Source organism: Eucalyptus grandis, chromosome 5 (genome assembly GCF_016545825.1).
Source record: "Eucalyptus grandis isolate ANBG69807.140 chromosome 5, ASM1654582v1, whole genome shotgun sequence".
Taxonomy (NCBI): Eukaryota; Viridiplantae; Streptophyta; class Magnoliopsida; order Myrtales; family Myrtaceae; genus Eucalyptus; species Eucalyptus grandis.
In genome coordinates this window covers 42,897,681-42,969,769 of record NC_052616.1, presented here as the reverse complement: position 1 = coordinate 42,969,769, position 72,089 = coordinate 42,897,681, and the positions used below count along the sequence as shown (strand labels likewise).

The window sequence follows — 72,089 nt, the reverse complement described above, 5'->3', positions numbered from 1 at the left end:
TATGGCGAATTGGCGATCTTTAGACTTTGACTAAAGAGTCTGCAAGTCTTCAGACTAGACTGATGGAAACATTTTGTCATCTTCAAAACACACAAGGAAGTTTTCTCCAACAATCTCCCCCTTTTGTATGATGACAAAACTTTCCTACAGATTTGGATATTTTTGACATGCAAAATAGAACTCAAGCAAACATGGATATCTCACAAAGATAATTGACTTAGTAAAGACGGCATTGAATCTACATCCACAGGAAAAAAGTTAGTCTTGTAAATAAACAATTATCTTTGCCATGAAATACCAATAGTGCTTAAAATAACCAAACGATCAAACAAACCAAACCAAATCTAGTCATAGCCAAACAGCCAAACAAAAGTCATTCAAAAAGTCAAATAGCCAAACCAAAACCAAATCAATAATCAAGTTTCAAATCTGCACCATCTCTCCCCTTTTTTGTCAGCATTAAAAAAGATAGAGATAAAAAGATAATGGAATCATGGTTGCCTAGGAACACGAATGAGCTGGAAATCTCCCATTGACTGGACAATCCCTTCCAGCTTCCTCAAATCTTCCTTCAGTTGAGTCACATCTTCACCCTTGGCATTTGCTTAAACTTGAAAAGCAAGGGCGTTAACCTGATCATGCAAGGAAACTGAAGAGGCTTGACCTACATTCTGCAAGTTCTGAACTTCGCATCCTAGGGCATAAATCTGTCCTCGCATCTCCATAAGAACATCAAGAATTCTGCAAAGGTCTCCTGAATTTTTAGTCTGAGTACTGGCTTCTGCATGATCAGTAGGAGTATTTGCAGATGATGACAAGCCAGCATGATCACTCAGATTTGGCGATGAAACCTCATGACCTTCCTCTAGAAATTGAGAAGTATAGATGTCTTCTGGATCTGCAGGTGATCGACTAACACCTTCATTAGTAACAACAGTTGAAGATGTACCTCTTTTCTCAGCAACTCCCCCTGTTTCAATGCCCTCAAGAGGTGAGAAGTACGCTTTGTGCTCTGTTTCTGCCTGTTCACCTCTGCCTTCTTCTTCATTTGCAATTATTTCTTCTTCTGCTTCTTTTTGCATTGATTCTCTCTCTCTCTCTCCATGCTTTTCATCTTCTTCATCTCTGTCTTGATCTCTCTCTCTCTCTCTCTCTCTCTCTCTCTCTCTCTCCTCAGTCTCTAGAACAACACTTTGAAGATTTTTCAGTGAAATAGCAGAAATGGTAACATCGTCCTCATCCTCTTCATCCTCTAGAACGAGTGCTCTTCTTTTCTTGGATGAAGCTGTCATGGGCTCCTTCCATTTCCGCTTTGCCACTGAAGAACCTTGGTGTGATTTGATAGGGGTTTTCTCTTTCAATCACTCCAAAGCTTTGTCCAGCTCTTTCAAACGCATTTTGGAAACCATTTTCAGTCCCACTACCATTTGATCATATGATCGAACACATAAAATCCTGGGAGGCTGAATGTTGAAACGTCTGAATAACTTTGTAACAAGCCCTGAGTAAGGAAGTTGCCCTCTGTCTTTCGCCATCGTTCTGTACATGTGAAACATGATTGTGTGAGGTAGGGAGAATTTCTTTCTAGCGTTGATGGCATACATCAACTTTACTTCTAAGTTGGAGATGTCTGTCTTGAAGATTGACATGGGTCTGAGGCAATTAATCAAAATGTTAGAGGCATTTATCCTCGAGTACGAAATTCTTCCTTCAGCCATTCCATCCCGAACAAGCTCGGCTGTCGCACGACCAACAAACACACGAATTGATTGGAAAGCCCCTCGCTCCACTCCAATCACATCCACCAGTGTGTCCATGTCAACAACATAGTCCCGGTCTCAAATACTAAATGAAAATTTATTCGCATCCAAGAAAATGAGATTAGAATAGAAGTAAGCAGTAAGTTCTGGATATGCCTCAATAGTCTCAGAATAAAATTGCTCAAGCTGAAGTTTAGTGAATTTCTCTCTTAGCTTCACATTCACAGGATCAAGAAAATCAAAGTCTACACTCCTCGGATTGATCACCCATCTTTTAGCAACTTAGAGTAAACTCGCATGTGTTCATCCGAGCGAAACATTTATGTCCTTTTGCTTCGAACATTACTGCAACACCCATTCTAGGCTTGAATTGAGTGTACATTTTATCATCATCATTCCCATCGAGCTAACTAAAACCTCCAACACGTGGATCACTAGGAATATTCGCAAATGCTCGATTTGCCAACCCCGCAGGAGCAATCTTCAATCATTCCATTGTCCGCAAAAAGCAGGTTTCATTTTGATACCCTTTATCTTTCAAAAATTCATCGATATAATTCAAGGAAGTCCCTCCCCTTTTTCAAGCAGAGTAAAGCTTATACATAAAAGCGGGCTTTTGAGTTCTTACGGGTTCTGCGTCTTCCATGATTTCTTCCTCGATCTACGAATACTACCTTGAGGTCTAGCTTGAGGAGATTGACGCTGTTGAGAATGTTGTGGGCTCTGCTCTTGTCTCGAAGATTCTTCTTCTTCGGTGAGGTCAAAATATGTAGGACCCTCACGCATTTGCTGGGGTCCCCTATTCGCAATCCTTGAAGACTTTCTCTGGGATGCCATTCTCACAGTTTTTTAGAGATTCCAAACTTGATTCGCGAAAAAGGTGAGAACTTAGAATATTAAACTAGAGAGTAAAAGTAAAAAAACGAAGATCTGTGCTTTTAGGGTTTTGAGGAAGAAGAACAGTATATAAAGCAGTTGAAAAGAGGCATATGGAATGACGTAAAAAGGAAAAAATAGAAAATGCCTTTTAAAAAATGACTACCTTTTTGAAAAATGGATAACTGCTTTTTCGAAAAATAACCCATTTTTTTTCGAAAAGGAATGATTGCAATAATCACGAAAACTGGAGAGATAATCGTACCTTTTCGAGATTTTATCCGAGAGATAAATTTCTAAAAACAAAAATAACTTACAGTCATTGATCTTCATCTTCTGAGTCTGAATGTCATTAGACTTTTATTCCTGAGTCTGAACTTCTTCAGACTTTAAGATATTGAGTCTAAAATGAATAAGCTTAAATTGACTTTTCTCCAAAGGCTTTGTGAAGATGTCTACTAGTTGATTCTTTGAGTCAATAAACTGAATCGAGACTTCTCCATTTTGAACATGACCTCTAATGAAATGATGTCGAATCTCTATATGCTTTGCTTTTGAGTGAAGAATTGGATTCATAGTGAGATTGATTGCGCTGGTGTTGTCACATTTGATGTTAGTGCACGAATCTTCAATTCCAAAGTCTCTTAGTTGTTGCTTTATCCACAGAATTTGTGAACAACAACTTCCAAGAGCCACATATTCTGCTTCTGCTATAGATAGAGCTGTAGTACATTGCTTCCTCGAAAACCAAGATACTGTCTTGTTCCCAAGCAATTGACGAGTGCCCAAGGTGCTCTTCCTATCAACTCTGCATCATGCTAGATCTGCGTCTGAATATCCAAGAAGAGTAAAGTCTCCTTCTTTAGGATACCAGAGACCAAGATTAGAAGTAAATGCAACGTATTTGATGATGCGTTTTGCAACATTTAAGTGAGATTCTTTGGGATCTGATTGAAATCTGGCACACATACAAACACTAAACAGAATGTCAGGTCTAGAAGCAGTAAGATAAAGAAGTGAACCAATGAAACTATGTATAGCTTCTGTCAATTTTCTTTCCTCCTTCATCTTTGTCCAGCTTCGAGGAACTTGACATTGGTATGTCAATCTTTTTGCAATTCTCCAAGCCAAACTTGTTCACAAGATCTTTAGCATATTTTTCTTGGTGAATGAAAATTCCCTCTTTCAATAGTTTTACTTAAAGTCCGAGAAAGAAGGATCGTTCACCCATCATGCTCATTTCAAACTCATCTTGCATAGACTTAGAGAACTTTTTACACAAATTTTCATTAGGAGATCCAAAAATAATATCATCAACATAAATTTGAACAAGCAAGAAGTTTTTGTTTTCTCTTTTGATAAATAGTGTAGTATTTACTTTACCTTTAACAAAGCCATTTTGGATCAAAAACTTATGTAGTCTGTCATACCAAGCTCGAGGTGCTTGTGCTTGCTTTAGACCATATAGTGCCTTTTTTAGTCTGAATATAGAGTCTGGTTTCCTTGGGTCTTCAAAACTGGGAGGTTGTTCCATATAAACTTCCTCTTGGATAAATCCATTTAGGAAAGCACTTTTGACGTCCATTTGGAATAACCTGAAATTCTTATAACAAGCAAAAGCGAGTAATAATCTAATTGCTTCTAACCTTGCTACTGGTGCATAGGTCTCATCATATTCTATCCCTTCTTCTTGCGTATATCCTTTGGCCACGAGTCTTGCTTTGTTCCTTACGACTTTTTCTTTCTCATTCATCTTGTTCCTGAAAACCCATTTAGCTCCAATGATAGATTTACCTTTCGGTTTAGGAGTCAATTCCCAGACATCATTGATACTGAATTGTCTGAGTTCTTCTTGCATAGCTTCAATCCAGCTTTCATCAGTTAAAGCTTCTTCTATGCTCTTGGGTTCTATTTCAGAAATAAGAGCCATAGCACTAGACTCTTCACGTCTTTTGGATCTTGTACGAATTCCCTCATTAATGTCACCAATAATGAGTTCTTTAGGATGACTAGACTTGTGCTTCCAGTTGCTGGTTGATTTGTTAGACTAATGATCATTTTCTTCATTTGATTCTTCAACGATCATTTGTTGCTTGTCTTCTGAAGTCTGAGCTGCTTCTGTAGATTTAGACTTTGTAGAGTCTGGAGCAAGTTCAGGTTCTTCAGGTTGAGTCTGAATAGATTAATTTTGCATAAAGTCTTAAAATTTAACATTCATTGATTCCTCCACAGATTGAGTCTTTTTGTTGTATACTCTGTAGGCTTTGCTGGTGATTGAACATCCAAGGAAGATGCCTTCGTCTGATTTTTCTTCAAACTTACCAATTCGATCATTTGTGTTTTTCAATATAAAACATTTGCATCCAAACACATGAAAATAGGAAACAATTGGCTTCTTTCCTTTAAACAACTCATAGGGAGTTTTCTCCAGAATAGGCCTTAAGAAGACTCTATTAATAATATAGCATGCTGTAGAAACTGCTTCAGCCCAAAATCGAGAAGAAATGTTACTTTCAATTAGAAGAGTTCTAGCCATTTCTTGCAAAGATCTATTCTTCCTTTCCACAATTCCATTCTGATCTGGAGTATAAGGAGAAGAGAATACATGCTAAAAACCAGATTCATCACAGAATTTAGTAAAGTCTTGATTTTCAAACTCACCTCCATGGTTTGTTCGTATACTAGAAATAACATACCCTTTCTCATTTTGAACTTTCTTAGCAAATTTTATAAAATAAGAAAATGTTTCAAACTTACTTGCCAGGAAATATACCCAAGTAAATCGTGAATAATCATCCAAAATTACTAGGTAGTATTTCTTACCTCCAATGCTCTGAGTTCTAGTTGGTCCAAAGAGATCCATGTGTAATAGCTGCAGTACACGATTAGTGGACACTTGATTTATTGGTTTGAATGAATTTCTTACCTGTTTTCCCAATACGCATGGTGTACATAGGTCAGACTTTTGGTATGTCAAATTAGGTAATCCACGAACAAGCTTCTTTGTAGAGATCTTGGCAATTTGCTTCATGTTGATGTGCCCAAGCTTTCTGTGCCATAGATTTGCTTCCTCTTGAATTGAGATTAGAGATTAGGATTTTTCTGGTTTAATATCCAAGAGATAGATATTCCCATGTCTTCGCCCTGTGAAGGTTTGAGAGGAGTCTTTACTTGTTCCTGAACATATTCCTTCTTGAAAGTTGATTTTGAAACTAGTGTCGCACAGCTGGCTAATACTCAGCAAGTTGTAGTTGAGTCCTTCTACTAAGGAAACGTTTTTGATCGTGAGACTTCCAATCTTTACAGTTCCGTATCCCACAATTCTTCCTTTGCTATTTCCTTCAGAAGAAACTTTTCCACCATTAACTTGCACAAGCTTTATAAAGTAGTTTGAGTCTCCTGGACCCAAGAAAATATGGGTACCAAAGAAAGCTTGAGTTTTCAACTCCAAGTACCATTTAACCTTTTTCTTGATAGTGACCTGCATATAAAAAAGAAACTCAAGCTTTCTTTGGTACCCATATTTTCTTGGGTCCAGTGGAGTTAGTGTGATATACAGTTTTTGCCCAAACCTTCTTCACAGATTTCCAAACCATAGGACATTCTTTCTCAAAGTGTTCTAAGCTGTTACACTTAGAACATTTAAGAGCATTACGACCTACAGGTTTTACAAAAACTTTTTGAAAATGTTTTCTGTAAAAATCTTTTGTTGGTCTTTGTTTAATTCTTTCCTTTACCTTAGGAAAATCAATTAGAGGAGTGGTTCTAGCAGTCATTCCCAAACCCGATTTGTTGAAGTAAGGTCTTTGTGCTGAAATAATCTTTTCTAATTTCTCATATCCTATAGAAAATATTTTAAAAAAACTTGAGATATCGTTTTTCAAAAATGCATTTTCTTTTGAAAGGTTGTCTGCATTTTCTTTCAAAGTAATAACATTTTTATCTAAACTTTCGACCTTTTCTTTCCAAATAATCTCCCGTTGCTTTAGTGCAGAATTTTCCCTTTTAAGTTCGGAAATCCTCTTGAGAGAGGTTTTGAGACTAAGACACAATTCATCAATATATTTAGAGACTTTAGCGGGAATTTTTAAATTACTTACCTCTATTTCACTGTCTGAGTCTGAGTTTGTCTCAGAGTCTGATTCTGATTTTGAGTGTGTCATTAGACAAAAATTGGCATAATCATCATCACTTTCTTCACACTCAGTATCACTCCGAGTTTCTACTTTAAGTGTTTTTCGATATTTCTCAGTTTTTCCTTTCTTTCTCTTCAGCAGAGGATAGTTGGGTCTAATGTGTCCATTTTTCTTGCATTCAAAGCAGACTACATCCTTATTGGATTCATCATCCTCAGCTGATTTATTTTGTAGCTTTTGAGAACTTTGTTTCTTCGGATTGAATCTTCTTCCTTTTCTATTTAGCTTTCTGAATCTTCTTATCATCAGAGCAAGCTCTTCATCATCCATATCGTCTTCAGAATCTGTGACATCATAATCATCATTAGATTTTAATACAATTGATTTCTTACCTTTGGGATCTTCATTTTCGTTGATTTGTTCCACTTCATAAGACTGAAGGGTGCCAACCGATTCGTCAACAGATAGTGGCATGATCTTTTGTGTCTCCCTTATTGAAGTCTTTACGTGGTTCCTAATCTTTGGAAAGCCCACGCAGTAACTTGTTGACCTTCATGGGTCTAGAGATTGGTTGACCTTGATACTTAAGACCATTCACGATTTCTGTAAAACGACTAAACATGTCAGTAAATAGATTCTCCTGGTTTCATCTTGAATGCTTCATATTGACCGAGCAAAATATTGATTATGGTTTCTTTCACTCGATCGGTTCCTTCATAGGTGATGTGCAATCTATCCCAGACTTCTTTAGTTGTTTCATAAGAAGATATTCTGTTATATTCAATAGGAGATAATGCACAATATAAGGAATAAATTGCTTTTGTATCAAGAGCTTGTCTCTTGGTTATCTCTTGAGTCATTTCACTGGACTCAACAACTTCTTTTCCTCTTTCTAAGACTGTTGCAGCTTTAGGGATGATTCGTTTGTCTACCACGTCTCATTCTAGAGGATCTTTTGATCTTAGGAATGCCTTCATCTTGTTTTTCCATATGTTGTATTCTTTTCCATCAAAATAAGGCAGTCTAGTATTACTCTGCCCTTCAACCAGACCTGGAGCCAACATACTAGCCATGGATCATTAACTCTGAAATAAAAACACTTCAATTTAAGTGAGTACACAAGCTCTTATACCAATTGTGAAAGCTAGTACGAGCACCTAGAGGGGGTGAATAGGTGTGAAAACAAATTTTGCAGAGTAAAGAGAATAATTTTACTTTTAACCGACTCTGGTTAGCAATAGATTATGAAAAGAAAATCAGTCTCTAATAATCAAATTGTGGCATCCCAAAATTCATGGCAATCTTTAGAAGCATTAAAGTCTATGAATAGGTGATGGAAGTACCATCAAGTTATATTGTAACTATTTGATTCATAATTTGCAATGAGATTTATGGCCAAGCTTTTAGTGGATAATTAGTTTGATAGGAACGAAAATTCTATCATTGGCCATGTGTGTTAAAAATTGGAATTTATGGATTTATGACTTCAAGTATTATGGCCATATTATTTTTGTAAGTTAGGAATTTATTTGAGTGGAAGATATTAGTAGATTAAATTAGAGAAGAGTGGGCCAAGACCAGCCCAAGATCACCTACCATTCAGCCACATGAGCTTGGCCCGCGAAGCCCAAAGGGAGAGGAGGAGCTGCCGTCGACCAAGCTAGCCCAAGCCCAGCCAGATTCAAGCCCATCATGCATGGAAATTACCAAGTGGCGCCGGCATGCAAAGATCATGATTGTTAATCATGAGGGGGAAGAAATTAGAGAGTGAGGGGGCGGATTAAGCAAGAGAAAGAGGAGAGGAAGAGGGAGAGTTGTCCGAGAGAGAGAGAGAGAGAGAGAGGAGAGGAGAGAAAGAGAGAAAGGAAAGGAAGAAAAGAAGAGAGAAAGGAGAGGCCGTGTGTGTGAGAGGAAGGAGGGAGGTCTGTCCGCCGATCGTCCGCCTATCTCGCCACCGTTCGTTCGCCGCTTTGCCCGCCGTTTGTCGCTGTTTTGAGTTTAAATTTGAGGCAAGTAGAGTCCTAAAACCTACCCTTTACTTGCTGTATTTTGTGTGTAGAAGATGGTAAATTTTGGTTGTGGTAGATGTGATGAAAGGTCGAAGCTATGGGAAGAAATTCGTTGGCCTAGCATGCTGTTTTCTGGAAAAACCAGTCCGACCCTTCACGAGTTTGTGAGCTACATGTAAAATCTTGCTTTGATCTCTTCATGAAAGTTGTATAGAACATCTTGAGGAATAACATAATAAAATTTCAGACAAAACGGACAAGGATTTCCTGGTGAAATGATTTTCCTTTTGGAGAGATTAGATCTGGAATTTGTTGTGCTGACCTTCAGTGATTTCGTGGATTGTAAAGTAGCTTTCTTGCGACAATATCACTTTGAGTTCTTAATGAAAGTTGTATTATACTTCTTGAGGTAAAACATATCAAAAATTTAGAGGAAACGAACAAAAATAGGTTGGTGAAATCGTTGTCCTTTGAAGAAACTGGATCTGGGAAAATGCTACCTCGACCTAGTATGATTCTGTGATTTTTTATAAAATTATACAATTAAAATTTGATCATGTGTCCTTAATTAAGGTTGTAGGTAATATTTTTAGGTATAACATACTGAAAATTTAGAAGAAACGGACATATGTAGATCGGTGAAACGAGTTTCCTTGGAAAGAAGATAATCTGGAAAAAAAAAATGAGACCGAGAACAGGGGGAATTAATCGTCTATATCCGTTAATATAGAATGATTTGGGGTTTTATTTCTTCACAAGATATTTACCTTTAGGACTTTTCTATAACATATCAAAATTTCATAATTTTCTGAGTTCAATTCGATATTTAATTTAAATTACTTCCAAAACTGTGCAAGCTGAAGTGTTAAAATTTTGAAGACTGTGATGCATGGACCATACTGTTTTGTGTGAGATTCTTTTGGTATGGTGTTCTTCATGAGATATCTGCCTTTAGGTCTCGTCTATAATGTGTCAAGTTTTCAGAATTTATTTATACAATTTACTAATTTTCCTAGAGTTTTAACCAAAGGAGTATTCTATTTTATCAAAAAAATTGATGTGTTATCAAAAATAAATGAATTTTTCCATGTGATGCAATGCTTTGAGTGGTTGATTTTGCTGCATATGTGATGACATATGGCATGTTATATGGCATTAAAAGCTGGTTGAGACTCTTGATATTGATGCATCAAATGCCATGTTGAAATTGAGATTCGTATGTGAATATAAATTGAGATAATAACAAGACCGTGGGAGGTATGAGCTGACAATGCCTCGGGAGTTTCGAGATGCCCAAAGTGTGGGTGCCGGATGCCCGGAGTGTGTGTGCCGGATGTCCTCGAGAGTTTCGGGATGCCCGGAGGTGTGTGCCGGAGGCCTCGGAAGTGTGTGCCGGGGGGATACCCCGTGATGCTGGTTGGGGTACGAGATGCCCGGAGTGTGTGTGCTGGATGCTCGGAGGTGTGTGCCGGAGGTTCCTCGTGATGCCAGGTTGGATGCGAGCGATAAATTGAGGGATGCAAACATCGGTTCCTGGAAAGAAAAGATAAAAAAAAATTGAGACTGTATCAAGTGCATCGTGGTATATGCACATATGGCATGGTGATATATGCATGACCGTTTGATGATAAGTGCATGGTGGTATATGCACATATGGCATGGTGATATATGCATGATTGTTTGATGATAAGTGCATGGTGGTATATGCACATATGGCATGGTGATACATGCATGGCTACAAGGTAAGGTATGCTTGAATGCATGAATGATATGTGCCTTGATTGTTCTGTTTGACGCATTGTGTAATTTGGTGGATCTTTACTACTAAGTGGTTGTACTCACCCCTTTTGGGGATTAACATTTTAGATTAGAAAGATGCCTCTTTCACTAGTTGTGCGTGGTACCTTCTATGGCATACCTACTAACGTCGAGGTGGAGTGCACCGAGCATTCCTGTATTAGTATACCTTGTCTGGAGTATGTCCGAGTTCGAGTATTGGTGATGTATGACGTGGGATTAGCTTATGGCCCTATCATCCAAGAGTTTTTGTCCATTCACGTTCGACACAATGGGGTGATGCTAGGGATGTTACCGCCGCCGCCGCTCGATGCACCCGGGGGGTGTGATGGCACGTAGGACTGGTGGGAGCTGACGCTTTCTTTTTGGGAATAGCCGACACTTGTTGATGGAGGGATGTACATGATTCGTATAGGGTCGAGTTCTCTTTTGGGTATAGCCAAGTATAGTTAAAAATCTTGGCCTTTTTGTATCGACCTGAATGTCCATAATGAAAATATAAATAAAAGTGAATCGGCTTTATCTTTTCCTCTGGTGCGTAGTTGGTGTGCATTGCATTATGGTTATTGGAGGGAGAGATGGTGAGACTTGTTTATGCTTCCGCTGATGAACTACGCTAGGACCTTTACAAAAAAAAAAATGGTAAGGAATTCCATTGATCAACCCCTATGAACTGTGGTTTCATTTTAATCATAAAAGTCAATAGACTGGCATGTAATAGGATGAGTGGCAAGTAATCTGTGGCGACCCTAATGGATTGGGGGCCATCGAGGGGTGCCACACAAATAGAATTACGATCAAAGTAAAAGAGCTTAGGGAAAAGAATAAGAACACAGGGTTTATAGTGGTTCGACTTAATCCAAGCCTACGTCCACTCTTCCGCACTGACAGCCCATGGCTGGATTTCACTAAGAATCAAAAGAGTTGTTACAGTATGGCTCTTCCTTAATTTCACAGTGTAGAGATTCTACTACACTTCCTCAAGGTCTCACAGAAGTATAAACTCTCTTTTGAATACAAGTTTTCGCTCAACAATTGAATTGACAAAGAATAAGGAGTTTTAGACTTTGGAATTCTTCTATCGTGCATACACTCAAATAACTGGAACGACTTCCTTATATACCCATTATTGCCTTCATACCCGTTAGCACTTACCAAAGGAGTTCTTCCAATCTACCCGTTGAACATAATCAATTAGGAAGATTTCGAGTTATTTAAGGAATATGACGATAGCCCACCAATCATGCTATGTATTTTATTTTACTTGTAAGATTGTATTTTATTTTACTTGTTATTAAACCTGAGTTGTAAGATTGTATTTTATTTTACTTGTGGATTTCTAGAGATTGAGCTTGATGGATTATGCTTAGTATCTGTATAAACCTATTGAGGTGTGTGTGGGTATGTGCATGCCAGTTTAGGATATTTTTGTGGATAGAGTCACCAGCTAATAATAGGTGGAGACCTGACTAAGGAGAGAATCTTGGTCACCTTTTTACAAGAATCATGCATGATCATGACTATATACTTGAGCATGAGATTGGTCAATGAAATGGACTATTTATTGGCGGATGAAGCCAAATCTTTTTAGGGGCTTTTTTGTCTTTTCAATTAATTTTGCTTTTAGGTTAAAAGCTACACCTTTATATTAGTGATAGTTATACATTAGCAGTAAGCCGTCAAGGGGTTGAAAAAATAGAGAGAAAAGAAAAGGTGAGAAGAAAAAGTGAGTTTTTCTTTATGAGTGTGCTCAACCTTTTTGTGCCTTGATCTTGACAGAAAATTATCGCTATATTCCAAATTTCTTCAAAGTGCATTCATAGAGTGCCTTGTGTGAAAATGTAACCCAGGTTTGGATGAACTTCAATAACACATTTTCTAGTGTGTTCTTTCGACTCTACCCTTTATTATTATATTATGCTTGAGTGAATTGTTTGTGAACGTTATTTTTCTGAAATTGACATGCTATTTCCTAACAACTAGTATCGTAGCCTGGGTTGGCTAATTGAGAACATAAAGGGTGTTTTTTTTGGTAACGTTTGAGTGAAAGCAAACAACATGACAAAAGATAAAATTAGAATCAACAAGTTCGATGGGCAGGATTTCGGAGGTGGAAACTCCAAATTGAGAACTATCTTTATTAGAAGAATCTCTATGCACCACTCGAGGGTTGGAAACCCAAGATCATGGAGGTAGATCTAGTAGCAAAATTGAGGTGCAAAATTGATTGAAAAGCATTAGGTGCAATTCATTTAGGGTTGACGAAAAAGATAAGATACCATTGCGAATGCAAAAACTACAAAAGAAGCCATGAATATTCTAAGGAATATTTATGAGAAGCCATCCACATCAAATATGGTATTCTTGTTGAAGAAATTGGTTAATATGAAGTTATTTGTGGTAGAACTTATCAATAGTTTCACATAAGTCACAGATTAGTTGGAATACACAAGCATAATGAGGATATGAAGTTTCAAGCATTGTTATTTTTATGTTCCCTTCTAGAAAGCTACAATACCATAGTGCAAGGAATTTCATGCACCATGAAGGATGATTTGACTTTAGATGGATAAAGAGATGCCAAAGAAAGTCTCAAGTGGAGATAATTTTTCGACATCTACATCATTGTCCCAAGGACCAATGTCATTCTCAATCACACATCCACATCATGATGCAGCAATTCCATAATTCTATTTAAAAATATGTTGACATCACTACAATCCAGGGACTCAATTGTCAATTGAATAAATCCTTAGTCATTTCATATCCTCAAGAGTAATATAAATTCACTAGTGCTTATATTGGATGAACTGTAAAAAGAATCTCATATTCTAGGCCCTAAATTAGCCTTAAAAGGTATTCCGCACGCTTTTAGAAATGGCATTTGTTATCTAGGTAAATAGGTTTAAAATATTACGAAACTTTAATATAAGGTAGACAAGACCTAGAGGGACATTTTTCAATGAAGGACCCAAAGTCCAATTCAGCTCGTATAGTTCTAAATAACTTTCATTAAGGACACATGTTAAGATTCTTTGACCGAAAATTTGTGGAAAATGAAAAGCAAAAAGGAGTTGGTTCAGCAACCTCAAAAATAGATTTCTAATCCTGTAGTTTCAAATGTATTTTTGTCATATGAAGTCCTAAAATTTGGATATTAAAGTATGTTGTAGAACGGCCAAAAATATGAGAATAACTTATAAGGCTAGTATAAGCACCTAGAGGGAGGTGAATAGGTATTAAAGAAGTTTTTGCAAAACTTAACAACTTTATTCAACTTATATGAAAATGGTAGACTGAAGATATAAAAGATTGTAAGCTGATATATAAGACTGCGAATTAAGTAAAGAGATTAGGGAAAGAGAATTGAAACACAAGGTTTATAGTGGTTCGGCTTAGACTAAGCCTACGTCTACTCTCCCGCACTGACAGCCCACTCCTGGATTCCACTAAGAATCAAAAGAGATTATATAATATCATGTCCTTGATTCCACAGTGTAGAGACTCTACTACACTTCCTCAAGGTCTCACAAGTATTTGATCTCTCTTTTGAGTACAGTTTAAACTCGACAAAATTGTAACAGCAAAGAACTAAGAATTTCAAACTTTGGAATTTTTCTTTCATGCAAACACTAAACAAAATGTCAGGTCTAGAAGCAGTAAGATAAAGAAGTGAACCAATAATACTCCTGTAAAATTTCTGGACAACTTTCTTTCCTCCTTCATCTTTATCTAGCTTCGAAGAACTAGACATTGGTATTTCAGTCTTTTTGCAACTCTCCAATCCGAACTTTTTAACAAGTTCTTTCGCATATTTGTCTTGGTGAATGAAAATATCTTCCTTCAATTGTTTTACTTGTAGCCCGAGAAAAAAGGATATTTCACCCATCATACTCATCTCAAATTCATCATGCATAGACTTAGAAAATCTCTTGCACAGATTTTCGTTAGATGAACCAAATATAATATCATCAACGTAAATTTGAACAAGTAAAAAGTTTTTACCTTCCCTTTTAATAAATAAGGTAGTATCTACTTTTCCTTTGATAAAATCATTTTACATTAAAAACTTACTTAACCTATCATACCAAGCTCGAGATGCTTGTTTTAAACCATAGAGAGCCTTTTTCAGTCTGAAAACTAAGTTTGGTCTCTTTGGATCTTCAAATCCAGGAGGTTGTTCCACATAGACTTCTTCTTGGATAAATCCATTTAGGAATGCACTCTTGACGTCCATTTGGAATAACCTGAAATTTTTATAACAGGCAAAAGCAAGTAATAATCTAATTGCTTCTAACCTAGCTACTGGTGTGTAGGTTTCATCATAATCTATCCCTTCTTCTTACGTATATCATTTGGCCACGAGTCTTGCTTTGTTCCTAATCACTTTTCCTTTTTCGTCCAATTTGTTCCTGAAAACCCATTTAGCTCCAATAATGGATTTACCTTTTGGTTTGGGAGTTAACTCCCATACATCGTTAATGCTGAACTGTATGAGTTCTTCTTACATTGCTTCAATCCAACTTTCGTCAGCTAAAGCTTCTTCTATGCTTTTGGGTTTTATTTTAAAAATAAGTGCCATGACGCTAGACTCTTCTTGCCTTCTGGATCTAGTGCAAATTCCTTCATCAATATCACCAATGATGAGTTCTTTGGGATGACTAGATTTGTGCTCCTAGTTGCTTGATGGTCTGGCAGGAAGTTGTTCTTCTACTTCAGTTGATTCTTCAACTTCTTTTCTCAGATTTTCAGAGGTCTGAGCTGCTTCAAGGGAGATAGACTTTGTAGAGTTTGAAGCAGGTTCAGATTCTTTAGGATGAGTCTGAATCAGATGATTCTGCAAGGAGTCTTGGAATTTGACATTAGTAGATTCTTCCATAGACTTAGTCTTTTTGTTGAATATTCTATAGGCTTTGCTGGTGGTTGAATATCCAAGGGAGATTCCTTCGTCCGATTTCTCTTCAAACTTACCAGTTCGATCATTTGCATTTTTCAAAATAAAACATTTGCAACCAAATACATGAAAGTAAGAAACAATTGGCTTCTTCCCTTTGAATAACTCATAAGAAGTTTTCTCCATAATAGGCTTTAAAAAGACTCTGTTAGTTGTATAACATGCTGTAGAAACTGCTTCAGCCCAAAAATGAGAGGAAATACTACTTTCTATTAAAAGAGTTCTTGCCATCTCCTGCAAAGATCTATTTTTTCTTTCCACAACTCTATTATGTTCTACAGTGTATGGAGAGGAGAAAACATGCTGAAAACCCAATTCATCACAAAATTTTGCAAAGTCTTGATTTTCAAACTCACCTCCATGGTCTGTTTGTATGCTTGAAATAGCATATCCTTTCTCGTTTTGGACTTTCTTAGCAAACTTTAAAAAGTAAGAAAAGGCTTCAAACTTACTTGCCAAAAAGTAAACCCAAGTAAATCGTGAGTAATCATCCACGATTACTAGACAATATCTCTTTACGCTTATGCTTTTAGTTTTGGTTGGCCCAAAGAGATCCATATGTAGAAGCTACAAAACACGATTAGTAGAAATATGATTCAATGGTTTAAAAGAACTTCTAATTTGTTTTCCCAATACACATGGTGTGCACAAATCAGATTGTTGAAACTTCAGGTTGGGTAGTCCTTGAACGAGATTCTTAGAAGAGATCTTGGCAATCTGTTTCATATTAACATGGCCAAGCTTTTGATGCCAAAAATTTGCTTCATCTTAAATTGAAATTAGACATTGAGACTTTTCTGGTTTTATATCCAAAAGATAGATGTTCCCATGTATGATTTTGATTTAAAACAATATATTTCGAGACTTTAGTAGGATCTTTAAATTACTTACCTCGATTTCACTATCTGAGTCTGAGTCTGTATCTATTTCGAAGTCTGAGTCTGATTTTGATTTAACCATTAGACAAATATTGGCATAATCATCATCACTTTCTTCGCATTCAATATCACTCCATGTCTCTGTCTTGAGAGCCTTCCTGTATTTCTTAGATTTTCCTTTCTTTTTTTCAACATGGAACGATTGGGTCTGATGTGTCCATTTTTCTTGCATTCAAAATAGATCATATATTTATTGGATTCATCATCCTCAGTTGATTTGTTTTGAAACTTTTGAGTGTTTTGTTTCTTCCAATTGAATATTCTTCATTTTTTGTTTAGTTTCCTGAACCTCTTTATCATAAGAGCTAACTCTTCATCATCTATATCATATTTAGAGTCTGTAACATCAAAATCATCGTTAGATCTCAAAGCAATTGACTTCTTACCTTTGGGATCTTTTTCATTGATTTGCTCAACTTCATAGGATTGAAGTGTGCCAGCCAATTCGTCTACAGAAAGTGGCATGATCCTTTGTGTTTCCCTTATCGAAGTCTTCACGTGATTCCAGTTTTTGAAAAGTCCACGTAGCAACTTGTTAACCTTCATGGGTCCTGAGATTGGTTGTCCATGATACTCTAGACCATTTACAATTTCTATAAAACAACTAAACATGTCAGTAATAGATTATCCTTGCTTCATCTTGAAGGCTTCATACTGTCCGAGTAGAATATTAATCCTTGTTTCTTTCACCCGATCAGTTCCTGCATAGGTAATGTGCAGTCTATCCCAGACTTCTTTGGCTATTTCACAAGAAGATATTATGTTATATTCAGTAGGAGATAATGCACAATATAAGGAATAAATTGCTTTAGCATCAAAAGCTTGTTTCTTTGTTATTTCTTCTTAAGTCATCACGCCAGCGTCTGCAACTTCTTTTCCCCTTTTTGAAACTGATGTAACTTTAGAAATAATTCTTTTTTCTACCACATTCCATTTTAGAGGATCTTTAGATCTTAGGAATGCCTTCATTTTGTTTTTTCATATGTTGTATTCATTTTCATCAAAATAAGGCGGTCTAGTGTTGCTTTGGCCTTCAACTAAACCTAGAGCCAACATGCTAACCATAGATCTTTAACTCGGAAGTAAAAACACTTCAATTAATTGAGTACACAAAGCTCCGATACCAATTGATAAGGCTAGTATAAGCACCTAAAGGGACGGTGAATAGGTATTAAATAAGTTTTTGCAAAACTTAACAACTTAATTCAACTTATATGAAAACGATAGACTGAAGATATAAAAGATTGTAAGATGATATATAAGACTGTGAATTAAGTAAAGAGATTAGGGAAAAAGAATTGAAACACAAGATTTATAGTGGTTCGGCTTAGACCAAGCCTACGTCCACTCTCCCGCACTGACAGCCCACTGGTTGGATTCCACTAAGAATCAAAAGAGATTATATAGTATCACGTCATTGATTCCACAGTGTAAAGACTCTACTACACTTCCTCAAGGTCTCACAAGTATTTGATCTCTCTTTTGAGTACAATTTAAGCTTGACAAAATTGTAACAGCAAAGAACTGAGAATTTCAGACTTTGAAATTTTTCTTTCACGCACACACCCACAAAATTATTATGAGCCATGTCTTATATATAGATTCAGGAGAGTGGGAGACTGTTGATGAGGCAAAGAAAAAGACATCACACATGCAATGGGAGCATGCTATGAAAGACAAGATGGGCTCGTTACTTCAGAAAAAACTTGGGAGTTGACCAAGTTGCCTAAAAGTAAAAATGCCTTATTAAACAATTGATATTAAACAAGTGAGTGTATAGGATTAAAAATAAAGTAAGTGGTGGTATTAGATACAATGCGAGACATATGGTCAAGAGCTTTTCTAAAAAAGAATGGATTGACTACACCAAGATATTTTCACCAATAGTTAAAATTGTTGGAGAAAACTTTCTTATTTGTTTTGAAGTTGACAAAACGTTTCCATCAGTTTAGTTTGAAAACTTGTAGACTCTATCGTCAAAATCTGAAGACCTCCAGACTCAAGACTCAAAGTCTACCCCCACTGATAGCATCCAGACCGACGAAGAAAAGATTTATCCGATGAAGAAGACTTATTCAGATGCGAGTATATCTTTAAGGATTTGGTTTGTACGGTTGAAGAAGATCTCACGGCTAAAGATAGCATCTCGTGATTAGTTATTCTTATTGAAATCAATTCGGATAATTAGATCTGTTGATTGGCGAAATATACTTGGAAGGTTCTATTTATGGAAACCTAGATCCTGATTGTATGGGCGAGTAGGATTGGTAGGCTATCATCACATTCCTTAAATAACTCGAGATCTCTATAATTGATTTTGTCCAACGAGTAGATTGGAAGAACAACTTTGGAATGTGCTAACAGTTATAATGGCATTGAGAAGTATATAAGGAAGACGCTCAAGTTATTAGAGAGTATGCGTCAAAGAAAAATTCCAAAGTCTGAAGCTCCTAGTTCTTTGCCGATTTAATTGTTAAGCTTAAGTTATAAACAAAAGAGAGATTAAATACATGTGAGACCTTGAGGAAGTGTGGTAGAGTTTCTACACTATGGAATCAAGGACGTAAGATAGTAAAATCTCTTTTGGTTCTTAGTGGAATCCAGCCAGTGGGCTGTCAGTGTGGGAGAGTGGACGTAGGCTTGGTCTAAGCCAAATCACTATAAACTTTGTGTTTCAATTCTCTTTCCCTAAACTCTTTACTTTAATTTGTAGTTTTATATAACTGTTTACAGTCTTTTACATCTTCAGTCTATTATTCTCAAAAGACAAATTAAGTTGTTCAGTCTTGCAAAAACTTCTTTAACACCTATTCACCCCCCTCTAGGTGTTCTTACTAGCCCTATCAAAAAGAACATCAATTAGAGTTCTACTGAGTATAGTTGTAGTGGAAGATCTTCATCTTGAGCGATTAGACGTAAAAACGGTGTTTTTACATGGTGACCTAGATGTAGACTTATATGGCACAATCTAATGGTTTTGAAGTCAAAGATAATGAGCACATAGTATGTCGCTTGAAGAAAAGCTTGTATAGCTTGAAGCAAGCTCCGCAACAATGGTATTTAATTGATGGTTTTATGGAAGAAAATGAATTTGCTCATTGTGAGGTTGACCATTGTGTTTATTTTCACAAATATGACAATGGTAATATTGTGTATCTCTCGTTATATGTAAATGACATGTTAATTTTCAATTGATGGTCCATGAACTTTTGGTACTTATTTGATATAGTCCCTAAACTATATAAAAATGTTCAATGTAACTATCAATCAAAATTCTATATGATACACAAAATATGTAATTTGTATATTTGGTTGTAATTATCTTGTGATGCAAGGAAAAGTTACTCCCCTATACACAACGTTTATGTCACATTCACATGTAATGAGCAATTTGAAATGTCCACATTCATCAATTGGTTATGACATTGCAAGACTGAGCAAGCGAGACACCTTGCAATTAGAAAGAAGATGTATGCCTCGGATTGATTAAATCATAGGGACCGGATAGACGGGAAGAAAACACACAAGGAACATAAGGTTTTAATTCAATAGGACAAACAACAATAATCGACAGTGCTGATGAGGCACGTTAACAATACTCACAGAAGAAGAACAAGAAGAATTAAAGGAGGTTAAGATGGTGAGGGGTCAAAAGCTTGAAGATGGTGGAAGCGTGGGACTCAATGAAGGCCACCTGAGACCTGGGGAGGTGAAGGTAGACCACCCAATCCCCGTTGGAGAGCGGGTTGGGCATGGGCATAACATACTAGCTTTGCCTCCCCATGGGAAGTGGTAGGACCCCAGCACTAGCTTCCCCCACCCAAAGTCCATCTCGGTCACTGGGAACCTCTGTCCGGATGACACCACGAGCACCATCGACCCTTCCTCCTCCTCCTCGCTATCAGGCTTGCAAAATATCCTTTCTAATGCTAGCACTGGCCGGTGTTCTTCCACCCAATCTATCGGGTCCACAAAGTGCTCCTTCGTTGCCGCCCTCTCCACAAACTTGTGCACCACATCCACCACCCAGCTCAGTGGCTTCTCCACCACCTCCCTCGGCCTCTTCTCTCTAAATGGCACCGACAGCACGTTCCCAAAGTAGGATGACATGGGTGTGGGCTTGTCATCCTCGCCCCGACTCATCAACCTACACCTGCCGTCCAACGATCCCCATCATTGACATTGTCTTGTTGTCATCATTATCAACAACCGAGGAGGATTCAGCCACCATCCTCCAAAGGAAAGCGCTGAACGATTCCAACTTAGTCCTCTTGCTTCCATTGGAGCAGGCACTCTGCTACAACTCACTTAGCTTGGCAGTGATCACATAGTACTGGCGACTTGACAGGCGGTCATTGTCCCTCAATGTCACCGTCTCTCATTGCTCATCCACCTGCAGCTTGTGTTTGGGAGGTGGGTACAATGCAAAGACCGGGATGTACATGCGGTCTAGAGAGGGGTCAAAGCAAAGCCGATGCCTTAGGTTGAGAAGAGAGCGACGGAAGGAAGGAGGGAGGGAAATGGGTGCAGCGGAGCAAGCCGTTTCTACCCAAAACACCATGAACATATTGACTGAGTAGGCGTCAACTATCCGATGGTCAAACGTACATGCCACCACTATTCCTCCACACTATAACTCCGTTGCCTAAATGTTTTCTGTCAAATAAAAAACTTATGTCTCAATGGATAGATCCAATCCTAACGGGGAAACTGTATAAAAAACTTATGCCTTGGTGAGATTTAAGATTAGTTCTACACACTCTAGACATACCTTTGGCAGCTTACGCCCAGAAGTTATCAAATGACACATTGACCATATAGAACAATGTTATTTTAATAAATAATTATATATGTCCGAACATGGATACGGATGATTAACATAGAGACTACGAAAAGGTGATATCCGTTATCCAATTACTTCATATGAGACTTACTAAAGAGAGGAGAGATTATTTAAGAGTCTTAGGATTTATTTGGTAACCATTCTATTTCCAGAAACAATTTGCACTTGAAAATAGTTTTTTCTAATTTTGCTCCCTAAACAAGTTTCTAAATATTCGAATGTGTTTGATAATTGCACAAAATTATTATTCCCAAAATAGAAAAAGAACATGAATTCGTTTTGTACAATCCTGAAATTTTTTTTTTATGAAGTAACATTTCTTTCAATTTTTTAATAATTTCATGAGATTTTTCTTCTTCTTTTTTCCTTTTTCCTTCTTCCTCCTCTAGCTAATCGCTAGGCCTTGGCAATGGTTAGTAACCAACCAAAGACGAGAGCTAGCAACCTCGTTAGCCCCCGGGGAGGTTGGCCTCACCTAGCTACCAACAAAGCTCGACCTCACCCAATCAAGGCAAGGCCAACCTTGTTGAGGGCCAGCAAGGTCACTGGGCCTCATCTCTGATTGGTCATTAGCTAGTCGGCACCATTGCCAAGCCCTACAACTAGTTTGAGGAGGAAGAAGAAGAAAAGAAAAAAAATGATTTGGTTTTAGAAATTGTTCCCGAAAACAAAATATTAAATTTTTTCAATTTCTTGTTTATGTTCCAAATCTATTCCACGGTCACCAATTTATTCCCGTGAATAGAAAAATTAGCTAATGTTATCAAATGAATTTATTTTCTTTTTTTATTTTGAGAAATAAAAGAATAAAAATAATCAAGGATTGACCAGTCATCTAATAAGACCTTAACATGTTTCCCATGAAGTCAAGGGTAAAAGAGATCCCACCTCTGCCACATATATTTGAATTCTTTTGTGCTTGAGGGCACTGGGAACCCACCCCATGCCATTACGGTCTCAATAAATTAATGATTGCTTCTAAGGTCCACCTTTGCAAGATTTTTCCACTCATTCAATTCCGTCCATAAAAAAAAAAAAAAATGATAATCTCCTCCTGCACTATATTATTATCACTCATCTATCATGCTATTATTATCTCGCCGTTCTCTATGGACTCAATGAGCCAATGTATAATCTCAATGATCACACAAGTAAACGAGAGAAACTCATGCAAAGTGTGAGATTCTTTTTCCTTTCAATATTTAGGTTCAATTTATTTCGAAAAAAAATATAATATTTCTAAAAATATTTTTCAAGGAATCACTTTCGAGGAAATGACAATATTTTATAGTGCTTAGCTAAAAAATGAAAATGAATTAGAAAATATTTTCCACCGTTTGGAATGGAAAATGATTTTCCTGGATAAAATTAATATATTCAATTATTTTTTCTATTATTTTTATCTTTTTCCTTCTTCCTCGACTAATCGCTGGCCATAGCGGCAACGGCTAGGCTCATGCTCTCCAAATTCCAGCAAGCTTGAGCCTTGGCTCGGTTGTGATGGGTTGTCGCCATGGTGGTTGAGTAAGAAGCAAAAGAAAAATAGAAAGAAAAGAATAAAAAATAATTTAAGGTTTGAATTTTTTTTTTTTTTGCAATATTTTTATAAGAGCAAACATTACATCAACCAAGGACTCGAGTCCAAGTAACGAAGACCAATGCCGATACATAGTCATATTTTGGAAAATGTTTTTCAACCTTTTAAAGAGGAAATCATTTTCCCAAATTTTAGTATAGATTTTTTGCTTACTAGGAAAACATTTACCATTGGCTCATTTTCCTAAGCAAACCAAATGATGGAAAATGAGGAAAATGGAAAATATTTTCTAGAAAACATTTTCCATGAAACAAATAGAACCTTAGCAATAAATCTTTCTACATTGTTATGTTTTGTATGAGAAATCATTGATGTATTTATGCTCTATTTGTTTCACATAAAATATAATATTTCTAGAAAATATTTTCCAAAAAGTCTTTTTCCAAGAAAATGATAACATTTGTCTCACCAACCTCTGATGAGGCTCAAGCTAGCTTATATCCAGTCGATGATTGTTGGTGTGGCCCACAATCGGCCAAAAAGAAGCAAAAAGAAGTAATAATAACAATAATAATAATTAAAAATTCAAATTTTTAGATATTTTTATAAGAATGAATGTTTCATAAACAAGAACTCAAGCCCATGTGTAGAAGACCCACACCAATACTAAATCATATTTTGAAAAATGTTTTATGATCTTTCAAAGAGGAAATCATTTTCCTAAATTTCTTGTCTGATTTTTTTTTTTAGTTGGATTTAAGCATAGTTTTCCATTAACTCATTTTATTAAAAGAACTAAACGTTGGAAAATATTTTCCATGAAACAAACAAAGCCTCAATCATAGATTATGCTATTAGGTGTGATTAAAGTCCAAGCATTATTCTTCTTTCTGAACAATGGTAAAGGGTATCCAAATCGATCAGTCAAATTCGCATGCTAAGTGATGTAAACAATTAGTTCATATTCAACACCTATTGAAAACACTTCAATATCGATGAATAAATCTTTCTTTCTTTTTTTTTGTGAACCATTCTAAGTAAAGTTGGAAAATTCGATTGATAGACTAGATGCAGAAGATACACTATTTCGTTCGACGCCAGTTATGCATAAATAAAAGATTTAAGAAAAAGACTAGATTTAGGTGAAACGAAGATGAAAATGGGTGCGGGTGCTTATACGGTAATATGATCTTAGATGGATAAACGATATATAGTGAGGCTGTATCTAATATCAATACCTGAACAGCAAGCACGCCTCGCTTCTTTGTGGGCACCAGTTTCCCTTCAACGGTGTCATCCGGATTATACAGGTTGAGATGGCGGAGTTCCACGTCTGCAAAAGCTTCGATGAAGTCGACCTCCCAATTGTTGCACAGGAGCTCAGGCTCACTGGCTGAGTTCTGCACCACCTCTCCGGCGAGAGCATAGTAGGAGACCAGAGCTTGGGCCAAGGCGGCTTTCAGAACACCAACCATGGACCCATAGTCCAGCCTCTGTGACGCGGTGGTGGTTGGATTGGCGTAGCAGAAGAAGACGCCAACGTCAAGCGGAGGCAAGAGCAAGTCAAGGTTGGAGAGGGGCAGCAAATGCCCTTGCATGGGCAGTGGTGCCGCCACCACTTCTCTCTTGCCCGACTTCACCACGAACTCTCTGCCTGCACCTCCATCTACATGCATTTTGTGTACTCTGTAGCGAGTTTGAGAGGAAGGGAGGGGGGGAGAGAGAGAGAAAGAGAGAGGAGGAGGAGGAGGAGGAGGAGGAGAAGGAAGAGGGATGGACCTGTTTGGTTGAAGATGAGCCGGCATTTATAGTCCCAAACGGCCGTAGAGTAACAAGTTTGGGTATCGAGGAGTTCGCAGGTTAGGCTTCTGTGTCTAAGCGGGCAGAACTAGGGTTTGACCCATAAATCTCCAATCCAAGTCCCCCGATCCGATCGAGTCCGGGGATTCGAGCCCTTGGAAACAGATACCAAGGAAAATATGCTAAAAGATACCAATTTCTGAGCGCATTTTCCACGATTCTTTAGGGAGTAGGCGTAGCGGTACATATTCTGTCGCTCATGGAGCTTCGAAAATAACTGGTGCAGGCAGGAGGGTGCAGCACCCCAGTAGTTTGGGTTGAGGGGAGGACTGAGGTAATAACCCACCTTCCCTTTCATTTTAGCTTCCACTGTTAAAGTAAATATGGTATGCGTTTATTATAAGATTTATATTTAAATTCCTCCACAGGTCCTCCCGGTTGCCAGGGACTTACAAAACCAATTTGTGGTCATAATTGAACCGCTATCAATTTAGAACAACGACACCGTCCGTTTAGCAAGGCCTTGTGGAAACTAACATTTCTCTCCCATATAAATATGAATTCTTCGCGCTTCAGGTTACTGGGGAACCCTGCCGTATTGTCACGGTGTCTCATCAAGTTAATTATCAATTCCAAGATCCTCCCTTGCAAGATTCTTCCATTCATTCAATTCCATCCACAATAGACAAAATGATGATCTCCTCCTTCATTTATATTACTATCACTTAAGCATCACACTATGTTATCTCACTATTCTCAATGGACGCAATGAGCAAAAATGCATAATCTCAATGATCGCATAAATAAATCAGTGAAGCTCGTAAGAAGCGTCAGATTATTTTTTTCCCCTGATCATGTAGCAATAATCTTGCTTCATTGTTCTGTTTCGTGTGAAGTTATTGATGTGACGTTGATTAGGACATCTTTGAATTATTACAAAGAAAATAGTAAGCTATGAGAAATACTTGATAACGTGTAATCTCATACTATAATGTCAGACATGTGAACAAAGTCCAAACATGTATTGTTCTGTCTCAACAATGCCAAATAGTATCAAAATTTGATTTGTAAAACTTGCATGCTGAGTGATAAAAACAAAAGGTTTTATTTCGACGCCTGATGAAAGACCTTCAACATCGATGAATGAACCAACTTTGTGAACCATTTTTCAATAAGTTGGAGAATCCGAACCATAGACTTATTGATAAATGGCACACTGCTCCATAGGATGCTGGTTATACCGATATGTCCATGTATATATAAAAGATTAAAGAAAATAAATTGTTGATTTAGTCTCTTGTTTGTTTTGCCAAAAAAAAAATGATTTAAAAATATTTTTCTAAAAATTATCGCGTGAATCACTTATAAAAATGCATGAACAAAAAATATTTTTATTATTCACAAAAATATTTAGACATAAATTATTATTGGTAATGATAATATTTTTTTATTGATTAATTATTTTAAGTAATATAAATAATAATGTTCAAGAAATTATTTTTAAATTATTTATTTTTCGTGAAATAAAACAAGCTGGGAAATGAAGATGAAAATGGGTGCATGTACGGTGATATGATCTCTTGAAATGGATAGTCGACATATAGCGTGTCCGTATTTAAAATCAATACCTGAACAACAAGCACGCCTCGTTTCTTTGTGGGCACCAGTTTCCCTTCAATGGTTTCGTCGAGATTATACAGGTTGAAATGGCCGGGCTCTACGTCTGCGAAAGCTTCGATGAAGTCGACCCCCTGATTGCTGCACAGGAGCGCAGGCTCACCGGCCGAGTTCTGCGCCACCTCTCTGGCGAGAGCATAGTAGGAGACCAGAGCTTGGGCCAAGGCGGCTTTCAGAATACCAACCATGGACCCATGTTCAAGCCTCTGCACCACCTCTCCGGCTTTCGATTGATGTAGCAGATGAAGACGCCTACGTCAAGCGGAGGCAAGAGCAAGTCGAGGTTAGAGAAGGGCAGCCAATGCTCTTGCATGGGCAGTGGTGTCGCCACCACTTCTCTCTTGCCCAACTTCACCATGAACTCTCTGCCTGCACCTGCAACTGCACCCATTTCCTTTACTTTGTACGGCGAGATCGTGGGAGATATAGAGCGGAGAAGATGGAAGGGGGATGAGCCTGAAGATGAGCGGGTATTTACGGGTATTGACAAGGACTCCGTCGATGACTATTCCTCAACTACCGTCCGTCTTCTCTGTGGAAAATTACACTATACAGATGCACTATATTATTCGTCTCCACAGTCGCTTCAATTTCCCTTCAGCGGAAAACATCATCTACTCTCACCTGGATCGTTCCCCTTTTTACTCCACTAGTGTGCATATTAACAGTGAGTTTGTTTCACAAAAAATTAACGATTTGAAAAATATTTTTCTAAAAATAATTACTTATTTTCTGAAATAATTAGTCAATAAAATTTTATTATTATTAATAACAATTTATATCTAAATGTTTTCGAGGACGATGAAAATATTTTTTGTTCATTTATTTTTAAAAGCGATACGAGACGATCATTTTTAAGAAAATATTTTCTAAGTCATTTATTTTACGCAAAATAAACGGACCCCAAGAGAAGATGAATTACGATTATCAAAATACGTGTCTTTGGAGGGCCTTTGAATAAATAAAATAATATTATTATTAAATAGATAAATGAAAATTTAAATTGGGGATATATCATTATATTTAGGAAAAATACAAAATAATATACCTCAAATTTCACCTAATGACCACTTGGTAACATTTATATTTTTGGAAACAATTTTTTTTTAGAAATAGTTTTTTTTTTATTTCTATTCATTGGAACAATTGTTAATCAAAAGAGTGTGTTTGGTAACTACATAAAATTTCTATTACCGAAATAGAAAAAAACATGAATATGTTTAGTACAACCCTTAAATTTTTTTATGATGTAGAATTTCTTTTAATTTTTAATCATTTTTTGAGATTTTTCTTGTTAAATTTTATTTTCCTCTCTTCTCCTTCCTCCTCTAGTCAATCATCGAGCCTTGGCAATGGCTGACAATTGGCTAGAGACGAGAGCTTGTGACCTCGCCAGCCTCGAGGGAGCCTCACTGGCCCCCCGGTGAGGTCAAGCCTCACTTGGCCACCAGCGAGACCCAACCTTGCCTAGCCACAGTGAGGTTGGCCTCACCATGGCCAAGCAACATTGATCTCGCCTAGCCCTGACAAGGCTTCAGTGATAGGTTAGAGGAGGAAGAAGAAGTAAAGGCAAAAAAAAAAATAATAATAATTCTTTTTTTCAAATATTGTTTCTATGAATAAGAAGTAACTTTTTTCTACTTTTTTGTTCTAAATCTATTTCTTGATCACTTTCCTATTATGTCAAATATTAAAATTAGCTAACACTACCAAATAAATTTCTATTCTTTTTCTATTTCATACCTCCATTTTCTAAAAGTATTAGATACCTACCCGAATTTTATCTCTAGTGACCATTTCGCACCTTCACATGAACTATCTTGTTGTCCTATTTAAGAAAGGGTCACTATATTCCAAGAATGCCAAACCCGGAAACCCAAATTTTTCTCCCACTCAAATCGTCCAAAACTAAATGAAAACAAAACCATTAAATCATAGGAAAGACACTAAAATGTGTCTACAGGAAGGACGAATTAGTCATTTCAATATGGGGTTTAGATATAGAGATATGTGCCTATATTTAGCAAATACTGCAACGATATTTCCTCAAGGGATCTGACTGCTATAAAAAAAATAAACAACCCGCTCAATCCATCGAAATGGATAAGTCTTAACTGCTTCAGGCGAGAGGGTCACACATCATTTTTCTCAACTACTATTGCATCGTTTTTCTATGTATCAATATAGATTCTTGGGAATTCCTCCCTTACGTACTTGCTGAGCAATTATGACCCCTGGGAACAAATGTTTGTAGAAAAATATGGCACTTTTAGTTACTCTTAATGGAATTTTTTTAAGTAAAATTAATAAGAAAATGTCGATTCCTAATACATTACCTATACATCACGGAAGCTCTTCTTTTTTTTTTCTTTTTTTTTATGGGTTTCTTTTTAGCTGGTAATGGGTATTGAACCCAGCAGATCTAATTCTTTATGTAAATAAACGTTGTAGGCGTTATTGATGGTATCTTACGGTGTGAAAGTTAACGAAACAAACATTGGAGTTGGGAAAGATCCAAAATTTCTAGGATCCGACTCCAAATATGCCCCGTTGACATCAACACAGCAACCCCCCTCTCTTTTCTTTCCTTCTTTGGTTTTTAATATGCACAAAATTATTATTAGGTATCTTTGATGGTTTACAAAATTTTGTATAATCATATATTAATGTATCACCTTTCAATCAATTATTTAAATAAGCGCACCATCTATTGTATTCCTAATTCTTTTCCATGTGCATTCATTTAGATTATATCACATCAGCTCGTGTAGGTCACCAAGTGAAGTAAAAATAAATACAAAGGAGTAAAAACCAATGAAATATCAATTTTTCGGAGCAGTGTGTAGTTTCCCCCCATAGTGATAATTATTCAGCTATATATAACCCTTTAGCCATAAAAGTTTAAACTTTATACCACAGTTCAACGACGAAAACTAAAATATAACCATTATCAGATTATTAAAAGTTCAAATATTACCGGGCCATCATTCAAAGGCGAACACTAAATATTTCATCTTCGTTGCAAAGATGTATAAAAGAGACCTTTGGCTATCAAGGACGGGCCTACAGTCAACCAAAGATGTATAAAGATTAGCGAAGCAATAACAAGTTCTCGGTACTTTCCTTATTACCTGGAGGTAATTTACCACGTCCTTTTTTAAAATAAATAAAAAAATCTATTTCGATCCAGTTGTTGATTCGTCAAGTTCCCTGTTCAATGAAAGGGGTATCATTTCCGTTTTACAAAATTAAGAAAAAGTCTGGCGGTAGAGAACCTAAAAGACAAACAAACACAGAAATAAGTTCAATGTTAGAGAATCTTTTAACATCTGTTCACGTCCATAACAAATGAATATTCACATATTTATGAAGGCCTCGTTGATGAGTATCTCCAAGATATTTGTTAACACTACCTAATACGTGAATATTCCAAAGTGCGAGTCCCACTTGTATATCGTATTTGGCCGAAGAAGCAACGGATAGGTTGGAATTCTTACCTTATGGACCAAGATCCGCTTTCATTAGTTAGGCGACACCAATTTTCAATCTCCTAGTTATGAATAACACAAAATATCATATACAATCCCATTTTTCCAGAGACAATTTAATCTAAATCTGCATCTTCCTTGCAATGCTAAGTTTTGTTTGGTAACCCATGAGCCACCAATCCTAGAGAAGAACAACATTGTTAAAAGGGAAAATTCCAAATAAAGCTCGAAGTGCCTTTGGTTTCTCAAATAAAGGTTTTAAGTAAACATTTTCTCAAATAAGAATCTGAAGTATTATCATTTTCTCAAATAAAAGCATAAAGTGGCATGTTAACCTCAAAAAGGCCCTGACTTCACTGGCTAGTCAATGACATTTACATCATTTACTTTTTCCTATTTTCTTTCATTTTTCCTTTTTCTATTTTTTCCTCACAAAAAAAACTCAAAAAATAAAAAAGAAAGGAAGAAAAAGCATTTAAAACTCAATAAATAAATAAAATAAAATAAAATAAAATACAGGCAACTAGTAACCCTCCCTCACCTATGGCCGCAACTATAATAAAGGGCCGCAACCCTCTCCTAAATCTGGGTGAGGGCCTCCAACCCTCCCAAAACTGTTGACCCTCACCCAAATCTGGGAGAGAGCCATGGCCCTCCCCTAGGTTTCAGGTGAAGGTCCAGATTAAGGGGAGGGCTGGCAACCCTCGCTCAAATCTAGAAGAGGGTCGCGGCCCTCTCCCAATTTTGGCGAGTGATCGGTGAGGCTGCTGGTCGTCATTGAGGTGTCGACGAACTTGCCGTGGCTAACACCCCACCATTGATGGGGTAATTGCTAGAGGCAAAAGTTTTTTATTTTTAAATTTCTATTTTTTTTGAAGTTTTCGTCTTTTTTTTCTTTTTTTAGTTTGTCTTTTTATGAAAAAACAGAATAAGGAGAAAAGGATGAAGAAAATAAGAAAATATAAAGGGTGGAAATGCCCTTGACTAGCCCATGAGGTCAAGTCATTTTTTGAGACTAACAGGTCACTTCAAACTCTTATTTGAGAAAATGAGAGCACTTTAAGTTTATATTTCAGACAATATTTATTTTAGATCCTTATTTGAGAAATTGAGTGCATTTCAAGTTCTTATTTAAAATTTTCCTTTGTTTAAATATAGAGGAAAAGGAACACAAAAATAATTGGAGAAGAGTGGCACCGAGAAGTGGACAATGAAAGAGTTGGGGACATGGAAAGTTAAATAGATTAGTTCATTGACTTAAGAGTTGAATCTTCAATCCATTTGTCGGTGTGCTAGTTGGATCTTACGGATTGAACTTTCAAAAGGAAAGCTCCTAAGAAGCACACCTAACTTGGGCAAAAGAACCTTTCAAGTGCCATAACTTGGTACAAAGGGACACTTAAATGTCATAACTTACGAAAAGTACACTTAAGTGCCACATTCGAAGAAAAACGAATCACTTAAGTCCCACTATGGCCAAAGTTCGGCCAAAATGCTAACGTGGCATTTTCCGGCGAAACAAGTGCAAACGGCGTCATTTTACATACTCACGTGGCCAAATAATGCAAAAACAATGTCTTTTTGGGCTGACGTGATAAACAAAATACTATAAAATTAATTTAATTTAAAATTAAATTTAGTTAAAATATTAAAAAATAATTTTAAAATTAAATTTAGTTAAAATATTAAAAAATAATTTTAAAATTAAATTTAGTTAAAATATGAAAAAATAATAATTTTAAAATTAAATTTAGTTAAAATATGAAAAAATAATAATTTTAAAATTATATTTAGTTAAAATATTGAAAATTAATAATTCTAAAATTTAAATTTAATTAAATTATGAAAAAATAATAATTTTAAAATTAAATTTAGTTAAAATATTTAAAAATAATAATTTTAAAATAAATTAAAATTTAAAAATTAAAAATTAAAAGGAAAGGGGGGTGGCACTTGCCTCCCCGCGATCGGCCAGGAAGGGTCGGCGACGGAGGGGAGGAGGGCCGGCCGGCTCACCGCCAATCGGCCCGAGGTCACTGGCCCTAGCCAAGGCCCGACAACCCCGGCCGACCCCTCTTGTTTTAAAAAAAATTAAATTTTTAAATTTTTATTTTTTTAAAAAAATTGTTAAAATTTTTGTAATTTTTTATAATTTTATATTTTTTTCTAATATTTTTAATTTTTTTAAAATTCTTCAATCCATTCGTCGGCGTGCTAGTTAGATCTTACGAGACTGAACTTTCAAAAGGAAAGCTCTAAGAAACACACCTAACTTGGGCAAAAGAACCTTTCAAGTGCCATTACTTGGCATAAAGAAACACTTAAGTGACATAACTTAACGAAAGGTACACTTAAGTGCCACATTCGAAGAAAAACAGATCACTTAAGTCCCACTCCGGCCAAAATTCGACAAAAACGCTGACATGGCATTTTTTGGCGAAACGAGTGTAAACGGCGTCGTTTTGCACGGCGACATGGCCAAATAATTCAAAAACAATGTCGTTTTGGTGACGTGGTAAAAAAAATAATATAAAATTTAACAAAATTTAATTAAAAGTTAAATTTAGTTAAAATATGAAAAAAAAAATTAAAATTAAATTTAGTTAAAATATGAAAGAGTAATAATTCTAAAAATAAATTTAGTTAAAATATCGGAAAATAATAATATTAACATTAAATTTAGTTAAAATATTAAAAATAATATCTCTAAAATTTAAATTTAATTAAATTTGAAAAAATAATAATTTTAAAATAAAATTTACTTAAAATATTTAAACATAATATTTTTAAAAATAAAGAAATTACAAAATTTAAAAAATTACAAAATTACAAAAAAAAACTAAAAAATTTAAAGGGGGAGGTGGCCAGCTCGCCACCGGTCAACCGAGGTTGCTGGCCCCTGGCCAAGGCCCGATGAACACGGCCGACCCCCTTTTAAAAAAAAAAAATATTTAATTTTTATTGTTTTTTTATTTTTAATGTATTTTGTAATTTTTTTAATTTTAATATTTTTAATATTCTTAATATTCTTAATTTTTTAATTTTATAATGATTATTTTGGAATATTTTATATAAATTTAATTTTAAGATTATTATTTTTCATATTTTAAATAAATTTAATATTTAAATTATTATTTCTAATTTTTAGTTAAATTTAATTTTAAAATGATTATTTGTTCATATTTTACCTAAATTTAATTTTAAATTTATTATTTGTTCATATTTTAAATAATTTAATTTTAAAGTTATTATTTGTTCATATTTTAACTAAATTTAATTTTGAATTATTATTTGTTCATATTTTAAATAAATTTAATTTTGAATTCATTATTTTTCATATTTTAACTAAATTTATTTTTAAATTTATTAATTTTTCATATTTTAACAAAATTTATTTTAAAATTTTGTATTTTTTCATATTTTAACTAAATTTAATTTTAAATTTATAATTTTTCATATTTTAACTAAATTTAGTTTTATATTTATTATTTGTTCATATTTTAACTAAATTTAATTTTGAATTATTATTTGTTCATATTTTAAATAAATTTAATTTTGAATTCATTATTTTTTCATATTTTAACTAGAATTAAATTTGAATTTATTATTTTTCATATTTTAAGTAAACTTATTTTTAAATTCATTAATTTTTCATATTTTAACTAAATTTATTTTTAAATTTATTAATTTTTCATATTTTAACTAAATTTATTTTAAATTTATGAATTTTTCATAATTTAACTAAATTTATTTTTAAATTGATTAATTTTTCATATTTTAACAAAATTTATTTTAAAATTTTGTATTTTTTTTCATATTTTAACTAAATTTAATTTTAAATTTATGATTTTTTTCATATTTTAACTAAATTTAGTTTTATATTGATTATTTGGTCATATTTTAATTAAATGTATTTGTAAATTTATTGTTTTTTCATATTAGCTAAATTTAATTTTAATTTTATTATTTTTTCATATTTTAACTAAATTTAATTTTAATTTTATTATTTTTTCATATTTTAACTAAATTTAATTTTAATTTTATTGTTTTTCACATTTTAAATAAATTTAATTTTAATTTATTATTCTTTCAGATTTTAAATAATTTTAATTTTAATATTATTAGTTTTTCATATTTTAACTAAATTTAGTTTTAATTTTGTTATTTTTTCATATTTTAACTAAATTTAATTTTTATTGTATTATTTTTTCATATTTTAACTAAATTTAATTTTTATTTTAATTTAATTAATTTTTATGTTATTTTTTTTACGTCAACCCAAAACGATACCGTTTTGCATTATTTGGCAACGTTTTGCGACCCCGTCTTGCACTTATTTCGCCGGAAAAATGCCACATATGCAATTTAGCTGAATTCTGGCTGGATTGGCACTCAATGATCCATTTTGTTCCGATTTTGGTATTTAAGTGTACCTTTCGTAAATTATGGCACTCCAGGAATCCGTATGTCCCTAATTTGCTTTACGGGCAAACCAAACTTTCTTCACCCTCCAAAGAGGACGATCCAGGATTGGTCGTCAAATTCACCGACTCTCTCTCTCTCTCTCTCTCTGCGGAATTAATCCCTAAAAAGCAATCTAATCTGACAAATTCACAAGAATTTCATTGGCATTTCACTTCCCTATCACTCATAAGACAGCGAAAGACGAACCCGTGGCCCTTCCCGCCTCAATAAATACTTCCCTCACTCTTCTTCCCTTGCAGTTTTGCTTTCGGGAGAGAGAGAGAGAGAGAGAGAGGCATTGAGTCGGTTTCGAGGAGAGGCCGAAGCGTTCCTGGGTTCGACGTGCTGGTGAGTAGGGGTGAGCATGGTCCGGGTTGGTCCGGGCCACCCCCTAACCCTAGAACCAACCCGTACGGTGTCGATCCTCAATTTTAGGACCGAGGACCGACCCTATTGAGCACTGGGACCAAGGACCGGACCGACCCAATGGGTTGAGTCTGTTCGGGGTCAACCCGAGACCGATTGATAATTTTTTTCGTCTTATTTTTTATACTTCCTAAAAAAGCAAACCTACAAATTCAAATTACACATCCATCAACAATACGGTATTGTGTAACTAAACTTTAAAATACCAATACATATTTAGCAAATTTAAGATGACACAATAATAGAAATTTCGTATCCGCTAACCGCTCATCGAGATATGGGACAAAATGGAATGTTCTTGTAATCATCTATCTTTAATATTTATAACACCATATGCAAAAGCGTTTTCCTGATCATGTAGAGTCCACTCAACCAAAAAATGAGCTTCACACCACTTGACTAGCAAATCACCGTAGCAAGAATCGTAGTACTACTCTACTCTTCAAAAATTTCTACCATTTGACACAAATTGAAAAGCAAAGTGCAGCTGAAATTCATTAGTAAAATACAATTAAATCATAAAAAGTTCAAAATACTTAATATAAACCATGAATATATAACTTCACATCTTGTTAATTCACTTGAACTTCTAAACACTTGAAAACAAAACAAACGACACATAATTAATACTTAACAAAAGTTTTAAATTAAAATTACTATTAGTGCTATTGATAGAACATCTCAATATAATATAATATAATAGACATTTTACTTAGGTTTGAATAAATAATATAATATAATATACAGGGTTGGTCCAGGGTTGGACCGACCCAAAACTCTTAGGACCGAGGACCAACCCGCACAGTGTTGGTCCTGGAATTTCAGGATCAAGGACCGACCCAGTCCCCTTGGGAACCGGACCAGGACCGGCAGGGTTGGGCCGGTCCAGGGTCAGTCCAGGGTCGACCCTAAACCGCTGCTCACCCCTACTGGTGAGTGGCTCTGTTATGGTTTGATCAGCTATTTTTCTCGTGATTTACGTTTCTTTTTCAGTCATGGTGATGCAGTTCAGCTATAGAATTTTTTAATTCAGGTCTCGTTGGCGGGAAGGTGGTCTCCATTTTTGTCCCTTTTTGGACACTATATGTTGTCTGTTAGAATAATTACATATTGAATCACTGTCATCTTTTTCAAAATTTCATATCTTATAGAATAATAGATAGTGATATCACAAAATTTAACATTGTATCGTGGTAAGGATTTTGAACTTAAAAATTTTCAGGTCCTTTATTCGCCTCTTTGTTATGTATTTCCATGCCATTTCTTAAGCCAAATTTCAGTTTGCATGTAAAAGGGAGTGTTATAATTTTTTTTTTTTTTTAAATTCTTGATGGACTCGAGCATAGACGTCGAGGACCAAGCTTGACTTTGATATCACCGGGCTTGGCGTCCTAGGCACAGGCATTGGTGTCATGGGCCTGGCCTCAATAGACCTAGGGTCTCAAACATCTAGGAATGCTAGGGAGTCAGCCTCGCTGCCAAGGGCCCAAGAATGGACACTGAGATTCTTGTGGCCAAGCACAAAATTTCTAGTTCAAGTGTTGATACTTAGTTATATTTTCGAAAATGATTTATGATATCATTAATTTAAATGTTGGAAGGAAAGCCTTTTTCATTAACTAAGAAAAAATTTACTGTTAATTCATTTTCCTAAGCATTCTAAGTGCTAGAAAATGAGGAAAATGTTTTCTCGAAAAATATTTTTGCGCAAAACAAATGACGCCTTCATAAGATTTTAATCGATGAAATAATTCTTCTCTTTCAGTTGCATGCTTCAGCTAGTGTAGATCTGGTGCACAAATAACTAATGTTTCTAAAATTATGGGGTGGTTATAAACAAGGATTAAATGCTTCTCGAGACCGGGTCTACGAGAATTAACTTTTGAACAGAAGCTGCAATTGTGGTTTGAGAAGGACTCACCCTTTTCCTTTTACCCTCTTTGAGTGTCTAGGGATAATAAATTAAGATTTTGGCTGAATGTTATGTATTCAGCTTATAAGAATGGAAAATTTGTCCAAAAAGTCTTATATTTATGATGATTAATTCAATTCTAAATTTTTTAATTTAACCAATTTAGTCTTAAACCTTTTAACGATTTTCCATTTTAGTTCTTCTAAATAGTTTTAACAAGAAATCGTTAATGTGGACACCAGTCTGTCCTATGTGACATGATTAATGATAACGTGGAATTGCTAAGAGAAAGATATGATATTGCTAAGAGATCTTATATAAGCCATGCCCACATGAACGTCTCTGAACTTTTCTTAAGTGCTATAATGCCCCTTTCTACAACTATATTTACAACATCATTGGGGGTAGATATTTAGTTATCCCTTATAAATTGTTCAGTGAAAGTAATATATTAATTAAGATAAATCTGAATTGTAAGATTTGACGGGAATCATTGGGGACCTACTATATTTAGTGATCACATTCAGAATGGGAATCATTGAGCAAATTTTTTTTTTCAATTTCAAGTAGTTCAAATTTCATAATATATAAAGATTGAGACGTAGATTCACGTGTATGTTTTGCATAATTTTTTTGTAACGTAGAAAATATTTTAAAATTAAAGAAAAAGTAAAAACATTACTTTTTACATGACGTAATACTAAACAATGCCCTTACTACAGTTATATAATAATTTTTCCCATGTGGGTGCTTAAGTGACGTCACACATGAAGGTAAAAAAGACAAATAAGCAATAATGAACTGACCATCGCTTTAAGTTTTTTTCTTAGATAGTAGCACAAATGATTTATGAACTTTGGTTCAATATAAAATATATTCTATGATCTTTGACCAAATATGCAATATTGTTCCTAAACTTTTTAATTTGTTCAATTTGATTCTTAAACTATTAATAAATATTCAATATAGTATCTATATTATATGAAAATGTAAAAAGTTCAAAAGTCATATTGAATATTGGACTAACAATTAGAAAACAAGAGTGAATAAATAAAAGTTCATGGACGACAACATATATTGAATTAAAATTTAAGGATCACACTGAATAAATTAAAAATTTATAAACAACATTGCATATTGGATCAAAGTTTATGGACTATTTATGTCAATTTCCCTTCTTCTTTTTTTAATAATTTTAGAAGGAAACCAATTGCTTGGGCAATGGAAATCCTGGTCTTTTTATTTTGTTTCAATTTGATGCTTTGCCATTTAATCATTATTGAATGTGAAGTATCTAAAACATTTAAAATATATAGATATTGACACACAAAACGGCATGATTTTTTTTTCTAGCTTTTTAAACTTGGACGTGAAAGTGGACAAGTAACTTCTATTCAAAAGGATAAAGAAAAAGAAAAAGAAACCAACCCAACCCAACTCTCGTTTCCTTAATTCTGAATCCCATGATGACCAACATAGTTGTAATCATTCAGTTGCTCAAAAGTGATTTTCTTTTCTCGGGAATCAGCGCTGGCTCCTGAAGTTTGTCTATCAAACGCGTTAGTCTTTCCCTAATCTCTATTACAATTCGATCACTTTTAGGGGAATAAAAAATAATTCAGTGCAAACTCCACATGGTCGTCCTATGTGAATTGGACACCAACTCAACAGAACAGTAGGAAAGTGGGTTGGGAAGGTTCGTCAAAGCCAATCTTGTAGAACTCCACTTAGTCGTCATAACTCCGCCGAATTTGATTCCCAGGACACCAGGGCAATTCACTCGAATTCACAGACGTAGTCACGCGCACACAGATGGATGCGAAGCTGTCTATAGACCTGGATGTGTGGAAGCGGAGGAAGCAGAGCTTGGAAGCGTTAATCGGGGACAGCCCGAGCCAGCAACAAGAGAATCCTGAGAAAATTATGGATCATCAGCTATACTCAGCTGCAAAGGAAGGGGACGTCGACAAATTAATCAAAGCCCTGAAGGATCATTGTGCCAAGGAAGGAGTGACGTTGCCCATGGTTCTCAAGCTACGCAGCCCCTCCATGAACACTTTACTCCACGCTGCGGCAGTTATATTAAAAAGAGTGATCGTAACAATTATTTTTATGTTCTGCACATTTTAAGAATGCTCGAATTTTCACACTCCAATTTACCCAACAACAACGGAAAACAGAGAGTGAAGATATTGTCAGAGCGATCATCGATTTTGTCCCTGAGGTCTTGATTTCCGCGACAAACTCGAGAGGAGAGACACCACTGCTGATTGCGGCTAGAGCTGGGAAAACCAATGTGGTGGAGCTTCTCCTTCCCCAGGGTAAGCCAAGATATACTGACTGGAGCAGTAACTCTGGTCTGCACGAGGCCGTGAGGAGTCGCTATTATAAGGTGATTCGTCGGCTGGTGAGTGAAGACCTGATCTGTTGTTCCGTAAGAATATGAAAAGCAAGGGTGCGTTTGTTTGCGTTTCTGTTTAAAAATTGTTCGTGGAACGAGAAATAGAAAAAAATGTTTCTGTTTCGGGAACAATTTTTAACAAAAAAAACGTGTTTGGTAAACTTGTTCTGGGAATTAAAAATAAACAGAAACACGTTTGGTAAATTTGTATAATTTTTTTTTTTTTTTCTTTTTTTTTTTTTTTTTCCTTTTTTTTCTTTTTTTCTTTTTCTATTTTCTTCTTTTGGCCGGTCGCCGGCCTCGGCCATGGCCGGCAACCGGCCGACGAGGGCCGGTGGCCTCGCCCAGCCACGGCGAGGCTCGCCGGCCACCGACGAGGCCGAGCCTCGCCGTAGGCGGGCGAGGGTCGGCCTCGCCGAGCCACCGCCAGCGGGCGTGCCGACTCGCCCGGATCTGGCGAGGCCGAGCTCGCCCGCCGACCGGCGAGGCTCGGCCTCGCCGAGCCACCACCGGCGACGCTCGCCCGGCCAAGGCGAGGCCGACCCTCGCCCGGCTACGGCGAGGCTCGGCTGGCCTCGCCGTGGCTGGGCGGGCCGCTGGCCCCTCGTCGGCCGGTCGCCGGCCATGGCGAGGCCGGCAACCGGCAAAAGAAAAAGAAGAAGAAAATAGAAAAGTGTTTCTCAGTTTTGTTTCAAAAATAAGAAACACAAATTTGTTGTTTCTTATTTCTGTTTCTTTTTTGTTTCTGGGAACAAAAGAACAAAAAAGGAATAGAAACGCACCCAAACGCATTTTTGTTCCTTTTTTGTTCCTGGGAACAAAAATAGGTGCCAGCCAAACGCACCCCAAGTCTCCATTGTGTGTGGCAGTCGAAACAGGGGACTTGGAGGTTCTCAAGTGCTTGTTGGAAGCGCCAAATGAGGGTGAAGAGCAGAGGATATTAGAGTCTTCAGGGAATTTTGGCATGTCACCCGCTCATGTCGCCATTATGTACCAGAAAAAAGGTAAACACTACTGTCGCGCTCATGCTGATACTTTAATCTTCTTGGTCACTCTTTTGCTTGCTTCATTTGGTTTCCATTGATGGTAGAAAATCAAGTTTCACAAGCAAAGTTAGTTTAATGGGGGCACAGGTACATATGGCATATTTAGCTTACTATCCTAAGGGGCAGGACTGTGAAACAACTCCTGATACTTTGGATAGTCTAGAACGGAACGACCCTCTATGCAAGAATTACAGTATTTGTGTCCATCCCAAATGATTAAATTCTTGTGGTGGATTTAGATATGCTGACAGAGATGTGGGACAAGAAGCCATGGCTACTTCAATTGAGAGATGCGGAATCCAGAAATCCACTCCATTTCGCAGCATGCACAAATTATCTCGATGGAGTCAAGTTCTTGATTGAGAAGTTCCCAACAAGTGCCCTGCAACAAGATAGAACGGACGGCTATCTTCCGTTTCATGTTGCTTGCATGATGGATCACGTTAGGATTGTTGAGGAGCTACTTCAGCAATGGCCAGACCGAGCGGAGTTTCCATCTAAGCAACAACAAAACATTTTTCACGTGTCAACGAGGCACGGAAGCATTTCGACTATCAGACACATATTGGAAAACCCCAAATTCGATCACCTCATAAATGCAAGAGATCTCGACATGAATACTATGTTGGATTTCATGAATTATGTATAGGTAAAATTAACAAAAAGAACGTAGTGGAAACAAAAATGATATATTTTATACATGATTTTCCGAAGGCGTTCATGCGTTTTGATAAAAAAAAATCTGAATATATAAATTGATTATATGTAATGCGATTTAATATTTTTGTTTAGGGGCTAAAGTTTAGTCCCTAATTTTTTATGCAATAAATAAATGATCACTTCATTAAAATTTATGTGTCAACAGACTAAGATTTGGAAGGTTGAGACAAACCCAAAGATCCATCTTTTTCCTTTGGGGATTATGCCAAAATGTGTTGCCTACAATAGAAAACCTATTTAAGTTAAGTTTAGTGGAGGAAGGTATCTGTGATCTAGAAAGGACCGACACTCTTTAGTAGCTTTCGTGTCATGTTGGACATTCTAACATATGTCAAACACTCAATCAACAAGTGTCGATGTTGACACCTAAATTTTCCCATTTTTTTGTTTAGTATTTAATTGTCTACAGATTATGAATTAGCCACTAAAAAAGAAAAAAAAAACAAACAAACAAAAAAAAAAAAAAGAAAACAAAAAGAAAAGGCAAAAACAACAAAAAAAAAAAAAAGAAAAAGAAAAAACATGGAAGGGGCTGAGCCCGTTTTCCCTCTTGGCCCGGCCCACGTTAGCCTCTGTCCTCCTCCACCTTGTTTCGCACGCGAAACCTGCAAAAGGAGGCAGCGGCAACACAGAGGGGCATCGGAGAGACCAGACAAAGAAACGGGGAGAGGGAGACCAAAAAAGAAAAAGAAATACACAGACCAAGCACAAGGGAACTCGAGAGAGAGAGAGAAAGAGAAAGAAAAAAAGAAGAAAGCGACAACAAAAGAAAGAGCACAGCAAGACAGAGGGGGAGGGGAACCGAGAAAGGGAAGCTCGCTGGAGAGAGGGGAGTCGGAGAGGACTTGCCGCCTGTACTCTCCACCCCGCCCCCCGACCAACCGCGACCACCGCTGTCTCACCGGAGCCCGGATCGGAGTAAAGGCGCCGCGTCAAGAAGCAATGCGTAAAGGGCAAGTGGGAGAGTTCGAGAGAGAAAGGGGCGAGTCGAGCAACCCACGAGCCGCCGCCCTCCTTCACGACGTCGTCCGAGCCACCGCCACTCGACCCCTCGACACACCAGCAACCAGCCGAGCCCCCTGCCTGCTGTCCTCCGTTCGAGTCGCCACCATAAGCCCAGAACCAGATCTGAAGCAGGCGAGGAAGACAGTGAATAGAGAGAACAGAGAGGAGACTAAAAAAGGGGAGGAGAACGAGAGAGAAGGAGATCGGCGAGAGAGAGAGTCGAAGACTCGCCGTCGTCGTCCCTACCGTTCGTCGCCGTCCACCCCGAAACCCAGATCCGAAGAAACGGAGGGGGAGGAGGGCGGCGGCGGCGCCGCTGCACGCCATCCTCGCCGCTGCCCTCCTCACCGCCTCAACCCGACGCTAGCCGCAACCCGACGCCGTGCGAGCCCCTCGCTGCAGTCAGTGCCATCGCTCGCCCGTCACCGCCTCAACTCGATGCCGTCCGAGCCGCCTCGCCGCCTCAACCTGCTGCTAGGAGCCGCGACGCTGCCGCAACCGCCGTCTCGCCGGTCGCCGTTGCTCCCCTCAACCGCGAGCCCGTCTCGTGCGACCTCTGGCTGGACGCCGCGTCGCCGTTCCGCCATCCGCCGTCGCGCTCCGCCTCACTTGCAAACCGCGAGATCCCCGCAAAGCTGTTGCTGCCCTTGCTCCGCCCGTGATCTACTCGTCCGATGCTCCTTCGCCCGCGACAACCCGCCGTGCTCGTTTGTAGCTCGACGCCGCGCCCCGACGGCAGATCCGGAGCCGGCCGCCGCGTCTCCGCCTCCCGCTTCGCCGCGCCGCCGCGTCCCCCTCGCTCCGCCGCGCCGCCTGCCGTCAAGCCCGCCGCCGCCGTTGTCGGCGCCGCCAAGCAAACCCTAGGTTTCCGCCCAAAACCGGGTCGGGCACGGTCGCGAACCGGGTAGGGTTTCTATCCACATGGGCTGTCGTAGTGGGCCATGTGCCTTTGGGTTTGGGCTAACTTAGGTAGTGGGCTTCTTTTTTAAATAAAAAGTATTAGACCAGATTGGGCCCGCTGGTTGGGCCCAATCCGAGCCAAGCAAGGGCCGACCAAGTCGGGCCTTGCTTCCCAACTTGGGCTTGATTCGGCCCGGCCCCATTCGGACCGAACTCGGGTCCGGTCTCAGCCGGACCCGATCCGCGTTGACCGGGTCGGGTCGAATTGAACCCGACCCAGTTCACCTTTTTAAATCAAAAATTAATTTTAAAAATTAAAAAATATTTTCTTTAAAAAATTTAAAATTTAAAAATATTTAAATATTTAAATATTTAAAAAAATTCGAAAATCCAAAATTTTTAAAATTTTTTTTTTTAAAAAAAAAATAAAAAATATTTTTTAAAAAATTTAAAAAATTTAAAAAACTAAAAATTAATTATTTTTCTTTAAAAAAATTTAAAAAAAAAATTAAAAATTTCGAAAATCAAAAAATGATGGAGTTTGATTAGGACTTGCCATGTATTGTCATTTTAGTGTAATTAGACCTTTATGTGCTCGTATATTAATTATGTTGCATGTTTAATTTATATATCTAATTATGTTTGATGTCATGTGTTTAATTTTATGGCAATTAGGATCTTGGTAGTTGTGATTATTACTTTAATGATCGCGCACATGCATGATCACCTCACATGTTAGTGGATAAGTATAAAATCAATTCAAACTGCTTGCCAAAAATCATTTTGTTAAAATGAACAAGATTAGGTACCGAAAGGGCACTAATTAGTTAATTAGTGTAATCAAGTCCCCGAACTTAGATTTTCTGGTTACGTAGGAAGTGAGGTATACTCCCATGCCTCGCTTGGTTTCTAGCCGACCCCAATAGGCTAGTGGCGACTCCTTTTGTGCAAAATTTCTTAAGAATATCCCAACGTCACGCGGGGTATGGGCTTGGGAGCGCTCGCGCCCAATCATGGGCCTTAGGTCCGTCCTTTGGGCAATACCCCTAAACCTGTTCCCTCCCCCCGAGGGTAGGTCGCGACAGTCGAAAAATTTGACACCTGGTCAATTCTCCCTACATTCTCCGACCCGTGAGTTTAAAATTCCAAGATGTGATTTCAACACGTATGGAGTCAATTTTAAAAAAAATCAATAAAAATATAAATATGTAAAGATAATAATAATAAAAGGGAAAAGAAGACAAACACAGTCTTCTTCTCTTCTAACTATCACCTCCCGTGACACATAATTTACCCCACAAGTTTATTTTTTCTCTTTTCTTTTGACACGCTCTAACACACAAATCTAGAATATGGATTACTTTTTTTCTTCCTCCAATTTTATGGATTATTGGAATGAAGTTGAATATATCAAATTGAAACAATGAATGATATTAATAAATTGTGGGTTAATGTCTTTAATGTAAATTCATTATTGTCTCTTTTATTATTTATTTATTTATTTGAATTAAATTAATTTAATTAAAATTATCATAAAAATGAAAAATTATCATGTATATATAAAAATATACATTTAATATACAACGCATCTCAACGTATCGGAATTCTCTTTCTTTTTACAAACGACGTGTTGGTGTATCGTGTCGTGTGTCAATGTCAGTGTCAATACTACGTAACTTGTGATTTATTCAAGCAATACCCAAAAACCACATAGCACCTCTTCGTGCTATGCCCTTGGACTCATCGACTTTGGCAAGAGCCTATGAAACAGACACCCATTTCGCCTTATGGTCTTGGCCAAATTGATGAATGGATATTAAGTATCCACCATAGTTCAACAAGCTTCAGCCTTCTGGCTATAGTTCTCTAGCGGATCTGGAAAAAAGGAAATAACACTGTTTTTCACCGTCAAAAGCCAAACCCACAGAACCTAATTAGCTCAGCCATGGAAGAATATCAATCCTTCATTAGTTGTGTCAGGTCAAGAAGAAGGCCAAGACAACTGAGAACCCCTTACCACAGATCTGGAGAGGCCCGATCAAAGAAACCCTCAAAATTGACATCGGTGGATCCTTCCTACCAGGAACGACGAATAGAACTTTTAGCTGCGTTTTCAGGAATCGAGATGGAGAGCTGGTGAATGGTCAAAGTGCCTGGCCGAGCAAGTCAAGACATTTGCCTTGGTTAAAACTCTCAAGTTTTTTCTCTACGAGATCTAGGCAACATCCTCATTAGAGTCAGATAACCTTTTGCTGATAAGTACACACTCTGTGGAGAAGTAGAAAGTGTGTGGCATCGAAGAGCCTATTGATAACTGATCAATTCTTGGCTATTTCTATTATTTTCTTGTTCAAAACAACAAAAAGAAAAAACCATTTAGTAACATTAGCTAATTTTTCTATTCCCACAAAAAAGATATATTCTCAAAAATAGATTAATTTAAAAAATAGAAAAAGTTATTTCTTGATTCTCATGAACAATTCAAGAATCAAGCCATTTTCTTTCTTTTTTTCTTTTCTTCATTTTCTTTTCTTCTTCTTCCTCGTCTAGCCAGTCGCCAACCATCGTCAAGCTCGACAAACAACTAAAGGAGGAAGAAGAAGAGAAGGAGAAAAGAAAAAAAAAAATCACAAAAATTATTTAAAAATTAAAAGAAATTTTATGTCACAAAAAAATTTGAGTCATATCAAACGCGTTCTAGTTGTTTTTCTATTCTAGAAATAGAAATTTTATGCAATAATGCATTCAAATGTCCAAAAAATCTTGCAGGGAATAGAATAAAAAAACTATTTTTGAGTATAAATTATTTTTGGAAACACAATGGTTACCAAATGTACCTAGTAACTATTCTCAAGCCTTGTTTGATAACCGGCCAAATGGTAACTATTTATGTTCTTTTATTCCCTAGAACAAAAAAACAAAAAAACTACGTTTGGTAATTTTATTGCTCTAGAAAATATATTTGGAATTGAATCAAGAAGTGTAAAAGAGTTGCTTATTTATATTCAGGAACAACTCAAGAATTAACCCAAACCATTTTCTTTTTTCTTTTTTTCCTCTTTTCGTTTCTTCATTTCCTCATCTCCTTCCTCTAATCGATGACCTTGCTGGCCCCTGGCGTAGCCAGTGAGGTGAAGCCTTGACAACTCGAGCCTCATCATGGCTAGGTAAGGCTTGCTCGAGTCCAACAACCGACTATAAGAAGATAAAAATGCAATAAAATTATTTAAAAAACTAAAAGAAATTTTAAGTCACAAAAAAATTATAATCGTACCAAATGCAATTTTATTCCGGGAATAGAAATTCTATATAATTATAATTAAAAACCAAATGCTTTCGAATACTCAAAAACTCATCTATTTTGCCAAAACAGAAAACATTTCCTTTTTTTATTTATCCCAATCAAATGGAATAAAAACTATTTACAAAGAACTCTATGTTCGGTAAGCATCTTTTTTTAACGTCCATTGTTTGCAAAAATATAAAAAAATAAAGAGCCAAAAAGAAAACAAAGAAAAAAAACAAAAAGAAAAAATGAAAGAAATTATCAAATGTACCCATATTTACCCTGATTTTTTTTTTTGCCGGCAATTTTATTCCGGGAATAGAAATTCTATATAATTACCAAATGCTTTCGAATTTCATCTATTGAACAGAGTTTTCTCTCATTAGTGAAGATTTAAAATCATTTCTGAGCATAAATGAGAACATAATATATCAAATGTGAACGATTCTGATGGCATATTTACCCTTCGACCAAAATCCAAGAAAACATTTCCTTTTTTTATTTATCCCAATCAAATGGAATACCCAAATACTTTCTAGTTTTATCTATTACAAGAACTCTATGCTAGGTAACTGAAGAACCAGCATTGTTTGTTCACTCTTTAGTTTTATCTATTACAAGAACTCTATGCTCGGTAACTATGTTCCTCTTCAAAGATTTTTGGCATCCTTGATTGAAGAAAGCTCCTATCTTGTTTAAGTTTATACCTTGTCTAGAAGCAAAGTATTATTGATGTAACACTGCAGCAAAACTCCAACACTCCTTAATCTTCCCTTCTAGAAAGAACATTGCATCATCCGCAACAAGTGAGATAAGGTGGGGCAACGCGTGTTTAACTTAAATTCCTAAGATGTTGTCCTCTCTTACTACTTTATTTAGAAGGTGAGACAGCACATTAGAAAGAATTTTAAACAAGTAGGGTGGATAGAAGGTCACCTTGTCGAATACCTCTCATTGGCTAAAAGGAATCTAGTGGTTCTCCATTAAACTCAACACTAAAAGTCACCGATTTTATAGATGCCATTGTCAAGGAAAATTGTTTCTCGTAAAATCCCATTTTCTTCATCCATGCTTCCAAAAAGTCCCATTTCACATGATTGTATGCCTTTTGCATATCAAGTCACAAAGTTTTCCTTCCTTTTTGTGGTCTTTAGTTGATGCAACACTTCTTGGACTAGCATAATGTTGTCTTGGACTTGCCTTCCACTAACAAAGGTGCTTTGTTCCACCACTATAATCTCAGGGAGCCAAGATTTGAGACAATTTGCCATGACCTTGGAAATAATCTTGTATGCAAAATTACACAAACTAATGGGATGGAATTAGGATAAATTCTCTTGGTTTGGGACCTTGGGGATAAGGGTAGTCTGGGTTTTATTAAGTTCAGGATGGAGGTTACCTAAATCAAATAACCTTTTTACCTTTCTAGAACATATCCCCTTTGATTTCCTCCTAGTGATCTTGAAAGAACTAGCCGTTGAGTCCATCAAGCCTTAGTGCATTTGTAGATTCCGATTGGAACACGACATTCCTCACCTCTTGCATAGTGACTGGGCACACAAGGGCTTCGTTCGTGTTCTCTTGGACTAGACTTGGGAATTGATCTAGTATGGGATAGAAATTCCTTGACCCCACAGATGTAGAGTGACTGAAAAAATTTGGTCGCATGTTACTTTTAAATGGATTGATCTCGACACCAATCATGATCACCAATTTTCAATATTGAATTTGTTTCCTTGTCTCCTTTGTATATTTGTCATCGATAGGGTTTGGGAGGGCGCAGCTAAGTGCAACCTTCACCTCGCAAGAGGATTGTTCCCAGCCTGGTTGCAAACTCGTTAAACCCCTCACAGTTCATCTCGGGAGGAGAGGCCAATCAAAGGCAGTGTTATCATCAAAATTGACGAGAATGCAGCCGATGAGACGAGGAAAAAACAATCTGTGGCTCTGACAACAGAATGGTTGAGTATATTAGATCCAAAAACAATAATGCATGTCTTGTGTCACATGAACGATCGAGTAGCGAATCAGCTATTGAAATGAATATTTCAAATAGAAACAGACGACGAAAAAGAAGGACGACTGAGCTTGTGTCATTGATTTGGAACAGATAATTAGTAGTGCATTATTATTTTGGATATCATAGAGAAAAATTATGTTGGGTTGCTGGTAATTGCAGTAGGAGAAATTTTCCCATTGAGGTTGTCACTGTCTTTGCAGCTGAAATTAGCAATTTATCATCCATCAGAATAGTTGAGTGAAGATAGATCAGCATCAACATTGTCATGGTCATTATTGAGATAGAAATTGTTACATATTTTCATTAAAATATTGATGATTATTTATATACTCGAGTATATTGTAGGAGACTTGATTTGTAGGGAAAGAAATACATAAAGTAGAAAACTTTACAACTTCCAAAGGTAGGGTTCCAAAACCGATAAACTTTTATTTGGTTGATGGTTGTCATCATCTTCTGTATGTAAATGTAAAGGCACGCATTTTAGCGACGACTCGAAGAGCCGTACAAGCACTAGGTATTCTTCACAAAGTAAAGCTTAGGCTACTAGCATTGTTTCACAATCTTCTCATCGACACAACTCCAATATGTGGCATTTGACTTAGCCAGATCTATGGCACCGCGGCCTCCAGGTTATGTACTTTCAGTTCTTCCTTGAGCACCACCATCGAATCCGAGACTTCCGCGCGATACACATAGAGCTTTGCCACGAACAGAAAGAATGCAAAATTCAGGAGGTTGAGCACTGCAAAGAAGGCATAGTAATGGTCAAGGTGCGACGCATTCAGGTTGTTTAGTATCCACCCGTGGTGGCCGTGCCTCTTGGTGAGGTGCGAGACCGTCGATAGAAGGAAGCTGCTGAGGAAGTTCCCGATACCCAAAGTGATCGATGAATAAGACGTGCCCAGACTCTTCATGCTCTCCGGCGCTTGGTCGTAGAAGAACTCGATCTTCGCTACTTCCAGGAATGCGTCGGCCATTCCCATGAGCACGAATTGAGGAAGCAGAATGAAGATCGTCACCGGGATTTGTCCTCCCGATTCGACTAAATCGTGTTCCCTAGCCACTCGGATCCTCCATCTCTCGGTGAACGATGCCACACTCATGACCATGATGTGGAGGAGAAGGCCGATCCCCATCCTGTGAAGAAGGCTGATGCCTCTCGGGTTCTTTGTCCATCTTCGCATGACCTTGACGAAGATGCGGTCGTACACCACGATGCACACAAGCATTGATATGGTCATGAATCCGGCTAGACTTGCCGGGGGGATCTTGAAGCTGCCGATGCTTCTGTCTAAGGTAGTTCCTTGCTTGACGAAGAGGGTATTGACTTGAGCTATCATGCAGCTCGGGACGAAAGTCGCGGTCAGGATCGGGATCATCCGCAACATTTGTTTTGTCTCCTCGACTTGGGTGACCGAGCATAGTTTCCACGGAGAAGTCGAGCCAGTTTGGACGCATGCTTTGTTCAAGAATCTGCATCGAGAGTGAACCACGCAATGTTCAATTGCTGCACGTCCTTGTTGCAATCAATTGTCCATGGATAATATCCTTTTGCCACCAATTTACTCCGTAGGTACACTATCATGTGTGCCACAACTATAAAATTAAGGAATCTACTTACGATTTTATCGACCAATTTGATTTGAAAACACATGTGATGGTGATTTGATGACAGCAATTACTTTTGGAAACTAGCATTTCATCTAATGATGGATAGAATAAAAACTTGTAGCTAAATCATGACAGAATGAAAGACATAAATTTAATGTATTCCAAACAATCGCCCATTGTGTGGAAACTATTTCAATGGACAGCTGATGTATCAACATTTCAGATTGGAACACAGAAGAAATGGAATTTGAAGCAAATTACTACCTCAAGGTTGGTGTCGAGTCGATCCTGAATTTCCCCTTGCTAACATACTCTTGTGGGTCGAGCTCATGAAGCTCCCTTGGATCGCTCGGGACCTGCACCTTCCACTTCCTCACAGCGGCTGCGATGACCTGGGCCATCCTCGTGAACGGGCTGCTTGCAGGCACCCGGTGCCGGTATCTAGGGGTGCCTATGAGGAAGATCACAATCGCAACCGCAAGCCCAAGGGTTGGAAGCCCATACCCGAGAGCCCAGCCCACATTGTCCTGGATATACACAAGGATGGTGTTGGAAAAGAAGGTCCCAAAGAAGATGCTGAACATCCACCAGTTGAAGAAGGAGAGCTTGTTGGCCTTCTCCTTCGTGTCGAAGTCATCGAACTGGTCCGCACCGATTGTCGAGATGTTGGGCTTGGTCCCACCGGTCCCGACCGCCAGCGTGTACAGCGCACCATAGAAGACGGCGAGTTGCAATGTGGAGGCCTCCTTGCAATTGTTGACGCTGGCTTCCGAGCACGGAGGCGGTTTCAGTCCGGGAAGCGAGACGGCCAGGGTCAACACCGACATGCCCTGCATGAAGTAAGCTAGTTAGTTGTCTCACCCATGACGAAAAAAAAAAAAAATCTTTTCCAAGACGAGCAACTCAATCGCATTTCAGTTAAGTGATTATATAATATGTTAAAGAAAGAAAAATAACCCAATTTTAATTGGTGTATAAGATAAGAAGCTTTCTCCACATTACACGTATCTAAAAAAATGATAATTAGGAACATTGATTTGGGAGTAATACATGGCTTAATTCCTATTACTGAGCAATTTTCTCATAATTTAAGATCTCTTTTACAATTACTAAATGCCGTAATAAGTCTTTTACTGGGTTTTTAAATTTAATCCATAGACTTTAGTATTCTCTAGCTAATCATATCTTGTCTTTATTACTAAATTACTCATTGTTTATCTATAAGCTCTAAATAACTTGTCATGCCAGACATTTGGAAGCATTGGGCATCCTCCACGTGTCCGGTCAAAATTTCAAGTCTTTGGTGTCAGGAAAAAGTCGAGCATTTCCCACCATTCACTCGTACTCTTTTTCTTTTTTTCTTTTTTTTACGTCAAATTTCACTAGAGTCAAGTTTTAAAATACTAATAGCTCAAAGCTTAATTCACACGTTTTTAACTGCATTTACATACACACATGCGACTATCATGAATAGATAAATGATACATTTTTAAGAAAGACCCATTGTATTTTAAGAATTTGAGTTCAAACTTGAACTGATCTCAAAGTGATTGAGTGAATTCGAGCTCGATTATTAACTAAATTGGGTCAACTCGATTTGGATTACATGCTTGCTAGTGTAACAAGTTCGTAGTGCTGAATTTTCGGGCTAGCTTGGCATGATTTTCACATGTTGAGCCGATAACGACTCTCTATAAGAGATACATTTCCAGGGTGATGTTGCATAACACATACCGCAAAATAGATGGCCGACGCAATGATGAAGGTCCAGTAACGGCCGAGATGGGCGTCTGCGATGTACGCGCCGAGGATGGGAGTCAGCCAAATGGTGCCGACCCAGTTGGTGACGTGGTTGGCCGACTCGACCGTGCCTTGGTGAAGCTTCTTGGTCAAGTACATGATGAGGTTGGATGAAATTCCGTAGTATGCCATCCTCTCGAAGACTTCATACACTGCACCATTTAGTCAACGGGTCAAAGCAAAGGTGCGATATGAAAATAATTTTCTGAAATCTTACGTACCATGACTCGACAGTCTTTTACTAATCTTTCTAATGAAAATTAGTTTTTCATCACACTAATGAAAATTATGTATAACTAATAAATATCGTGAAAATTTAGGTCAAATTATGTGAAACCCACTTATTGGATACATTAAGAGCACTGTGTTACTAAACCGGGGGAACTACCGCTTTGCCTGTTGGTTTAGTAACAGTGCCGTTAGGCATGCTGCAGCAGCTGGAGGCATTACACCTCCCCTCACTCACCCCAGGCGCGGGAGGCTACTATACCTGCCTACCCGGTGGTAGCCAGTGCCGAAACCCTGACGTGGAGTCTACCCTCTCCACCGTGAGGCCCCCAAATTCCTTGTCTATCTTTCTCTTCCCGACAGAGAGGGAATACGGAGGACAGCATGGGGTCTCCCACCCCAGGATGGTTCTCCCATCTGTTTCCTCCTTGAGCCTTTTAGGGACACCTTTCGGGTCAATGGTTTTGACTTATGAATTCTTAATATGTTGAGTCCAATCTAAACTAAAGGAAAATATATATGACCATAAAATCATGGAAAATGAAGGAAAGTGAAAGCACACGTGGGCTTATGTAATTTGATGGAGAAATTGACAATAAAGACGCCATTGTGTTTTTTTTTTCCTAGTTGAAGGCGCATGATCAGAATAAGCTTGTAAAATTTTATGGGACTACTACTAACTATTTTAAAAGTTTATACTATTGGATAAATGCGTGATTTAATATCAAAATATTATAGCAATTTCCCTCATGTAAAGGTTGGACTTTTAACTCAAGACTAAACATAGAAATATAAAATAAGAGGCAAATAAAGTGTTTGAAAAGAAATATATAAGAAGAGAGGCAAACAATTTCCCTCACTATTACTGTGAGATCTTATTCTAAAAATTTAAGTATTAGAAGAAATGGGTCAAATAAATGCTTCAAATGTTGTCCTTATGATTGGAGTTAATGTTAAGGAGCTAGCTTTTCACTGTCTGTGATTAGACTAAAGCTGAAATTAGGGACATAAATGGCGTGACAAATGACAATTTATGGGTTGACTCTTCTGTTAGGAGGTGTTATTGGCTCTCTTCACTATCTACTACCTGCAAAATCTCTCTATTGTAGAAATTATTTTCCCGAGTTAGTCAAGTTCAGGTGCTGAGTTTTGTCTATAGACATATATAATTTAAAGCAGAAGGAATCTCCTCATTGCGTTTGGAAACCTGGAATAGTGCCTTTACTGTATTACATTCAGGAGGGCTTGCGTATATATTCTTAGTCATCCTTTTGAGAGAGAGAGAGAGAGAAAGAGAGAGAAAGTACCAACGATAAAGGAGCAGGCGGTCCATCCGCCTCGCTTGGATCGACAGGCAGGGTTTCCACGGAGATCGACGGTTCCGTCTTGCGTATAGTCATCGCCCCCTCCTTCCACTAGCGACATTCTATTCACGGTAAGAGATACGAGTTTGCGACCAGCTTCGATTCTTTCCTACATCTGTCGAAGAACACAAGTTTTTCCCTCGTCCTAAAAGCTGAAGCTCGTGCGAAGACCTTCGTAACCCCACATCCACCCTCTTATAGGATTCAATCGAGTCTGACTTCCCCATCTCTCACCTCGCCCAGATAGCAACTGCTCGAAACAACTGCTCTTTGTTGACCATCTACTGCTTATCTTAGTCTTCTCCTCTTTCCTCACTCGATGTTGGTCTTTGTTTACATCTTCTTCTTCTTTCTATTCTTTAAGAGATCTGACCTCGTACATGAGTTTTGACTTTTGATATAATATGATTTATGGCCATTATTCTTTAAGAGATCTGACCTCGTACATGAGCTTTGACTTTTGATATACATGATTGATGGCCACGATTCTGCCATTATTGTCATGGGCGAGTTTGGCGGATCTGGCTCTCACGCGGTTGGTCCGAAAATAGACCTATTAACTGATCAAGGGTGAATACATGTATGTGGCTTTAATAATACAAAAAGAATTGCCAAATTTTCTTCTACCTTTTTTTAATTTTTTCCTTTGCCCATATATATGTATGGGTAATTTCAGTGGAAGAAGGGAAGAAGATAGGAATTATATTCAAGACCTCTGAATATTGATAAGAATAGATCATCCTTAGGCCAACGCCTCATGCCTAGAAATTCAAACTTAGTCGTTAGCATGCAGTGAATAGAAAAATCTGTCATGTAGTCATGGGGATGCTTCCCAAAGGTAATCTAGAATCTAGCATAACCTATCAGTCCCTAATCGGATGGGCATTCCACGCGGATGCTAATCGTAAGTAACATTTATGCTATAGGTTATACCAGGAAAAATTGCCCAAAAATTTAAAACTGCTATACGACGGCCAATTTAATTCTAAACTTTTTAATTTTATGAATTTAGTTCTAAACCTTTAGATGATTTTCCAATGTAGTGAAAACTATATTTGTAAGGCATAAATGCCACAACTTTCATATGGCGCTAACTTGAGAGTCATAATCTTTTTTTTTTTTCTGACTACTTACTTATAAGAAAATGTTTTCAGCGTCACAATTTTAAATCAATCATTTGAGTGTGATAACTTTAAAAAACATTCATGTAGAGTGTTGAAAATCTTACAAGGCATGACATTTGTGATGAACATTTTTAAAATTTATGGCACTCAAGTGATTGGGCAAAAAAGTTATGACACTCAAGTTAGCACTGTACAAAAATTGTGACACTCAAGTGATTAGAAAAAAAATGTTGTGACACTTAAGTGAGCATTGTACAAAAGTTATAGCACTTATAATGTTATTTTCCCTTTTATAATCATAAGACACCCTATGTTCTTCTCAAGTGATATAAGGAACCGCTTTTGTCAGCAACGCAACAATCTATCAAGGCTTCCTGCCGATAGTTTATAAACGTACTGCCTTCCTCTTTATCTTCCTGATTATGACCAAGACTATATAAGTTGTAAACCTTGTCATGGTACCTTCAAGTTCTCGTGAACTTCCCGTTCTCTAACTTGTTCACCTCTATTAATGTCCATACGGCCATCATCAGATTTTTATATTATATTCTAGGTTCTATTTGATAAAGCTCTCCTTGCATTAGTTCAACTTGAGACAAGACAATATATGCATTTATCAAATATTAATATAGACTAATGATTTAATCAACTTCAAAATAGCATAGTAGTTTCCCCAACAATTAGAACTTGAACTATTAAAGTGATAGACTGATGATAGCTAGATGAACCTTAATGAAAGTGAACAAATTAGAGAACAAGAAGTTCATGGGGACCTGGAGGTACCGTAACAAGGTGAAGTATTTATGCAGTCTTGGTTAATACTCAAGAAGATGAAATGGAAGACTACATAAATCAACTACTACAGGAAGCCTTAATAGACTTACGTATTGCTGATAGAAGCAGGTTCTTATATCACTTGAGAAGAAAATGCGAGTCATGGGATTATATACTATGATTTGAAAAGCCAAATATTCCATTGACTAAAAATTTAAACCTCGGAAATTTTAATAGAAAGTAGTAGACAACTTTGGAAGAAATACCTGAAGGAGAATCCAATTAGTTGTCAATCGATTTGGTGGTAAAGATTTTTTTTATCTAATATAGATAATTCGATCCATGAAAATGATACTACACTAGGAAGATTTGATTGTATGGGCAATCAGATCTCTCAATAATTGTGTTGATTATCTTCAATGTCTGAATTGATCTTCTTGAAGATTATTTAATGACTTGCTTAAATACTAAAGATTATATGAGAAGATCAATGCACACTAGAGAAGACATGAATGCGAGAACAAACTAAGAAAACTTTATTTTGACACAATTACACTCTTGTTGTATCATTGAGTGTGAAGTTCTTTTACTAAGAGTGCTTCACTAATTGTAGTCTCTTTTGAGAAGTGTACGAGTGTTGTATTAGTGCCTGGGATTAGTAGTGTGATCTATTAGCTTTGAGTAGGAGTAGCACGGGCTATGTTATGACCTTTCAAAATATTACTAGTGGGTTCCTACCTTTAGTGGCTGTTAGTTTATGAGAGTGGATGTAGGCTTGATTTATGCCCATCCACTATAATATCTGCCTGCAAAATCTTCTATCTTTCTTCATTTATTTCCACTTTTATTTAATATAAGCACATTACACTTGACATTATCAACAAACTTTATTTTGATGGAACAAATTCACCCCTTTGTGTTGCATATTTAGCCATAATGATTGGTATCATAGCAAGTTGCTCATATATTTTGAAGTTGAGCATAAAGAGCCATACCATCAGGAGTCTCAAGGACAATTAACAACAAGGCCTTCATATTTTGATGGAACAAATTATTGCTACTCGAAAGTGAAAGACAAAAGCATATATCAGATCTAGAAATCCAACAATGTGGGACGTTGTTTAAAATGGTTAAAGGTGCTCAACCCGTTGAGCAATCGCATCGATAACATCTTATGGTAGTAAGCAATTTGCAATAGCTTAAACAACTCCACAAGCCATGATAACTCTTGAAAAATTGTCGAGGAGACATGCTTTAGATGCTATTGCTTTATATTCATTATTATACCGTGCTTTATCTCCTATTAAGTTTAATCGTACTTCAACTTGCACTACAGCTAAAAAGATTTGGGACAGATTTCAAGTGACTTTTCAAGGCACTGATAGAGTCAAGAAAACCAAGATAAACAAACTTTTGGGAGTGTGTGAAACCTTCAAAATGAAGTATGACAAAACTATCACTGAGATGAGCACTAAGTATACAAAGATAGTAAATGGTCTTGCCGATCAACGAAAGACATTTACCAATAAAGAGAATGTGAACAAGATCCTAAGAACTATGCCAACTGAATGGAATCGCATGAATACCTCCATTTGCAAGACACTGAGGATCATACCTCTAACAATGGATGAGCTAATAACAACGAGGGAAGATTTAATGGCTGATTGATTTGGCCTATGAAGTTGAACGACGATTGACAAATGTGATAATTTTTTTTTTTTTTTTTTTTTGCGTGTAAAAAAAAAAGGTAACTGAAAGTTATGAAGTAATGCCATTGAATTTAAGGCTAACGCTTATGACACAGATGATAGGACATTATTTGCAAGAATGAGGCCTGAACTGATGGCTCTTTCAATGAATCTTTGCCATAAAATCATCATTTCATCTGAGCTCTTTGCTTTGTGGTTGCTCTGAAATCAACACAAGCAATCTATCCATTCGCATGTGAGGTTGTTGACTGCACCCTGGACTCCGGACCCCCGGTTCAGCAGAGAGGTCGGGGTGCACCACGTTGTGGAAGCTGTGGTAGCTGCCGCCGCGTTCATTACATTCGGCCAAAATGATACAGAGGGAAGAGGCAATCCTTTTGCGAAGGTGGGAGTTGAAAGCTTCATCACCGACCGTAGACCCTTAGCCATAGCAACCTCCGATAAAAGCCGGATCGACCTGAATGTGGACTACCTCCAGACATTCCTCCAGCAACTTGACGGACGAGCCGGGATCCCATACTTCACGAGTGGCCCATTTTGGGAATGGACAGGGAATGGCAGCGCCCCAATAGGCCTCTTAACTGGGACTGCCGACTACATTAGGCTAACCGGAAATATTTAATTCTTTCCTAAAGAGCCTCACTTCAAGTTCATAGCACCAAAACTCTTTAGAGCTCCTCCAATTAGAGATGTCAATCCCACATCCTGGGACTAGTCTTTGAGCATAAGCCATAGTCGTCTATCAGTGCACACGTCTTTCTGTATCAGATGTTATGGGGCTACTAAGTTCAAGAAATACGTGGCATAAGCTGGTACAATTGAGCTACTGTAGGTGACTAAGTGAAATAAAATTGAATACAAAGAAGTAAAAAACAATGAAATATCATTTTTTTGGAGCAGTGTGTAGTTTCCCCCCAAAGTGATATTTCTTCAGCTATACTTAACCCTTTAGCCATAAAAGTTTAAACTTTATCCCATAGTTTGACGAAAACTAAAATATAGTTGTCGCGACCTACCGTGAAAGTGCACCTAGGGATTTAGGGAGCCGGCCCAGCGGTGGCCCTTGGCCCGGCCAAGCGAGGCCAACAACCCTCACCGGATCTGCAGGAGGGTCGCAACCCTCGCCCTAGATTTGGGCAAGGGCTTGCAAGCCCTCACTTCTAATCAATCGGGGTCGCTAGCCCCTAACCAAGGCCCCACAACCCCAATTGACCCTTCACCCACCGTCGCCGGGAAGGGTCGGGACATGGGGAGGCGGCGGCAAGGGCTGAGCCCTCACCTTCTCCCTCATCCCCATTTTTTAAAAATATTTTAATTTAATTAATATTTATATTAAGATTCAAAAAAGAGGCAAAACGACGTCTTTTTGGCTCTTCTTTGCTGATTCAACTTTCCAACAAGCCACGTAGGTGAGTTATCTTATTAAAAAATTGCCACATAGGATTTCAGTGTCATCAGACTTGGCATTTGAGTATCCAAATTTTCAAAAAAAGTGGTACTTAAATATATCTTTCATAATTTTTTATACTTAAGTGTCCCCGTGCCAAGTTTTAGCACTTGTACTATTCTTTTGCCGATTATTAAGCATAAGCCTAACTCGAGCCCATATCAATTTGCACTTTTGGGTTTTAGTTCTTAACATGCAAATAATTTTCATTTAAATCGCTACTAATCAATTTATAGTGGATCGATTAGAAATCCGACTAAAGTATTGTGAGAAATACTTTCTTCCTACAAACCAGAGATAATAAGTACATAGAGTTTGTTATACTATATTTCTCTAATGTCCTTTCAGTACCGTTCTTTTACACACAAAAATTTAGCAGGCAACTTAAATTCATTTTATTACTTCAAACATGTGATGTGACTATGCAAATATGCAAACCACCAATTTAATATCAAGTAAAGCAGTAAAGAAATTACCAAACTTATCTCATAACAATGAAAGTATGTGTAATGTTAGCTCAAAATCACATCAAAAACCCTAGATATGATCTATAATCAACACGCAGTTACTTGAATTTTTTGGGGATTTTCACATATTTAATGAAACCTCACCTACGTGCAATGCAATGACTTACCACATGTCTATACTAATGTCGCACACTACATATAGTTAAATAAACCTAACATGCAAAATATACGTCACGCAACATTAATTAAATGATCTAATTTAATGGCGGGCAAATATTAAATGTAACTATCCTAGTATGTCACACATTTAAATGATCCTAAAATAATGCAATCCACAATCTTATGTTATCCAAGTGATTAAAGATATCGATGGAAGGTTATCGTTCATTTTCGACACCCCGGGCATCATATCTCGTGGTTAGTGATCGAACGGCCACCTAGATACGTTGTTAAGTTAGGAAAGTTTCCTAATTTTAGAGGGGACGTCTTAGGATTTTTTGGATATTACATTATTTAATTAAATGTCTAACAGAAAATACTTACTTCCTAATGGCATATATCAACCAATTGCAGAACAAATTGAATCGCTCAAATAAGGCAATTAAATATTCTAAATCTACTAGAGATATGCACTTTACTTAATTTGAGTGTCAAAAAAGTAGAAAGCTATAGGAATTTGGGAGAATTGTATACTGCTTTCTATTGATTCCTTCAGTATATAATTACAACCTATTTATAATACAAGGCATCTAAATAACTAAGGAATAAAAGTATACACAATATCCAAAGATATACATAATATTCCCACAAAATATTCCCTATAATCAAAAATCAATCAAGAACAATCAGCATCGGCAACAGTATCTTCAGCATTGAGAATTTTATTTCCAAATTTAAACCAAGTGCAATCGCACCAAGATTGTGACCAGCTCCTCGGGGCGGCACCGGCGGCAAGCGATTAGGGGCGGCTCACGACTAGTAACTCTTGGTTGAGGTGCTCACGGTGAACGGCTAGCTGGTGAAGAACTCGTCAGTAACTTGTGCTCATCAAGGGGACTACTTGTGGGAACGTGACTTCACGGGGAGGGATGCCAGTAAAATCAGATTCAGATGCAGCAACGATGACTAGGAGTCGACTCAGGTTGCTGGTCACTCGTCGTTCCCTGGAGGCTCATGGTAACGCTTGATAGTGATCTAGTCGCTGATGTTGCAGGATCCACGGCCAAGGCAGTGGCTCAATCGTCGGGGCTTGGGACTGCGGCTCACGGTCAGTTCAAGCAGCAAGCTCGCGACGTCAAGGCTGGACAGCGAAGGGAGCAGCGTTGCGAAGGGTGGGGGCACAGCAGCAGACGGTGAGAGCGCAGCTGCGTGAGGGGACTGCTGGAACGTCACAGGAACCGGGGAAGCTCGCCAAGTTGCAGCGGTGGTGAAGAACTTGTGGAATGCCGAGGAGGATCTCCTGGACTTGTCATGGGTCCGGCGCGGAGGAAGGCTCAATTGCCTTTCTTTTTCTTGACTTTTGTGTTGAGTCCGTAGCCTCCTTTTGTCTTTTCCTTCGTATTGTGGCCGGGAAAAGCTTCACTTTGTTGAACGTGACGGTGAGTGGATGCTTGACCAAATTGTCAAACTGCACTCACGAGAAGGACTACAAAAGTCACCGCTTCATCACCATCTTCAGTCTCAGAGGGCAGTCACGATCTCTCCCTCTCTCCCACTCACGATCTCTCTCTTAATTCTTTTGTGGCCGAGTACCTGAATTACAGTTGTGCAACGGAACTGCCCCAGAACTGCCCAAACCAAATTAGACAGAGCGTTCTCCATTCCATGAAATTGGAACCGATCACGGGCAATCAAATTCTCAATTCTCAATTTTAGAGTGGGAATCGGATCACTCTGGATATTTTTTAATCTTTCGAGAACCTTTTTCTTGATTCTGTATCTTCCTTTTCACCTTCTTCATTTTTTTAAGGAAGAAAAAAGTACATAGTCTTTCCAATTTCTCTCTCTCTGACATCAATCCATAGTCTTCTCACATCAATCCATACAAAGCCTTAATTAGTGACCCTCCTTTTGCAGATTCATGTGAACTCTGTCATTTTTCTAGTCCTGCATTTCTCTTCCAATAGCTTCGTTTATCTCTTTCGTTGAGTAGTTCTCCATTTTCATTATCTGCTGATAATGGCACCACCAAACGACCCAGCCAAGCCATTCTCCATGCCCAGCGGAACCCCTTCGAACTCTCCCAAGGCAAGCTCTCGGTCAACAAAGTCCCCATCCTCACCAAAGTCCGAAGCAATGTCCCATTGAGTCCCGGACACACTTTTCCTCCAAACGTCGCTCCTCCATGCGCCCCTCCCCTGCTCCCACCGGGCGTCGAGAACGTCTGCGACTTCGATCTCTTCGGCAACGTCCCCATCATATCCACCCTCCACCTCTCCCTCGCCCGGTGGTTTGCCTCCCACCCCAACCCTACCATGGCCATCCTCTCCATTTATCACCCTCAACTTGGCTGACAAGCACGGTCCATCGGTTTTGTTGGACTGCCTGGGAATCGGACCGAACCGGACCAGTCCAGTCCCCGGTTCCAGCACCAGTCGATCCAGTTCCCGATTCCTCAATGAAACCACCGGGAACTAATGAACCCTAATTTGCCGACCTCTAATTTGTGTGCTCTGAGAAGGAATTTGCCGACCTTTAATTTGTGAGGCATAATGCTCTATTTATATTGCAAACCTAGGTTAACTTCAATATCATGGGCTTAACTTAAGCCTTTTCTAATGCAATGGGTTCTAATAACCTGAGGCTTGTCTCCAGCTAACTCTCGATGGGCTGAATTAAGTTCAAATTAGGCCAATTAAAGCCCTTCAAGCCTATGAATTTCAGCCTATACCTCCCCTAGGCTTAGCCAAATTTTCTCTCCTTTTACAGGCTCAATTTATCAAATTTTAAGCTCAAAACCAGCCACCACCGATCCAATACTAATGCAATTAATTGAAAAATATAAGCTAAATAATAAATGCTCCTAAAATTATATGTTATGTAATTTAATTTTAATATTTTTGTTTAGGGATTAAAAATCAATTCCTAATTTTTTATGCAATAAATAAATAATCGGATCGCAAAAATTTAGGTGTCAAAAATAATCATTATTAGATTATTCAAAGTTTAAACATTACCAAGCCATAATTCGAATATGAACACGTAAAATTTCATTTTCAGTGCAACGATACATGGACCTTTCGTTATCAGGGACGGGCCTAGGGTCAATCAAAGATGTATAAAGATTGGCGAAGCAATAACAAGATCTCAGTACTTTCCTTATAACATGGAGGTAATTTATCACCTTTTTTTTTTCTATTTCAGTCCAATCGTTGATTCGTCACGTTCCCTGTTCAAAGATAGGGGTATTATTTCCATTTTACAAAATTAAGAAAAAGTAATGTACCAGAGAGCTAAAAGTCAAACAAACACAACTACCAGTTCAATGTCAGTTATAGAGAATCTTTTAATGTCTGTTCATAATACATAACTATTCAAATATTTACAAAGACCTTGTCGTCGAGTATCTCTGAGATATTTGTTGACATTGCTTAAGAGGTGAATATTCCAAAGTGCTTGGCCGAAGAAGCATCGGATGGGCCCAAGTTCTTTCCTTCTTGGGACTCCATGGACCAAGATCCGCTTTCATTAGTTGGGCGGGCATCAATTTTCAATCTACTAGATGTTCATAACACGAAAAATCATATACAATCCTATTTGTCCGAAGACAATTTAATCTAATAATCCACATCTTCCTCGTGATGCTAAGTTTTGGTTTAGTAACCAATAAGCAACCGATCTAAGAGAAGATTGACATTGATAAAATATTACAAGAAAAAGGTGTTGGTGAAATTTGATTGCTAAATAAGATAAAGTAGTAATAGATTGTTGATGCTTTGATATGTAATGACGATCATTGTCCTTAAGGTATTATTTGCCCCCAATATTGTCACTATGGGGTTTAGAACAAATATACTTCCAAGATATAAACCAAAGCCGCAAATAAACAAGTTCAACAATTACTTAATTTCTCTTGGTGTTAAAGTTGAGTGTATGAAAAGAGAAAATGAAATATTTATGAAGAAGAAGCATTTATGAATAATTGTGGTTATTATGAATAATTTATGAACTAGTCTCTATTCTTGGGAATAAGTATTTATTCCCGACCACCACATTTCTTAGGAAATCATAAGGTATTTTATCATGTCCTAACAATCACTACTCTTCATGTCAAGAATAATTTTCTTTCATAACTATCGGTAACCTTCTTTTAGGACCAAGAGTCATATATATATATATATGACAAAAAAATAAATTTAGTTAAAATATTTAAAATTATATAGTGGACGAAAGGTGGATATATATATATATATATTTTTCATAACTAAGAGTCATGTCTTCCTTAACCAAAGGATACCTCTTTTACGATAATAAATTATTTCAACAATCCCCGATTCAGTTTGTTATCTACACTAATTTAGATAAATCCATACATACAATAATGTATCTATTTGAAACTTCAATTAGTGTAAATAATTCCATTCACAAAATCAATGATAGATAAAACATTGAACCATGATTTCACTTGTTAATCAAATTATCACACTTTTGAATTCAGTTAGAAATTTCATATGACTTATCACTTTTATGACATTGTGCTCCTGATGCACCAAATTATGGGACAAATTTGTGTGGTACAGTATAAGACATGTCATAATGATTTGGCCTTATAATCGGGACCCTTGTGCTTATTGAGATGAAAGTGGTGGCGTTCAAATTGATTGAGTTTGATTAATGCATTTATGAACGTTTACAAAAGTTCGTCCAACTTTTATTAGAAATAGCACCACTTCTTATGTTCATATAAGTGAAGTTCCCAAATTTGTTACCTTGGCATTGCTTTGCTAAGGCCTTGAACTTCATTAAGAGTGTTTTCTTGCACTCATCCACCTAACTTTCTATGAGTATTAACCTTGTCCCAATACTTGATCACCGTCAAGTTTATATAGCTTGGTGTTACCCATTTAACTTTAATAATTTTGTTAGAAATTATAAAGTTGTGTTGCCACTTTGCTTGACTATTATCAATTGGTCTATGACCCATTCCCTTAGCAGTGTTTTCAATGAAACCTCTCGAGAGTCCCTTAATGAATAGATCAATCAAGTTATTATTTATCCAAACAGAAATTACTAAAATAACTCCATTAATAATTAATCGTTGAATATACTCATGTCACAAACTAGTATGTTTAGATTTTATATGCCTTAGATATATTTGGCTCACTATCACAATGAAAAGATGTGGCCGCAATTGGTTGTGGCCATAACTCTTTGTTCAATAATAAATTCCACAGCCACTCACTCTCTTTACCAACGGTCGATAGTGATATAAAGTTATAGTCCTTCATTGAATGAATTATATATGTTTGCTTCTTTGATGCCCAACAGGCTGCACCATTGACAAGCTTTAAAAAACTCATTTAAATGTCGACTTGTTATCAATTATGCTAGTTGGAACTATCATTTGAATATCCTTATAGTATTGTTGGTTGTTTTCCATAGAATAGACCATATTATTTTCTTTAAGTAACCAAGAATTCTATTTATAGCCTTTCAATGCAAAGTACTGTTGGGACCAATCCCTCAAGGCAGGAAAGGCCCTGTAATGGATAGATTTAGGGGTATTTCTCATAGCTGCAACTACGCCGCCCATGCCAAGGAACACAGAAATTCCTTTCCCAGGGTACACTCTCTCTGCCTTCGTCAATTTCTTGAAATCTACCGAGATCGCCGTACTCGGTCGCTATACAGCTTGAATCAGTTCCTTTGTTTGGGTCCATTTTTCGACACCAACGATTCGTGTACGCGTTGTCCTGTGGCTAGGAGCTGGTGCTGTTCCTGAAGCCAACGTCTTCGTATTTGGACTATGGAGGGATGACGAGGTGCCGCCTCCCCTGCTGTCACTCGATCACAAGGTGGAGCACGCAGTCGTGATCGGGCGGAAAGCTCGGGACGTTCCCGAGTTGGCTGCCATACTATGTCAGAGTACTTCGATTCTGCGTTTGCTCTGTGCGCTTGACGAGTCTAGCGCTGTCATTTTTGTGTCCAGACTTCACGGGGTCATGATTTACAGCGGCGTTCACGTCGAGATTCATGAAGCCTTCTGATTTTTTTAATCTTTTATGTGGACTGAGTTTATTCGGTATCGGATGGACTCGAACTGGTAATGATGGGATAATTTGAGTCCGGCTCTTGACACAACTTCATTGGAGATCTGTAATGGAGCTAGTTATCACCTAACTTCCATAAATTGTGGAGCTTTGGGATACTGAATGTGGTTGGCTTCGGATATAGGATGCTAAGTGCAGGGATCACAGAGTAACTAGAATATGCAACTAATCAGTCATTGACTTTCTACTAAAGGCGTCCCACAAGAGACGGATTATCTCATAAGCAATTACCTCTAAACTTATTCCCTTGGGATTGACCCTCGAGGTAGTAGGTCGCGATGGAAGAGATACACCAATATAAAAAGGAGATATACGTGCAGGAAAAGAGCAATAAAGAGTGAGGAAATAAATCAAATATATGTCCGGAAGCACCCTTAAAAGGAAAGAAGATCTACTCACTTCTCTTGATGGCCAAGGCGCTCTCACCTATAAAAGGACCACAGTACGCTCACAGAAAAGAGGCCACAGAATTGAGATACACGGCCACAAGAAAGCAAGAGAGAAAAACAGAGGGGAAGCTCGGCATACATAGAAGAGAGGAGCGACGAGAGAGAGAGAGGAGGACAGACGTCTCCACTATTGGGCAACACATAGGGAGGACGCCACGTATAAAAGGGACAACCAGCGAATTCCTCTCTGGGTGGCCAACGCTCGAGCTCCATCACCAGCTACATCAACTCCCTCTTGTTGCTCCACGCGACGCTAGCCAAGCGTCGTCGTCACTGTTGCGACATCTCCAGCCGATCCCAAGCATCCCAGCAGCAACCCAGCGAACTTCAGGCAGATCTCGGCGTCCCACCAGAGCCTACCTACCGACGACCAGCTGCTCCAATCTGAAGATTCCCTTTCCTCTTGCTGCCGTTCGTGAGTCATTTAGATTGTGGGAATTCCCCGCTGCATTACCAGACCAGGACACAGCCCTGCATCGGGCCGAAGGAGCAAGTCCAGCGAGTCACCACCTATGTAGCATAGACACGGCGACACAACATGTACAATATTTTTATTTTTAATTAATTTAATTTAAATTCAATACTTTTAATTTTTAAATTCATTTATTTATTTTTCAATTAAAAAATCCTCACTCCCACTCTTCTTTCTATCTTCCTTTTCCCTCGCCCCCAAATTTATTTTTCTTTGCCTCCCCCACCATCGTCCATTTCCCCCATTCCCAAATTTCCCCCACCCCCATATTTATTTTTCTTTCCCTCCCCACCACCGGCTGTCCTATCACTTCCCCTCCCCCTCAAATTAAAAGTCACGCAGCCCATCATCAGAGTGACAGAGTCCCCTTTTATAACCCTAACTCCTTTACCGCTTGCTGCTCACCGCACGACATTTCCTCTTCTCTTTCTCTCCATCCTTCTCCTCCTTGCGGCTCGCCACACGACCCCCTTCCTCTCCTCTTCCTTTTGATCCTTCTTCTCTCCTCCTCGTCGCACGACCACCTTCCTCTCCTCTTCCTCGCAGCTACAGCCTGCGGCCTCATCGCCGTCCATCGCAGCATCACAGAGGCAGCCCTCCCCTTAGTCTATGCTCTTTCTCTGGCCGTCTCTCACCGTCACGGGCTCGCTGTCGCTCGCGGCCGTCTCTGCTCCCTCCGCCCTCGCCTCCACCCTCCATCTTCTTCCGGACACGCGAGTCCAAACGTGTCAAGCAAAAGTTGACCACGTGTTGGAAAATCTGACACGCATTGACCACATGACCAACCGTGTCCAAGCGTGTCGACGTGTCCGACACGCTCCGACACGTGTCGGATACAACACGTGTCCGTGCTTCATAGGTCACCACGAACCTGACTTTCTGTCCCGGCCGAGTTTTCCTCAGCTGAGTCCCAGTCAAGTTCAGTAGATCCCAGGCGGTTGAATTTCCACAGCGCCCATCAATTTTGTACCAAGTCAAGTAAATTTCGCTGCCCCCATCGGGCTTCTGTCATGTTCAAATTGCTAGCACTTGGTCTCCGTTGCATACGGCAATATCATTAGTCTTGGCTTTCTTGCTCAGTGGGTCCAATGAAGTCAACAAAATTCGTTGGATCCAATTTGAATTATTTGCAGGTTTGTTTGAGTCTTGCTGGAAGTGCAACAGATTCCCTTGCAGCACCGTAAGCAAAACCTACCGCGGTTTCTCCCGACTTGCCACCGAGAGCACTCCCCACCGAGCTGCTTTCCTTGGCCAAGACATCGACGGCCGGCCCCCATCGCCACGAGCGCCGCTTTGTTGAGCCACTATCGATCACTGTTGCGAGCAAACCATAATCCGCCGATTGTCAACCTCCGATTCTCGTGATCCATTGTCCATCCGAGTTTGGAAACACTCTTCAAATGATATCGCAAATTATATGAGAATTTTCATTAACTTGATTTTCATATATTTTGCTGTCTGATTTGTGAAATCGTAATCTTGTTTGAATCTTTGAGTAATGTTATCGTATCCATGAAATTCCCAAATAGCCCTTAAATTAGGAATTATTTCCTAATTTCGTAACGTGTTATAATCGTCAATCTAATTTCATGCTCAAGATACAATTCGCGATTACACAGAAGATCATTAATCCGATTTCATGCTACGATTCACGATTACACGAAAAATTAATCAATTCGATCCTTATCTCGAGAGATATGTCAATATATTTCCAAAATTAATTGGATATCAATTATGTCTTGTGTGATCTAATGCCTCGTTTGATGTGGATATTATTTTTTTTCTATTTTTGTTTGATTTAAATTGATTTTGCTTTATAAAGAAAAATTCAAAAAGATCAGACAGAAATTGATGTAGATTTTTTTAAAGATAATATTGCATAGTTCTAATTCCGAATTAAAATTAAAAAAATATAAAAATATATCATGTGCATGTCATATAGAATAATTGCACCATGCTAGCATCATCACTACTATGTCATTGACTCATTACTACATGCCAAGTGTGTCATGTTGTTTATCATCCTACCACATCATTCATCGTATGCCATGTCATCATGCTACATTATTGTATGTCATGTCATTGCACCATGTCATATTCCATGTCATGTTCGACGTCATCTTCCATGTTATCATATATGCCATGTCACTGTTTGCATGTCATTTAGTGGTCTATATTTTTAGGTCATTTAATTTAAAAATCTACTGTCATAAAATTTGCATGTTAAATTTGTTTATTTAGAAATTCCATGCTTAGATTCGCTTGATTAGAATTGTGCGTCAAGTTAGGGTAGTTGCATATTAGTTTTGCCATCATTAGATATTGCAATGTTACATCATTTAATTAAATTGCACATTATTAGTAATTGCGTGCACGTCATTTAATTAGGGATTGCATGTCATGATAGAATAGAAATGCTTTGCACGCCATTGCATTAGAGTAATTGTATTACATGCATTGCATATAAATAATTCTCATTTAAATAAGACAAAATCCTAAAAAAAGTATTTGAGTGAAATCACGTATTAATTAAACATCATATTTAGGATGATGATGTTATTTCCTAGCTAACACACCACATGCTTTTGTTGGTCCGAGGTGAGTAATTCTTCCCTTTCCTTACAATTTATTTAACGCTTTGATCATTAAATGTTAAATAATAGTTGCGCACATCACCTCACATGTTATGGAGTAAATCAAAATCAATGCAAGCTGCTTGCAAAACCAATGCAAGTTGCTAGCAAAACATTTTTTTGAAATGAAAGAGAAGATGTACCGAAAAAGTGTTAGAAAAATCTAGCGTAATTAAGTCCCAATTCCCATAATCTTTAGTTCGTAGGAGTGAAGTAATTCTCCTGTTACTTTACTTGAATTACTAATCGACCTACCAAAAAATAGAATAGTGGTGACTCTTAATTGAAAATCATTTGCATGTTAAGAATTTAAATCCTAAGTCGTGAATTGATATGGATTTTGGGGAACCCAAGTTAGGTCTAAGCTTAATAATTCATTAGTCGAACCCCTTGGTGGTTTTACTCGCTACGAGGAGGTTGCAAAAGACTTGTTCGCAACCTGGCTTTTGCACACCATTGCATTAGAGTAATCCAAAAGGTTGCTCAAATGGTGAGACTTTCCTCATACTTATAAATTGACCATTGGCCCTTTCACGAAAGATCTCCCTCACACATCAAAACCAACCATCAACCCCTTCTACAACTGATGTAAGATAACCTCAACAATCTTTCTCTCATGTGTGAGCTATAGTGTTAGGATTATTCTCCCTTAATTCATGGGGAAAAGAACAACATAAGTGTCATAACTTTCGTATGACACTCACCTGAGTGCCATAACTTTCTTTTCACTCCCTTAAGTGCCACATCAAAATAAAATTGATCATATGAGTGTCATTTCAAACAAATCATCCTCTATGTATTCTTTTATCAATTTCCCATCCAACATGGATTTTTCTATTTTTTATATTTTTAACATTTTTTAATTTTTTAATTTTTTAATTTTTTATTTATGTTCTAAACTTTATTTTAAGGTCGGCAAGGGTCATCGGCGACCCTCGCCAACTACGAACTTGCCCTTGGCTAAGAAGGCCCTTGGTGAGGCCATGAAGGCCCTCGCTAGATATAGGCAAGGAAACCTCATCTACAACCGCCCAAATCTGGCAAGGCAACCCTCGCTTGGTCTAGGCACAAAGGCCCTAACCTAGGGCATTGCAGCCTTGCTAGTTGTGAGAGACGCCATGAAGGCCCTCGTTGGCTCTAGGTGGCCGTAAGCAAGGCCACATCACCTAAATCTAGCGAATGCCTTTGCACTCGAAGGCAACATAGCCCTTGCTCAAATTGGGCAAGGGGTTTCATAGCCAATAAAGGTTGCCGATGACCCTCGCTCACCCTAAAAAAAGGGCAAAAGAAAAGGACAATAAAAAATATTCAAAATTTTCTACGTCAGCAACTGCAAAGCCACATAGGATGACGGGCGTCCACATTGGACTGTTAGGTGAGGCAAATTGCTGATAGCACTTAGGTAATTGATTTTTCAAATTTATAGTATTCAAATGAGCTAAAAAAAAGTTATGACTCTGAAGTAAGCTTCATAGAAAAGTTATGACACTTGTATTGATCTTACTCCCAATTCATATATCATTTTGCATCAACTTATCTCAACCTGAATCTCCAATGCCTAACTTCATCCTTAGTCTCCTTCTCCAGGCCGAACGATGAAATATGCCATCGGGTTGGTATTACTACATTGCAACGCCCACCTGCCCGAAAATTGGGTTGGTCACTAAATTCATTCCTTAAAATATTCTCCAAATACTAATATATATTAGGAATGGGCCACCATCACTCGAAGAGATTGTTAAGATGCACGTATGAATTGTGTTAAAGAAGACCCATGATGGAGAATTGGTGTAATATAGAGCTATTATTATATCCAAATTATATTATATAAGTTCCACATCAGTGAAGTAGAGACAATTGGGAAGATCAAGAAAAGAGAAATATGCAAGGGTCAAGAAATGAACTAGAAAGAGTTGTTACGGAGTTAATTATTCTTATCAGGAAAGGAAATTAAACAAGAGGAGAGACAAATATATTGAACATTGATGGGTTCAAAGTGATCTCCATCTTAAAAGATGTGTCATAAGGGCTATAGAAATACCTACCCTCCTACTCATTCTTAGTCAACATTGGTTGCTCTTTGATTAGTACAAGAAATAATAAATAGAAATATCTACCCTCGTATTAATTCCTAATTAACATTGGCTGCTCTTTGGTTGGTCCAAGAAATAATAAAAGATACCAAACTCTCTTTTGTAGGCAATAAAAAGGCATATTGGACTTCATCTCCATCGCAAAACTAAGGGTAGAATTAGCACAAGAAGAAATGCACCATCTTATTTTCAGCCATTTATTTTGCTGTGCTCGTGGCCCCGATCCTCTCTCTCCTTGGTTGCTTTCAGTTTTCTCACTAGGAAGAAATCTAGTTTTTGGAGAAATGCAAAAGGCACTGGTATTAGCAAATCTAGTTTGTTGACTATACTAAATCGGGTTGGTCTAATTCTCCATCGACTCATCTCATCTTAAATCTCCAACGCCTAACTTCATCCTTAGTCTCCTTCTCCAGACCGAATGATGAAGTATGCCATCGAACCCGCATTGCTACACCACAATGCCCAACTACCCAAAAATCGGGTTGGTTACTAGATTCAATCATTGAGATATTCACTAAATACCGATACACATTAAAAGTCGGCCACCATCACTCAAAAAGATTTTTAGGATGCATGTGTGAGTTGTGTTAAAGAAGTCCTATATCAAAGAATTAATGAGTATAGAACTATTAATATATCCAAATTATGTTAGAGAAATCCCACTACATTAGTGAAGCAGAGACAACAAGGGAAGATCAAGAAAGAGAGAAATGTGCAAAGGTCAAGGAAGGAACTAGAAAGAGTTGTCGTGGAATTAAAATGTCTTATCTAGAAAAGAAATTAGACAAGAGGAGACACAAGTATATTGAGCATTGATCGGTTGAAAGTAATGTCCACCTTAAAAGATGTGCAGTAAGGATTATAAAAATATCTACCCTCTTACTAATTCTTGGTCAACATTGGTCGCTTTTTTATTAGTCCAAAAAAAAAAAAGATACTAGGCTCTCTTTTGTGGAAATTAAGAATGCATATTGGACTTCTTCTCTATCACAAAACGAAGGGCAGAATTAACGTGGAGTTAAAAGTAATGTGCAATGGTCAAGAAAGAGAGAAATGTGCAAAGGTCAAGAAAAAGATAAATGTGCAAAGATTAAGGAAGGAACTAGAAAGAGTTGTCGTGCAGTTAAAATGTCTTATCTAGTAAAGAAATTAGACAAGAGGAGACACAAGTATATTGAGCATTGATGGGTTGAAAGTAATCTCCACCTTAAAAGACATGCAGTAGGGGTTATAGAAATATTTACCCTCTTACTAATTCTTTATCAACATTGGTTGTTTTATTATTAGTCCCAAAAAAAAAAGATATCAGTTTGTGGGCGATAAGAAGGCATATTGGACTTTTTCTCTATCGCAAAACGAAGGGCAGAATTAGCGTGGAGTTAAAAGTAATGTGCAAAGGTCAACAAAGAGAGAAATGTGTAAAGGTCAAAGAAAGAACTAGAAAGAGTTGCCGTAGAGTTAAAATGTATTATCTAGAAAAGAAATTAGATAAGAGGAGACAAAAGTATATTGAGCATTAATGGGTTGAAAGTAATCTCCACCTTAAAAAATGTGCAAAGGTCAAGAAAGGAACTAGAAAGAATTGTCGTGGAGTTCAAATGTCTTATCCAGAAAAGAAACTAGATAAGAGGAGACACAAGTATATTGTGTA

General features: G+C 37.6%; 3 protein-coding genes, 1 long non-coding RNA gene and 1 pseudogene across 4 annotated transcripts; 3 read left to right on the top strand and 2 right to left on the bottom strand.

The window, feature by feature from the left end:
* Positions 1-20,092: 20,092 nt before the first annotated feature.
* On the bottom strand, positions 20,093-24,526 carry LOC104446901 (annotated as a pseudogene).
* Positions 24,527-38,429: 13,903 nt separating this feature from the next.
* On the top strand, positions 38,430-40,713 carry LOC104446902 (ankyrin-1-like). Its single transcript, XM_039313730.1, has 4 exons — positions 38,430-38,642; positions 38,749-38,938; positions 39,846-40,022; positions 40,304-40,713. The coding sequence occupies exons 1-4, from the start codon at positions 38,430-38,432 to the stop codon at positions 40,711-40,713; spliced, it is 990 nt and encodes a 329-aa protein (XP_039169664.1).
* A 1,898-nt stretch (positions 40,714-42,611) lies between these two features.
* LOC108959570 lies at positions 42,612-48,225 on the top strand. The gene is made up of 2 exons (XR_005551662.1): positions 42,612-42,693; positions 47,742-48,225. It is a non-coding gene; the product is annotated as an uncharacterized LOC108959570 (long non-coding RNA).
* A 381-nt stretch (positions 48,226-48,606) lies between these two features.
* LOC104446903 (protein NRT1/ PTR FAMILY 5.2-like) lies at positions 48,607-53,062 on the bottom strand. The gene is made up of 4 exons (XM_039313728.1): positions 52,945-53,062; positions 51,344-51,561; positions 49,874-50,439; positions 48,607-49,471 (listed from the first exon to the last, which is right to left on the bottom strand). Exons 1-4 carry the CDS (start codon positions 53,060-53,062, stop codon positions 48,607-48,609), a joined length of 1,767 nt encoding a protein of 588 aa, XP_039169662.1.
* Positions 53,063-54,847: 1,785 nt separating this feature from the next.
* LOC120293917 lies at positions 54,848-57,230 on the top strand. The gene is made up of 2 exons (XM_039313727.1): positions 54,848-54,904; positions 56,826-57,230. Exons 1-2 carry the CDS (start codon positions 54,848-54,850, stop codon positions 57,228-57,230), a joined length of 462 nt encoding a protein of 153 aa, XP_039169661.1.
* The last annotated feature ends 14,859 nt before the right edge of the window (positions 57,231-72,089 follow it).

Excerpts from the sequence above, each read along its gene's own strand:
- LOC104446902 (XM_039313730.1), top strand. The coding sequence starts at position 38,430 with ATGGATGCGAAGCTGTCTATAGACCTGGATGTGTGGAAGCGGAGGAAG. Across the intron at positions 38,939-39,845 it reads GGAGCTTCTCCTTCCCCAGG|GTGCCAGCCAAACGCACCCC; the intron begins GTAAGCCAAGAT and ends GAACAAAAATAG. Across the intron at positions 40,023-40,303 it reads CATTATGTACCAGAAAAAAG|ATATGCTGACAGAGATGTGG; the intron begins GTAAACACTACT and ends TGGTGGATTTAG.
- LOC104446903 (XM_039313728.1), bottom strand. The coding sequence starts at position 53,062 with ATGTCGCTAGTGGAAGGAGGGGGCGATGACTATACGCAAGACGGAACC. Across the intron at positions 51,562-52,944 it reads CGCCTGCTCCTTTATCGTTG|TGTATGAAGTCTTCGAGAGG; the intron begins GTACTTTCTCTC and ends TAAATGGTGCAG. Across the intron at positions 50,440-51,343 it reads CGTCGGCCATCTATTTTGCG|GGCATGTCGGTGTTGACCCT; the intron begins GTATGTGTTATG and ends TACTTCATGCAG.
- LOC120293917 (XM_039313727.1), top strand. The coding sequence starts at position 54,848 with ATGAACCTTAATGAAAGTGAACAAATTAGAGAACAAGAAGTTCATGGG. Across the intron at positions 54,905-56,825 it reads AAGTTCATGGGGACCTGGAG|CAATCTATCCATTCGCATGT; the intron begins GTACCGTAACAA and ends AATCAACACAAG.